At 39.6% G+C, this 64,359-nt stretch overlaps 3 protein-coding genes across 3 annotated transcripts; 1 reads left to right on the forward strand and 2 right to left on the reverse strand.

Annotated features, from left to right (window-relative positions):
- Positions 38,176–38,696, forward strand: LOC107640724. Its single transcript, XM_016344225.1, has 2 exons — positions 38,176–38,577; positions 38,646–38,696. Exons 1-2 carry the CDS (start codon positions 38,176–38,178, stop codon positions 38,694–38,696), a joined length of 453 nt encoding a protein of 150 aa, XP_016199711.1.
- Positions 46,163–46,948, reverse strand: LOC110272045. Its single transcript, XM_021123833.1, has one exon. The coding sequence runs from the start codon at positions 46,946–46,948 to the stop codon at positions 46,163–46,165; it is 786 nt and encodes a 261-aa protein (XP_020979492.1).
- On the reverse strand, positions 46,964–47,869 carry LOC107640726. The gene has a single exon (XM_016344226.1). It carries the CDS (start codon positions 47,867–47,869, stop codon positions 46,964–46,966), a length of 906 nt encoding a protein of 301 aa, XP_016199712.1.

Below are 64,359 nucleotides of genomic sequence, written 5' to 3' on the forward strand. Positions count from 1 at the left end.
AAGTGTGCGGCTAACTAAATAATTAACTACAGGTGCATACCAAGGGACTACCTCAGATACTGCTTGCAGGTTATCAAAAGGAAAATTATCATCTATAGGAGTAGAATCATCTTTAATATGCTCAAGGCGACTCAGGTGGTCTGCCACTAAATTCTGATTACCACTCCTATCCTTTATTACTAAATCAAATTCTTGTAACAGCAGTATCCAACGTATAAGTCTTGGTTTGGACTCCTTTTTAGCTAGTAGGTACTTTAAAGCTACATGGTCCGAATACACTACTACTCTAGTACCAAGTAAATAAGCTCAGAATTTATCCAGAGCAAAAATAATAGCAAGAAGCTCTTTCTTAGAAGTAGTATAATTGGACTGGGCAGTGTCTAAAGTCTTAGACGCATAAGCAATAACAAAAGGATCCTTACCTTCACGCTGAGCCAGCGCTGCTCCTACTGCATGGTTGGAAGCATCGCACATGATTTCAAACGGCTGGCTCTAGTCTGGTCCTCTCACAATTGGAGCTTGAGTCAGAGCAGTCTTCAGCTTATCAAACGCTTGTTTGCAATCCTCACTGAACTCGAACTCAATATCCTTCTGCAGTAATTTGGATAAGGGAAGTGCTACCTTACTAAAGTCATTAATAAATCTCCTGTAAAAACCTGCATGGCCAAGGAACGAATGAACTTCCCTCACAGAAGAGGGGTAAGGTAAACTAAAAATAACATTCACCTTTGCTGGGTCTACAGAAATGCCATTATTAGATACCACATGTCCCAATACAATCCCTTGTTTTACCATAAAGTGACATTTTTCAAAATTTAATACAAGGTTTGTATTAACACATCTATCTAACACTCTAGATAATCCATCTAAGCAAAGGCTAAAAGAATCACCATAAACGCTAAAATTGTCCATAAAAACTTCCATACAATCCTCAATAAGGTCAGAGAAAAGACTCATCATGCACCTTTGGAAAGTAGCTGGTGCATTGCACAAGCCAAAGGGCATTCTCTTGTAAGCATACGTCCCAAAAAGACATGTCAAAGTGGTCTTTTCCTGATCCTCAGGAGCTATATGAATCTGGAAATAACCTGTGTAACCATCTAAAAAGCAATAATGTGATTAACCTGACAGGCGATCCAGCATTTGATTAATGAATGGAAGTGGGTAGTGATCGTTACGGGTAGCTTGGTTGAGACACCTGTAATCAATGCAGACTCTCCAAGCATTCTGAACTCTAGTTGTTATGAGCTCTCCATGCTCATTCTTCACTGTAGTGATTCCAGACTTCTTGGGCACCACTTGTACTGGGCTTACCCATTCACTGTCTGAAATGGGATATATGATACCTGCTTCCAATAGTCTGGTCACTTTCTTTTTGACAACTTCCAAGATGGTGGGATTCAATCTTCTTTGGGGTTGACGGACAGGTCTTGCTACCTCTTCTAAAAATATTGTGTGCTCACATACTTGAGGGTTGATTCTTACTATGTCTGCCAAACTCCACCCAATTGCCTTCTTATGCTTTCTCAGCACATCAAGTAACTATTCTTCTTATTGAGAAGTAAGTTCCCTTGCAATGATAACTGGAAACTTCTGCTCATCTTCCAGATAAGCATATTTGAGATGTGGAGGGAGGGGTTTCAATTCTAACTTCTGATCATGGGCAGGCTCTGGATTATCTGGAGCTTGTGAAAATGACAAAGTGCCCTCATTGTCAGTTAAGAGGGTCCTCACACTTGGACCTTGTCCAGTGTGCCTCTCTTCTAACTCTTCCTTGTGAACTTCAGCTACACTTTCATCTATGACATCACACTGGAAGATAGAACGATCTTCTGGAGGGTTGTCAATGACTCCATTCAGATTGAAGATTACTATGCGGCCATCTATTTCAAAGGAGTATGTTCTTGAAAAAGCATCCAATTTGAATTTTGATGTCTTCAGGAATGGTCTTCCAAGTAGGATTGATGATGGCTTATCTGAATCATTATGGGGCATCTCCAAGATATAAAAATCAGTGGGAAATGTAAGCCCTTCAATGTTCACCAAAACATCTTCAGCAACTCCAGCCACTGTAATAATGCTTTTATCTGCTAACACAAAACGAGCTGCCGACCTTTTTAAGGGAGGGAGCCTCAAAATATCATATATAGACAAAGGCATTACACTAACACATGCTCCTAAATCACACATGCAATCATAAATTACTACACCACCAATAGTACAGCTAATTATACAAGGACCTGGATCACTACATTTTTCAGGTAATCCTCCCATTAAAGCAGATATGGAACTACCTAAAGGAATAGTTTCTAATTCATTAATTTTGTCTTTATGAATACACAAATCTTTTAGAAACTTTGCATATTTAGGTACTTGCTGAATAACATCAAAAAGAGGAACAGTTACCTCGACCTTTTTGAATATTTCTACCATTTTAGGATCGGGTTCCAGCTGCTTCCTGGGCTTCCTTGCAAGTTGTCGAAATGGAATAGGAGTAGTGTTTTCTGTAGTGTCTGCGCCTTTTGGTGCTTCCTTTTGTGGTTGAGCTATTTCTTCTTCAGCTATGTCCTGTATGTCCTCTTCCTCCTCAACATCTTCTATTTCTACCACCTCTTCAGCTGAGGCATGTTCTGGTAGGCTTGGTTCCTCCTGGTTCCTCTCCTGCAGAGTGGTTCCGGACCTTAGGGTGATGGCATTAATGCCTCCCTTTGGATTGGGTAATGGTTGAGAGGGGATTCCAGTGGAGCCTGAAGGTTGGTTACTGGAATTTTGCGTTGCTCCAATCTGTGAGACAAGAGCTTGCAAAGTAGAGGTCAGACCGTTCAGACTGGCCTTAATACTATTCATGATGTTATTTTCCATGGTCTGCTGTCTTCGCTCAAAAGATTGTAGTAACTCTTCATTAGGAGATGAAGAAGAATGAGTGAATTGAGAGGTCTGCTGTTGATTGTGCTGTGGTCCTTGGTTTTGCCTCAGGTGAGGTGCTCTGTAAGGTTGATTCTGCTGCCTGTTGTTGTTATTATTCCACCTCTGATTTTCCTAATTATCTCTGCCTCCTCTGTTATTGTTTTCCCTCCAATTTTGGTTAGAATTGTCCTGCCATCTATGGTTATTGTTTCCACTTTGATTGTACCCTTGGTTGGGGCGGTCATAGAAGTTATGAGTGGATGCCACCATGTTGTCTTCTTGTTGGAGCTGCGGGCATTCATCAGTATAATGGCTATAATCAGCACAGATTCCACAAACTCTCTGTGGGACTAGTTATTGGTTTTGCTGTGGTGGAGGAGGTTGAGCTTGCTGAGCTTGTTGTTGATTCAATTGCATCTGCTTCAGCAAGTTGGTCATCTCACATATACTCTGAGCAAGAGCCGCAGTCTCTCTGTTAGAGGATACTTCTGCAACGGCTTTTGAACGGCCTTGCTTTTGCCTGTGGTTCCTAGTAGATTCAGCTAAATCACTAATCAATTGCCATGCTTCATCAGTGGTCTTGTACTTCTTCATAGACCCATTGCTGGCACTTTCCAATGTGGTCTTATCTTGGGGCCTCATACCCTGTGTGATATAGCTAAGTAACACCATCTTATCAATCCTGTGGTGGGGGCATGCTTCCAGAAGATTATTGAAGCGCTCCTAGTATTCAAAGAGAGACTTATTGTCGTCCTGAACAATTATGGAAATATCCTTCCTCAGTTTATCAGTAACTTCAGATGGAAAGAATTTCTCCAAAAACTCCTTTCTGAGTGTATCCCAGTTGGATACATTTGCTAGAGGTTGAGTGTGGTATCACTCTCTTGCCTATCCCGCAAGAGAAAACGAGAAAGCTTTCAGCAAAATTGAAGTTTCATCAGTACCATCACGCCTGATAGTGGAACAGGCTGCCTGGAAATCTCTCAAGTGCTTGATGGGCTCTTGAGCAGGTAAGCCATGAAACTTGGGCATCAAATTTAGCAGTGCAGTCTTTATTTCGAAATCTGTAGCTACCGCTGGATGATGCGCTTGAAACGGTTGCATCGTAAAATTAGGAGCTCCTTCCTCCTGGATGGTAACTCTCCTAGCTGCCATGTCTCCTGCACGTAAAACAACCGAATTAGTAGAACGGGGGCTGGTTTCTTCCTCAACTGACGTTTTAGATTCATCCTCAGAGAGGACTAACCGACACTTAGCTCGCCTTATTCGTGAAATAGTCCTTTCAATTTCAGGATCGAATATTGGCAAGTTGGGGTCAGGTAGTGAACGCGTCATTTGACGAAAGAAACATGCAGCTCATAGTAAAAACAATAAAATAAAATGCAAATAAATAAATTCTAATTAATAACTTTAGCACTCTATTGCAACTCCCCGGCAACGGCGCTAAAAATTGACGGAGCACAGAAGTTGGTGAATTAAAAATTATTAAAATAGTTACGTTGTAAGTATAGTTCTTAACTCACCGAAAATCAGGCTATCAATTTAGAAATATGTCACAGAGAATTTAAAGTAAAAATTACTGGGAGTTTGAGTCCCAGGTCATCTCCCAACGAGTTACAGAAAAGTGTGCTATTTTATTAATCAGATATTTCCAAAGAAATTGAGTTGAGTAGATGAGAAATTAAATTGAAAAAATTAAATAATACGAGTAAAAGCCTTGAGTGGGAGTTGATTTGTTGGAATCTCTATTATTGATGGAATGATTTCAAGATTAATTGATAATTAATGGTTGTTCTATTTAGATATCCTTTACTAGGTAAAGGAAAGTCAAACGAGTTGGAATGCTAGATCTGTTCACGAGTTGCAACCCACTTAGTTCAAAGGGATTGGTGTTAGTGACTAGATAGCAATCCAACAGTTAACCCAATTACAAATTTTCTTTCAATCCTTCCAACTCAAGAGTTCCTTTCAATCAACTCCCCATCAAGTGAGGGAACTACTCGCTCATTGTAAATAATAAATCCGTAACACATGAAAGGGAATTAAAAGAAGACATGATTATTGGAAATTAAAATGAATTAAAATAAAAGAAATAACCCTTGTATTAAATAATCATAAAAGTATTCAATTGACAAAATTGAGCAAAGCAAAGAACATGGAATAATAAAACCAAGTTAAGAGAATGAACTAGAATGACGAAGTCTTGATGAAGTACTAACTCTTCTCAATGTTCCAATGCTAAGACCAATTGAAAATTAAATCCTAAAAACTAAAGAAAAAACCTAGAGGAGGAGTAAAACTCGATCTAAAACTGAAAACTGTGTAGAATGAATGTTGTCCTTTGTTTCTGCATGTTCTCTGGCTCTAGTCTGCTATTCAGGGCCGAAAACTGGGTCGAAATAAGGTCCAAAATTGCCCCCAGCGAGTTCTGCAGATTATGTAGATCGCACATGTCACGCGATCGCGTCGCCCATGCGGACTTGTCATTCGCGCTTTTCCTTGCCACGCGTTCGCGTCGTCCATACTACCGCGTCGCTTTAGCTTTTCCAATCCGCGCAGCCGCATGAGCCATGCGGCCGCGTCACTGCGATTTGCTTTCCTTCACGCGGTCGCGTGAGCCATGCGACCGCGTCACTTCTCGCTTGTTATCTCCTCAAATTCTTGTGTTCCTTCCATTTCTGCTAGCTTCCTTTCCAATTTCCAACTCATTCATGCCCTATAAAGTCTGAAACACTCAACACACAGATCACGGCATCGAATGGAATAAAGGAGAATTAAAAATACATAATTAAAGTCTCTAGGAAGCAGTTTTCAAACATGTAATAAATTCAGGAAGGAATTATAATTGCATACTAATTTAATGAATAAGTGGGTAAGGATCATGATAAAACCACACAATTAAACACAATATAAACCATAAAATAGTGGTTTATCACCCATCATTAAGAAAAGGATGGAGCAAACAAGAGAGCCTATTCATGGATCTCAAGAGACGTATGAAGAAGCTCATCACCAAGAAATCCCTGAGATGCCTCAAGGGATGCACTTTCCTCCACAGAATTTTTGGGAGCAAATCAACACCTCCCTAGGAGAATTAAGTTCCAACATGGGACAATTAAGGGTGGAACATCAAGAGCACTCCATCATCCTCCATGAAATTAGAGAAGATCAAAGAGCAATGAGGGAGGAGCAACAAAGACACGGAAGAGACATAGAAGAGCTCAAGGACATCATTGGTTCCTCAAGAAGAAAACGCCACCATCACTAAGGTAGACTCATTCCTTGTTCTTAAATTTTCTGTTTTTTGTTTTCTTATGTTAAATGTTTATCTATGTTTGTGTCTTTATTACATGATCATTAGTGTCTAAGTGTCTATGCCTTAAAGTAGTGAATATGAATACATCACCTCTCTTAAATGAAAAATGTTTTAAAAACAAAAGAACAAGAAGTACATGGTTTTGAATTCATCTTTGAAACTAGTTTAATTATCTTGATGTGGTGACAATACTTTTTGTTTTCTGAATGAATGCTTGAACAGTGCATATGTCTTTTGAAGTTGTTGTTTAAGAATGTTAAATATGTTGGCCTTGAAAGAATGATGACAAGGAGACATGTTATTTGATAATCTGAAAAATCATAAAAATGATTCTTGAAGCAAGAAAAAGCAGTGAATACAAAAGCTTGCAGAAAAAAATAAAAGAAAAAGGAAAAGCAAGCAGAAAAAGCCAAAAGCTCTTTAAATCAAAAGGCAAGAGCAAAAAGCCAATAACCCTTAAAACCAAAAGACAAGGGTAAATAAAAAGGATCCCAAGGCTTTGAGCATCAGTGGATAGGAGGGCCTAAAGGAATAAAATCCTGGCCTAAGCGGCTAAACCAAGCTGTCCCTAACCATGTGCTTGTGGCGTGAAGGTGTCAAGTGAAAACTTGAGACTGAGCGGTTAAAGTCAAGGTCTAAAGCAAAAGAAGAGTGTGCTTAAGAATCCTGAACACCTCTAATTGGGGACTTTAGCAAAGCTGAGTCACAATCTGAAAAGGTTCACCCAGTTATGTGTCTGTGGCATTTATGTATTCGGTGGTAAAACTGGAAAACAAAGTGCTTAGGGCCACGACCAAGACTCATAAAGTAGCTGTGTTCAAGAATCAACATACTGAACTAGGAGAATCAATAACACTATCTAAACTCTGAATTCCTATAGATGCCAATCATTCTGAACTTCAATGGATAAAGTGAGATGGCAAAACTATTCAAGAGGCAAAAAGCTACAAGTCCCACTCATCTGATTGGGGCTATGTTTCATTGATATTTTGGAATTTATAGTATATTCTCTTCTTTTTATCCTATTTGATTTTCAGTTGCTTGGGGACAAGCAACAATTTAAGTTTGGTGTTGTGATGAGCGGATAATTTATACGCTTTTTGGCATTGTTTTTAGTATATTTTTAGTAGGATCTAGTTACTTTTAGGGATTTTTTATTAGTTTTTATGTTAAATTCACATTTCTGGACTTTACTATGAGTTTGTGTGTTTTTCTGAGATTTCAGGTATTTTCTGGCTGAAATTGAGGGACTTGAGCAAAAATCAGATTCAGAGGTTGAAGAAGGACTGCTGATTCTATTGGATTCTGACCTCCCTGCACTCAAAGTGGATTTTCTGGAGCAACAGAACTCCAAATGGTGCGCTCTCAATGGCGTTGGAAAGTAGACATCCAGGGCTTTCCAGCAATATATAATGGTCCATACTTTGTCCGAGTTTAGATTACGTAAAAGGGCATTGAACGCCAGTTCTACGCTGCAGTCTGGAGTTAAATGCCAGAAACACGTCACGAACCAGAGTTGAACACCAAAAACACGTTAAAAACTTGGTGTTCAACTCCAAGAATGACCTCTCCACGTGTAAACTTCAAGCTCAGCCTAAGCACACACCAAGTGGGCCGCAGAAGTGGATTTCTACATCCTTTACTCAATTCTGTAAACCCTAGTAACTTGTTTAGTAGAAATAGGACTTTTTACTATTGTATTAGATCATATTGGGATGTTTAGTTCTTAGATCATGGGGGCTGGCCATTCGGCCATTCTTGGACCTTCATCACTTATGTATTTTCAACGGTAGAGTTTCTGCACTCCATAGATTAAGGTGTGGAGCTCTGCTGTTCCTCATGATTTAATGCAAAGTACTACTGTTTTATATTCAATTCAACTTATTCCGCTTCTAAGATATCCATTCGCACCCAAGAACATGATGAATGTGATGATTATGTGACGCTCATCATCATTCTCACTTATGAACGCATGCCTGACAAACACTTCCGTTCTACATGCAAACAAGCTAGAATGAGTATCTCTTAGATATCTAATACAGAGGACCGAGTCCGAAATATTAGAATCTTCGTGGTATAAGTTAGAACCCATGGATGGCCATTCCTGAGATCCGGAAAGTGTAAACCTTGTCTGTGGTATTTCGAGTAGGATCTGGGAAGGGATGGCTGTGACAAACTTCAAACTCGCGAGTGCTGGGCGTAGTGACAGACGCAAAAGGAGGGTGAATCCTATTCCAGTATGATCGAGAACCTCCAGATGATTAGCCGTGCCATGACAGAGCATTTGGACCTTTTTCACAGAGAGGATGGGATGTAGCCATTGACAACGGTGATGCCTTACAAAAAGCTTGCCATGGAAAGGAGTAGGAATGATTGGATGAAGACAGCAGGAAAGCAGAGGTTCAGAGGAACGAAAGCATCTCTATACGCTTATCTGAAATTCTCACCAATGATTTACATAAGTATTTCTATCTTTATTTTCTGTTTATTTATTATTATTATTCAAAAACTCCATAACCATTTGATATCCGCCTGACTGAGATTTACAAGATGACTATAGCTTGCTTCATACCAACAATCTCCGTGGGATCGACCCTTACTCACGTAAGATTTTATTACTTGGACGACCCATTACACTTGCTGGTTAGTTGTATCAAAGTTGTGATAAATTATGAATTAAGATTAGAGCACCAAGTTTTTTGGAGCCATTACCAGGGATCACAATTTCGTGCACCATAAGCATAGCTCCAAACCGACAAACAACTCTCACATCAAATTAAAATATGGTTTTGTCACAAGTACAAAACCCAATGAAAATTAACCGAAGTATTTAGACTACGGGTCATCTCTCAAGGAATTGCAATGAAGTGTTCAATTATTGGCTACGAAGAACAAAAAGGGGGGAGTTTGATTGATAAGAAGGCAATAAAATAAATGACAAGAAAAGTAAAGAGAGTAATTAAAGAAATTAATTAATAAAGAGAGACATTCATGGCAAGGCTTGAGATCATAGGCTTTCTATCCTAGTCATTAATCATAACAATACTTAACAAGAATTTATCTTATTTTGTCATCCCCAACATTGGAAGAAGGTGTGAGTTATCTTCCATGAGAGAAAGTCAAACAAGACTAGTTAACCTCAATCCAAATGTCCTAATCAACTCACTAATGGAATTAGCAAGAGATTAGAGTCAATGGAAATCATATTAACTAACAACTCTAGATCACCAATCTAAATTGGGTATTAATGACTCAAGATTGTCCAATTACTCTTCCCAAGACAAGAATGCTCAAAATCTACTCTAAAGTCCAACCAAGCATTTTGTCAAACAATTGGTGGGTACAAATGGAAAGCATGGTAAAAGTGCAAGAATAATAAATCTACCAACTACCAATTGCAAGAATAGTAAATCAACAACTAAAATCAACAATTATAAGACATTAAACATTAAATTTCATTAAAAGAGATCTAAACCCAATATGAGCATCCATGAACATAAAAGAAGAATAAAAGTAAAATTAATATCACAAACTAAGAGAATGAAAGTGTAGAAGCAAGAAATCATAAAGGAAATAAGATGAAAAGATAAGATTGAACCTAGATCTAGGAGAGATTAACCTAACCTAATTCTAGAGAGAAGAGGGCGCTTCTCTCTCTAGAAACTAACCTACATGATGCTATACTACCAAACAATTGCTCCCCCCTTGCCCAAGCTTGAATTCTGCATGAAATAGCATTAGAAATGAGTTCGGTTGGGCCCAAAGTGCTTCAAAAATCGCTGGCCACGATTTCACTTTAGTGGGCCATGTGCAGCATCAGCGCGCACACGTACAGTGGGCGTGCGCACCCCTATACACAAAGCAGCTATAGCAAATTTTATATGATTTTGAAGCCATGGATGTTAGCTTTCCAACGCAACTGAAATCGCTTCATTTGGACCTCTGAAGCTCAAGTTATGGTCGATTGAGTGCGAAAAGGTCAGGCTTGACAGCTTTGCAGTTCCTTCATTTATTCATGAGTTCTCCCATTTTGCATGCTTTTCTCCTCACCTCTTCCATCCAATACTTTCCTTATGAACCTGAAATCACTCAACAAACATATCAAGGCATCGAACGGAATTAAAGTGAATTGAATTTAGCTATTTTAAGGCCTAAAAAGCATGTTTTCACATTTAAGCACAAATCAAGGGAGAATTACAAAACCATGCTATTTCATTGAATAAATGTGAGAAAAGGTGATAAAATCCCCCAAATTAAGCATAAGATATACCACAAATCGGGGTTTATCAAATCTCCCCACACTTAAACCAAGCATGTCCTCATGCTAAGAATAAAGAAGGACAAGAAAAGGGGTATGAACATTTATTCAAAGCAAAGAAACTATATAAACCTATCTATATGAATGCAACTAAATGCAAAATGATTCTACCTACTTGGTTAAAAGTAAATCAATCTCCAAGAACACATATGCACATGTAGGGCTAAGTAGTATGGTGACTCATGAATCCTACCAATTCAAATATCGAAATGAAGTACAAGTAGACTTGCAAGAAGAAAGCTCATGAAAGCTGGGAACAAGGAACTGAGCATCGAACCCTCACTGGAAGTGTATCCGCTCTTGTCGCTCAAGTGTATAGGGTTGATCACTCAATTCTCTCCTACTCATGCTTTCTAAGATTTGTTTTTCATCTAACAATCAACAATTATTTAATGCATGCATACATTCATCATGAGGACTTATTCATGGGTTGTAATGGAGGGTAAAGGTAAGGATGCATATGGTCAAGTGAGCTTGAAATTTGTATCTTTGATTAGCCTAAGCTCTCACCAAACACATATAACAACCTATACAATTCTAATACACAACCTAGCCACCCATGATTCCCACTTTTTCACATACTCATGCATTCTCTTTAATTAACATTCCATATGCATTGATTTTTATTGAACTTTACTTTGGGGCATTTTGTCCCCTTTTTATTTCTTTTTCTCTTTTTTTTCTTTTTCTATATATATATATATGTTCTTTTTCTTTTTCTTTATCATTCATTTTTTTTCTTCTAAAGTATATACAAATATATCAATGCATATGGTTTTACATATGGTGCATGAATATGTACCCAATTCCCAATATTTTCAACAAAAATAAAAAGTACACTTTTACCTCAACCAATGTTCCAAGTTTCCCATACCCAAATGATACACACCCTCACTAGCCTAAGCTAATCAAAGATCCAAATTAAGGAATATTTATTGTTTTTAACTTTAGGGTAGTGATGTGCTAATATTAAGAACAAAAGGAATAAATTAGGCTCAAAATTGGCTAACAATGGTTGATAAAATGTAGGCTATTTGGGTAAGTGAGCTAAATGAAATGATGGCCTCAATCATATAAATGCATGTATACATGGAATAATGGACATAAAGAATCAAACAAATCAAAGATTACAATCATAGAAAGAGAACAATGCACACAAGAATGAAAATAAGTGGTTATGTGATGTAACCACGCAATAGGGCTCAAAACTCACATGCTTGTGTTCTTAGCTCCAAAACCATGTTCCAAAATAAATTCTTCAAGCAAGTTCAACAAGAATTTTTTTTCAAATTGGTAGGGTGCCCTAAAAACAGTTTCTTGGAAAAGAAATCATCACCCTAACCAAGTAGTCCTAACAGAAAAAGAAGTGGTAAAATATGTACAAATTCTAACTAGCATGCAACATATCATGCAATGCAACAACTAATCTAACAAAGGAAAAAATTGAAAAATTGGTGTTGAAAGGAAGTTGTTACCCATGGAGGTCGGTCGGACGACCTCCTCCCCACACTTAGAAATTTGCACTATCCTCGGTGCATGCAAAGAAGAGTAAGTGGACAGGTTGTGATGAGCGGATAATTTATACGCTTTTTAGCATTGTTTTTAGGTAGTTTTCAGTATGTTTTAATTAGTTTTTACTATATTTTATTAGTTTTTATTTAAAAATCACATTTCTGGACTTTACTATGAGTTTGTGTATTTTTCTATGATTTTAGGTATTTTCTTGCTGAAATTGAGGGACCTGAGCAAAATCTGATTCAGAGGCTAAAAAAGGACTGCAGATGTTGTTGGATTCTAACCTCCCTGCACTCAAAGTGAATTTTCTGGAGCTACAGAAACCTAAATGGCGCGATCTCAATTGCGTTGGAAAGTAGACTTCCAGGGCTTTCCAGCAATATATAATAGTCTATACTTTGCCCGAGTTTAGATGATGCAAACTGGCGTTTAACGCTAGCTTTCTGCCCTATTTTGGCGTTAAACGCCAGAAACAAGTTGCAAAGCAGAGTTAAACGCCAGAAACAAGTTACAAACTGGCGTTTAACTCCAAGGAAGACCTCTACATGTGAAAGCTTCAACGCTCAGCCCAAGCACACACCAAGTGGGCCCGGAAGTGGATTTCTGCATCATTTACTCATTTTTGTAAACCCTAGTAACTAGTTTAGTATAAATAGGACTTTTTACTATTGTATTTACATCTCTGGTTAGTCTTTGAATAATTTGGTGTTCTAAGATCACGTTTAGGGGGCTGGCCATTCGGCCATGCCTGGACCTTGTTCTTATGTATTTTCAACGGTAGAGTTTCTACACACCATAGATTAAGGTGTGAAGCTCTGCTGTTCCTCATGAATTAATGCAAAGTACTATTGTTTTTCTATTCAACTCAAGCCTATTTCTTCTCTAAGATATTCATTCACACACAAGAACATGATGAATGTGATGATTATGTGACGCTCATCACCATTCTCACTTATGAACGCGTGCCTGACAAACACTTCCGTTCTACATGAAAACAAGCTTGAATGCATATCTCTTAGCCTCCTGATCTACGATCAGAGTCTTTGGTGCCGTTGCCGGGGATTGTTCAACTTTGGACAACTGACGGTTCATCTTGTTGCTCAGATTAGGTAATTTTATTTTAATTTTAAACTTTTTGTTTTTATTATTCTTATTTTCGAAAAAAAAATTTTCAAAAAAATATTTTTTATTAAATTATTCTATGTTCTTCAGAATTTTTAAGAATGAATTCTAGAGTTTCATGATGATTTGTTGAAGTCCGGCTGGCTGTAAAGCCATGTCTAATCCTTTGGACCGAGGTTTCAACTATCATTAGGGAAGAGCTTCTTTGTCTTTCTCAGCAATTTAGCTTTTGTATGTAATGATCTGCTAAAGCTTGACTGGCCATTGGCCATGTCTAGTGTTTTGGACCGGAGCTTTAGACTAACATTGCATGATTCATGGAATTCTGATTAGAAATTTTGAAGTCCTTATTTTTCTTTTTCCAATTAATTTTGGAAAAACAAGTTTAATAAAATAATAAAACCAAAAATAATTTTGTGTTTATTGTTTGAGTCTAGTGTTAAATTGTAAGTTTGGTATCAATTGCTTTTTTTTTTAATTTCCTAAAAATTTTGAAACTCATGCATGGTGTTCTTCATGATCTTCAAGTTTTTCTTGATAATCTTCTTTGTTTGATCTTTGCATTTTCATATTTTGTGTCTTTTCTTGTTTTTCATATGCATTTTCAATTTGTTAGTGTCTAAAGTTTGAAAATTTCTAAGTTTGGTGTCCTGCATTTTTTTTCTTTTCTTAAAAATTTTCAAAAATAAGTCTTGATGTTCATCTTGATCTTCAAAGTGTTCATGGTGTTCATCTTGACATTCAAAGTGTTCTTTCATGCCTCATGTGTTTTGATCTTGAATTTTTATGTTTTGCATCATTTTTATGTTTTTCTCTCTCTTCATAAAAATTCAAAAAGCAAAAAAATATCTTTCCCTTATTTTTCTCATAAATTTCAAAAATTTTGAATTGATTTAGTCAAAAAGTTTTAAAATTTAGTTGTTTCTTATTAGTCAAGTCAAGATTTTCAATTTAAAAATCCTATCTTTTCAAAACTTTTTCAAAAAATTAAATCTTTTTCAATTTTCTTCTTAATATTTTCGAAAATTTCAAAATGATTTTCAAAAATCTTTTTCTTATTTTTGTTTCATATTTTCGAATTCATTGCTAACTTTTAATATTTTGATTCAAAAATCTCAAGTTGTTACTTGCCTATTAAGAAAGGTTCATTCTTTAAATTTTAAAATCCCATCTTTTAGTTTCTTGTTAGTCAAGTAATCAACTTTAATTTTCAAAAATAAATCTTTTTAATTTCCTTTTTAAATCTTTTTCAAATTAAATTTCAATCATATCTTTTTCAATTTCAATCATATCTTTTTCGAAATCAATTTCAAAATCTTTTCTAACTTCTCACCCTTTCAAATTTGATTTTCAAATTGATGCACGGAAACTTGTCTCTCAACAATTTTCCTTCGGCAAGTATACCGAATTTTCGTCAAGTAAAAACTCACAATAGAGTGAGGTCGAATCCCACAGGGATTGATTGGTCAAGCAACTTTAATTAGAAGAATGTTCTAGTTGAGCGAAGCAGAATTTGATTTGAGATTTGCAGAAAATTAAATGGCGGGAAAGTAAATAGCAGAAAATGTAAATTGCTGGAAATAAAGAGCTGAACGTAAATGGCGGAAAGTAAATTGCAGAATCTTAAATGGGAATGGGGAAGATGCTCATAAAAGTAAATTGCAGAAATTAAAGAGAATGGGTAAGATCAGAAATGGGGAATTTATTGGGCTTAGGAGATGCTGCATTCTCCAGATCAAGTTCATTTTCATCTCTTCCTCAATCAATGCGTTCATTGATCTCCTTGGTAATCTTAAGTGATCGAATTACAATTCCTTGTAATTCAATCTCTCAAATCTTGATCAATAGCCAATTCCTTGGTCAATTGCTCATGAGAAGAGATGAAGTATGGGCACTGATTATACCACATGCATTCCCAAATCAAGTGTTGGTAGAATTATAGTCACCATATCCATCCAACCCCAATTTGGTCCAACATGAGAAAGCATTTCTAGCATGATCTCTTCATTCCTCTTCCAAGGTTCAGAAGAGATCCAAGTATGAATAGCTTCTTTTCCAAGATTACTACCCAATTGGATAAAGATTGAAAGCTTTCTAGTAAAATCAAGAGAAAAGATAGAAGAAGAATAATGAAAACTAATATTGATCCATCAAATTACAACAGAGCTCCCTAACCTAATCAAAGGGGTTTAGTTGTTCATAGCTCTGGAAATCGAAAACAAAGATGGAAAACACATTATGAAAAGTAAAATTAGAAGTGCAGAGAAAGTAAAATTATACAGAGAGTAGTTCTCCAATTTCCAACTCCCCCAAAAAGCTCTTTTCTAATTCAAAACTACCCCTATATATACTACTCTTCTGATCTTCTAGTTGGTTCTTCAAGTCTTGGATATGGGCCTTTGGATAATGTCCTTATCAATCTCGACCTTGAAGAGGATTATTCCTTCGTTCCATCACCGGGCTATGGCAAGAGGGGATAGTTAGTCTGATATGCTTGTTCAAATGTATCTCTCTCTCTTTACGGTTTCCAAAATAATTTGCCGTAGTAAAAGAGTAGATGAGAGCCTCTTTGAGAGTATCATTGCACCGCCCCTCGCGGGTTTGCGAAAGAGTCCGGGCCTCTGGAAGAATAGAATCAGAGAGTCTGGGCGGAGATTAGTTACCCGGTATATACCTCTTGAGTTTGAAGCAGTTATCCTCTTCAGTGGGCTTAGCTTTACTTGCAGAGAGAAAGTGTGAAGTAGGCAGGGTGTTTAGCTCAGGACGTTAGTGGCGTTAACGTTAAGTGAGAGTGTGGGTTTGAGAACGTTAGTGACAATCCCCTTTTTCACTAACGTTCCTAACCCAGGGATGATCCACGTTAACTTCAACGTTAGTGGCACCAACGTGACCACTAACGTTGCCTCTTGGTCCTTCGCTCACGTTATTGGGACTCACCTTTTCCAATAACGTTGAGAGTCCTCCCTTCCCCCTACGTTAGAGTCCACGGTAACTTAGTTAACGTGGCTCTTAACGTCGGCTTGCCAAATCTTCGAGAACGTTAGTGACACTTACCTTTGTCACGAACGTTCCAATGTGCCCCTACTTCCCACGTTAGAGTCCACGTTAACTTAGTTAACGTGGCTCTTAACGTGGCCACTTATGAGCTTGGTCCAACGTTAGTGACAAAGGTGAGTGTCACTAACGTTGGCCTTATTTCTTTCTTCCACATTAGAGTTCACGTTAACTTATTTAACATGACTCTTAACGTGGGCTATTATGGCTTTCGAGGACGTTATTGGCGATTACTTTTCTCATTAACGTTGCAAGCTAGCTCCCATTCCATGTTAGTGGTCACGTTAGTTGGAGCTAACGTTGCTCATAGTGGCTTGTGGTGGTACATCCCAATGTTAGTGACAAAGGTAAGTGTCACTAACGTTGGCGATCACTTGCTTTCTCCACGTTAGCTTCCACGTTAGCTAAGTTAACGTAGCAACTAACGTGGCTTATTGTGGCTTGGTCAATGTTAGTGACAAAGGTGAGTGTCACTAACGTTGGCTTCTCTTTTGCTTCCCAACATTAGAGTCCATGTTAACTGAGTTAACGTGGCTCTTAACGTGGCCACTTATGAGCTTGGTCCAACGTTTGTGACAAAGGTGAGTGTCACTAACGTTGGCCTTATTTCTTTCTTCCACGTTAGAGTTCACGTTAACTTAGTTAACGCGACTCTTAACGTGGGCTATGATGGCTTTCGAGGACGTTATTGGCGATTACTTTTCTCATTAACGTTGCAAGCTAGCTCCCATTCCATGTTAGTGGTCACGTTAGTTAGACTAACGTGGCTGCTAACGTGGTTCTTCCTTGCTTCCTTTGTCCTGAAATTAAACAATAAAGTGCATCAAAGTTCTAATCCAAGTCATGAGACATGCATCATCCAATTTGTCATATAATTCATGCAAAATTCTCATGAAATTATGTAAAGTGCACCATGTTTGCTTGAATCAAGATGTAAGTGAAATTTTACCCAAAACTTGCTTATTTCCTAAGAAAATGCATGAAACTACCCTAAAACAGTAAAGAAAAGGTCAGTGAAACTGGCCAAAATGTCCTGGCATCACAAATCTTTTTCAATTAACCACATAACTTTTTGTTTGATTTTAAAAGTTTACTATTTCAATCATATCTTTTTCAAAACCACCTAATTACTTTTCTCTCTCTTATTTTCGAAAATCACTAACCTCTTTTTCAAAAAAAATTTCTTTTCATTAACTAATTGTTTTAAATTTTAATTTAATTTTATTTTGCTTCTTAAATTTTGAATTCTAATTAATAGTCAAAATAAAAATAAAAAATATTTTTATTTCATTTTATTTTTAATTTTTGAATTCTTCCCCCTTTCATCTCTTTCTATTTATTTATTTATCTACTAACACCCCTCTTTCACTCAAAAATTCGAACCCACTCTTCTCCTCTGTGTTCGAATTCTTATCTTTTCCTTCTTCCATTCTTCTCTTCTTATACTCATATAAGGAATCTCTATACTGTGACATAGAGGATTCCATATTTTTTTTTCTGTTCACTTCTTTTTCATAAGAGCAGGAACAAGGATAAGAACATTCTTGTTGAAGCCAATCCTGAACCTAAAAGGACTCTGAAGAGGAAGCTAAGGGAAGCTAAAGCACAACTCTCTGGAGAAAATCTGACAGAAATTTTCGAAAAAGAAGGAGACATGGCCGAAAATAATAACAATGGTGGAGATGCAAGGAAGATGCTTGGTGACTTTACTGCACCAAATTCCAACTTACATGGAAGAAGCATCTCAATCCCTGCCATTGGAGCAAACAATTTTGAGCTAAAGCCTCAATTAGTTTCTCTGATGCAACAGAATTGCAAGTTTCATGGACTTCCATCAGAAGATCCTTTTCAGTTCTTAACTGAATTCTTGCAAATATGTGATACTGTTAAGACCAATGGGGTTAATCCCGAGGTCTACAGGCTTATGCTTTTCCCGTTTGTTGTAAGAGACAGAGCTAGAATATGGTTGGACTCTCAACCTAAAGATAGCCTAAACTCTTAGGATAAGCTGGTCACAGCTTTCTTAGCCAAGTTCTTTCCTCCTCAAAAGCTTAGCAAGCTTAGAGTGGATGTTCAAACCTTCAAACAAAAAGAAGGTGAATCCCTCTATGAAGCTTGGGAGAGATACAAGCAACTGACCAAAAAGTGTCTTTCTGACATGATTTCAGAATGGACCATCCTGGATATATTCTATGATGGTCTGTCTGAATCATCAAAGATGTCATTGGACCATTCTGTAGGTGGATCCATTCACCTAAAGAAAATGCCTGCAGAAGCTCAGGAACTCATTGACATGGTTACAAATAACCAGTTCATGTACACTTCTGAAAGGAATCCTGTGAGTAATGGGACACCTCAGAGGAAGGGAGTTCTTGAAATTGATACTCTGAATGCCATATTGGCTCAGAATAAAATATTGACTCAGAAAGTCAATATGATTTCTCAGAGTTTGAATGGATTGCAAGCTGCATCCAACAGTACTAAAGAAGCATCTTCTGAAGAAGAAGCTTATGATCTTGAGAACTCTGCAATAGCAGAGGTGAATTACATGGGAGAACCCTATGAAAACACCTATAATCCCTCATGGAGAAATCATCCAAATTTCTCATGAAAGAATCAACAAAAGCCTCCACAAGACTTTAATAATGGTGGAAGAAACAGGTTTAGCAATAGCAAGCCTTTTCCATCATCCTCTCAGCAACAGAAAGAGAATTCTTAGCAGAATCCATCTAGCTTGGCAAATATAGTCTCTGATCTATCTAAGGCCACTCTAAGCTTCATGAATGAAATAATGTCCTCCATTAGAAATTTGGAGGCACAAGTGGGCTAGCTGAGTAAAAGAGTCACTGAAACTCCTCTTAGTACTCTCCCAAGCAATACAGAAGAGAATCCAAAAAGAGAGTGCAAGGCCATAACCTTACTTGGTGTGGCCGAACCCAGAGAGGAGGAGAAAGACGTGAATCCTAGTGAGGAAGACCTCCTAGGACGTTCACTGACCAATAAGGAGTTTCCCTTTGAGGAACCAAAGGAATCTGATGCTCATCTAGAGACCATAGAGATTCCATTGAACCTCCTTTTACCATTCATGAGCTCTGATGACTATTCTTCCTCTGAAGAGGATGAAAAAACCATTGAAGAGCAGATTGCTAAATATCTAGGAGCCATCATGAACTTGAATGCCAGTTTATTTGGTAATGATACTTGGGAGGATGAACCCCCTTGTTCACCAATGAACTAAGTGCATTGATAAGATAGACACTACCTCTGAAGAAACCGGATCTCAGAAAATTCTTTATACCTTGTACCATAGGCACCATGACCTTTGAGAAGGCTCTGTGTGACCTTGGGTCAGAGATAACCCTCATGCCACTCTCTGTAATACAGAAACTGGGAATCTATGAGGTACAAGCTACTCGCTAGAGATGGCAGAAAAATCAATGAAACAGGCTTATAGATTAGTAGAGGACTTGTTAGTAAAGGTTGAAGGCCTTTACATCCCTACTGATTTCATAATCCTAGACATTGGGAAGGATGAGGATGAATCCATCATCCTTGGAAGACCCTTTCTAGCCATAGCAAAAACTGTGATTGATTTGGACAGAGGAGAGTTGGTCCTTCAACTGAATGAGGACTACCTTGTATTTAAGACTCAAGGTTCTCCTTCTGTAACCATGGAGAGGAAGCATGAAAAGCTTCTCTCACTGCAGAGTCAACCAAAGCCCCCACAGTCAAACTCTAAGTTTGGTGTTGGGAGGCCACAACCAAACTCTAAGTTTGGTGTTGAACCCCCACATTCAAACTCTAAGTTTGGTGTTGGGAGGTCCCAACAATGCTCTGAACATCTGTGAGGCTCCATGAGAGCTCACTGTCAAGCTATTGGCATTAAAGAAGCGCTTGTTGGGAGGCAACCCAATGTTATTTAATTATATCTATTGATTTTTCATTGTTATTTTATGTTTTCTTTAGGTTGATGATAATGTGAAGTCACAAAAACTACTGAAAAATCAAAAACAGAATGAAAAATAGCATTAAAAATAGCTCACCCTGGAGGAAGAGCTTACTGGCGTTTAAACACCAGTAAGAAGCATCAAACTGGCGTTTAACGCCTGAAAGAAGCATCAAGCTGGCGTTAAACGCCAGAAACAAGCAGCAAGCTGGCGTTTAACGCCAGACATGCCTTCTAAGGGCATTTTGCACGCCTATTTAGAGTAGGGATGCTAAGTCCTTGACCCCTCAGGATCTGTGGACCCCACAGGATCCCCACCTACCCCACCTCTTCTTCTCTTCTCTTCACACCTTTTCATACCTCTCTTCCCCAAATACCCTTCACCAATCACCTCCATACCTCTTCCCTAAATACCCTTAACCACTCACATCCATCCACTCTTCCCCATAAACCCCACCTACCTCCAAAATTCAAATTCTTTTCCCTCCCAAACCCAACCCTAATGGCCGAAACCTACCCTCCACCCCAACCCTATATAAACCCTTCAACACTACTCCATTTTCACACATTACAACCACCACTTCTCCTCCTTGGCCAAATACACCTTCTGCCTCCGTCTCCTCCATTTTCTTCTTCTTCTTCTACTACTTCCTTTCTTCTTTTGCTCGGAGACGAGCAAACCTTTTAAGTTTGGTGTGGTAAATGCATTGCTTTTTGTTTTTCCATAACCATTAATGGCACCTAAGGCCAGAGAAACCTCAAGAAAGAGGAAAGGGAAGTCAATTGCTTCCACCTCTGAGTCATGGGAAATGGAGAGATTCATCCCAAAGGTTCATCAAGACCACTTCTATGAAGTTATGGCCAAGAAAAAGGTGATCCCTGAGGTCCTTTTTTAACTCAAAAAGAGCGAATATCCGGAGATCCGACAAGAGATTAGAAGAAGAGGATGGGAAGTTCTCTCTAATCCTATTCAACAAGTCGGGATCTTAATGGTTCAAGAGTTCTATGCAAATGCATGGATCATAGGAACCATGATCAAAGTAAGAACCCGAATCCAAAGAATTGGCTTATAATGGTTCGGGGGAAATACTTAGATTTCAGTCCAGAAAATGTAAGGTTGGCGTTCAACTTGCCAATGATGCAAGAAAATGCACGCCCCTACACTAGAAAGGTCAACTTTGATCAAAGGTTGGACCAAGTCCTCATGGACATATGTGTGGAAGGAGCTCAATGGAAAGTTGACTCAAGAGGCAAGCCGGTTCAATTGAGAAGACCGGACCTTAAGCCTGTAACTAGAGGATGGTTGGAGTTCATCCAACGCTCAATTATTCCTACTAGCAACCGGTCTGAAGTTACTGTAGACTGGGCCATCATGATCCATAGTATCATGATTGGGAAGGAATTGGAAGTTCATGAGATTATACCTCAAGAACTCTGCAAGGTGGCTGACAAGTCATCCACTTTGGCAAGGTTAGCCTTTCCTCACCTCATTTGCCACCTCTGCAATTCGGCTGGAATTGACATAGAGGGAGATATCCTCATTGATGAGGACAAGCCCATCACTAAGAAAAGGATGGAGCAAACAAGAGATCATGGACCTCAACAAGAGCATGAGAAAATTCCTCACCATGAAATCCCTGAGATGCCTCAAGGGATGCACTTCTCTCCACAAAACTATTGGGAGCAAATCAACACCTCCCTAGGAGAATTAAGTTCCAACATGGAACAACTAAGGATGGAACACCAAGAGCACTCCATCATTCTCTATGAGATTAGAGAAGATCAAAGAGCTATGAGGGAGGAGCAACAAAGACAAGGAAGAGACATAGAGGAGCTCAAGAGCACCATTGGTTCTTCAAGAAGAGGAAGACGCCACCCTCACTAAGGTGGACCCGTTCCTTAATCTCCTTGTTCTTATTTTCCTGTTTTTCAGTTCTTGAGCCTTATGTTTTATTTATGTTTGTGTCTTTACTATATGATCATTAGTGTCTAAGTGTCTATGCCTTAAAGCTATGAATGTCCTATGAATCCATCACCTTAATTAAATGAAAAATGTCTTTAATCACAAAAGAACAAGAAGTACATGATTTCGAATTCATCCTTGAAATTAGTTTAATTATTTTAATATGGTGGCAATACTTTTTGTTTTCTGAATGAATGCTTGAACAGTGCATATGTCTTTTGAATTTGTTGTTTATGAATGTTAAAATTGTTGGCTCTTGAAAGAATGATGAAAAAGGAGAAATATTATTTGATAATCTGAAAAATCATAAAATTGATTCTTGAAGCAAGAAAAAGCAGTGAATAACAAGGCTTGTGAAAAAAAAATTGGCAAAAAAAAATATAGAAATAAAAAAAAAGCAAGCAGAAAAAGCCAATAGCTCTTTAAACCAAAAGGCAAGAGCAAAAAGCTAGTAACCCTTTAAACCAAAAGGCAAGGGTAAAATAAAAAGGATCCATGGCTTTGACCATTAATGGATAGGAGGGCCCAAAGGAATAAAATCCTGGCCTAAGCGGCTAAACCAAGCTGTCCATAACCATGTGCTTGTGGCGTGAAGGTGTCAAGTGAAAAGCTTGAGACTGAGCAGTTAAAGTCGTGATCCAAAGAAAAAAGAGTGTGCTTAAGAACCCTGGACACCTCTAATTGGGGACTCTAGCAAAGCTGACTCACAATCTGAAAAGATTCACCCAGTTATGTGTCTGTGACATTTATGTATCCGGTGGTAATACTGGAAAACAAAGTGCTTAGGGCCACGGCCAAGACTCATAAAGTAGCTGTGTTCAGGAATCAACATACTGAACTAGGAGAATCAATAATACTATCTAAATTCTGAGTTCCTATAGATGCCAATCATTCTGAACTTCAAAGGATAAAGTGAGATGCCAAAACTGTTCAGAGGTAAAAAGGAACTAGTCTCGCTCATCTAATTAGAGCTAAGTTTCATTGATATTTTGGAATTTATAGTATATTCTCTTCTTTTTATCCTATTTGATTTTCAGTTGCCTGGGGACAAGCAACAATTTAAGTTTGGTGTTGTGATGAGCGGATAATTTATACACTTTTTAGCATTGTTTTTAGGTAGTTTTCAGTATGTTTTAAATAGTTTTTACTATATTTTTATTAGTTTTTATTTAAAAATCACATTTCTGGACTTTACTATGAGTTTTTGTATTTTTCTATGATTTCAGGTATTTTCTGGCTGGAATTGTGGGACCTGAGCAAAATCTGATTTAGAGGCTAAAAAAGGACTACAGATGCTCTTGGATTCTGACCTCCCTCCACTCAAAGTGGATTTTCTGGAGCTACCGAAACCTAAATGGCGCGCTCTCAATTGAGTTGGAAAGTAGACATCCAGGGCTTTCCAGTAATATATAATAGTCCATACATTTCCTGAGTTTAAATGATGCAAACTGGCGTTTAACGCCAGCTTTCTGCCCTATTCAGGCGTTAAACGCCAGAAACAAGTTGCAAAGCAGAGTTAAACGCCAGAAACAAGTTACAAACTGGTGTTTAACTCCAAGGAAGACCTCTACATGTGAAAGCTTCAACGCTCAGCCCAAGCACACACCAAGTGGGCCCGGAAGTGGATTTCTGCATCATTTATTCATTTCTGTAAACCCTAGTAAATAGTTTAGTATAAATAGGACTTTTTACTATTGTATTTACATCTCTGGTTAGTCTTTGAATAATTTGGTGTTCTAAGATCACGTTTAGGGGGCTGGCCATTCGGCCATGCCTGGACCTTGTTCTTATGTATTTTCAACGGTAGAGTTTCTACACACCATAGATTAAGGTGTGGAGCTCTACTGTTACTCATGAATTAATGCAAAGTACTATTGTTTTTCTATTCAACTCAAGCCTATTTCTTCTCTAAGATATTCATTCACACACAAGAACATGATGAATGTGATGATTATGTGACGCTCATCACCATTCTCACTTATGAACGCGTGCCTGACAAACACTTCCGTTCTACATGAAAGCAAGCTTGAATGCATATCTCTTAGCCTCCTAATCTACGATCAGAGTCTCCGTGGTATAGGCTAGAATTATTGGCGGCCGTTCTTGAGATCTGGAAAGTCTAAACCTTGTCTGTGGTATTCCGAGTAGGATCTGGGAAGGGATGGCTATGACGAGCTTCAAACTATGCTAGGCGTAGTGACAGACGCAAAAGGATTACTGAATCCTATTCTAGCATGATCGAGAACCGACAGATGATTAGCCATGCGGTGACAGCGTATTTAGACCATTTTTACTGAGAGGACGGGATGTAGCCATTGACAACGGTGATACCCAATATACAGCTTGCCATGGAAAGGATTATGAATGATTGGATGAAAGCAGTAGGAAAGCAGAGGTTCAGAAGGAATAAAAGCATCTCCATACACTTATCTGAAATTCTCACCAATGAATTACATAAGTATTTCTATCCTATTTTATTTTTTAATTATATTTTAATTATCAAATCTCCATAACCAATTGAATCCGCCTGACTGAGATTTACAAGGTGACCATAGCTTGCTTCAAACCGACAATCTCCGTGGGATCAACCCTTACTCACGTAAGGTTTATTACTTGGATGACCCAGTGCACTTGCTGGTTAGTTGTGCGAAGTTGTGACAAAGAACTAAGATTATGAACGTGCGTATTAAGTTTTTGGCACCGTTACCAAGGAATGAATGATCACGATTTCGTGCACCAGGTTGCTATAATTGATGAGCTTCTTCAAAAGGTTGTGCGGGTGAACTTTTTTGTTGCCCCATTTAGAAGCTTTTCCTTTTCCTCTTTCGGTGGCCAACCTAAAAGGAAAGAAAAAGAAAGAAAATTAAGCCTACAACAAAGATATCAAAGCAAATAGAACATAGGCGAGGGCTAATGCCAAATTAGAGTAAGGTTCTCACTATATGGTAGCTACAACATGTGAGTGAGAAAACAATATAAACTAAGTCATATTAACTAACACTTGATGCAAGAGTAAAGTCAAAGCATGAAGAGCACTCAAAAGCATCAAGTTCAAATAGAAAGAGTGGGTCATGAAAGGCATGCAAGTTCATATCAATGCACAAAGAGTATAAGAGTCATACAAGATTAAGCATTGTTTTAAAAGTTTCATCACCCAACAATATCAAACAAGTCAAGAAGCACCAAGATTAACCAAGAAATTCTCAACATTTGAGTAAGAGCATTCAACACCAATATTCGAATACGAAGCTCGTAGAAAAATAAAGTAAAAACAGACTATAAAAACAAAATGAAAATGCGAAGAATAAAAGTATGAGAATGCAATGGACAAAAGAAAATGAAAGATGACAAAAAACTCTTCTTTTTTTTGCGACGCAGACGCACACAGTGCGCGGGCGCGTGCCTGATGAATGTGGCGATCGGCGCGGATGCGTGAAGTGTGCTTGCGCGTCAGTCGCGGGCACGAAATAGACACAAAATTGACATAACTTTCTGGTTTTTGTACCAGAGGGGTAGGTGGAGCTATCGGCGCGTGCGCGCACAGCGTGCGTGCGCGTGCATTGTGCATTTAGCTTATGGATGCGTACGCGCCAAGTGCGCATACGCACGGGTTAGTTTGTGCCTTAGGCCCAATGTTCGCATAGTGTAGGCCTAACTCTCGGGTTTTTGACTGGAGGTGGAATTTTTGCATCCACGCGTACGCGCCATGTACATGTGCGCGTGGATGGTCGAAAATGCTTGAGGCGCGCGTACGCACCAGGTGCGCGCACGCGTGGGTTGGTGCTCTGTTTTTCAAAATTTTTCCAAGTTCTTGCACCAAACCAAGCCTTCCAAACCTCCAAACAGCTATCAAAACACCCTAAAACCTTATTTAACATATTATACTACCAAATATACTCAACAAACTAAACAAAACATGAAATCAAACCTATTCTACCAATATTTATAAAAGAGAAATTGAAAAGAGTTTACCATGGTGGGGTGTCTCCTACCTAGCACTTTTATTTTAGGTCCTTAAGTTGGACATTTGGTGGGGGTCCTTGCTAGGGTGGTTTATGCTTGAATTCCTCCTTGAATCCCCACCATTGTTTGCATCTCCAATGTCCACGGGGAACCCAAATTAGGCGCACAAGGCCTTCAAGTAAGCTTAAGTAAATAACAAGGCCCCATGAGTGTTGATTGTTGAAATGGATTCCGGGGTCCCAACCCTTGTTCTTGCACCCATCTTCTCGTTGACTACCATAGTTAAATTTGGGTGACAAGGCTTGTGAATTCTCAATTAGACCTCCAAACATTCTCATAGATCCATACAATTTGATTCTACACCAACCATTGCTATTCAACCTTGAGGATGCAACCATTATAAACTTACAGTGATGTTTCCAACCACTAACCATCTCCCTCGTACACTTAGTTCCACAAAGAGCTCTATGTTGCCCATTATTCTCAATCAAACCATATTCAAGTGGGAAAGTAAAGATTAGAGATATGAATTTTACCCGCTTGAATGTTATGTTGGATGGTGACTTAGGAAGGGGGACCTCCCCATACTTGGACAATGCGAGGTCTACTCCCTTGTGCTCTTTCTTGACTACCTCCACCTCTTGGTAAGCTTCTTCAACTTCAACCTCTTCCTCTTGACAAAGTTCTTCACATTAAACTACCTCTTCACCAACTTCTTCTAGCTCTTCCCCACTCTTCACGTCACAACTTGGAGGTAATGTGGGACTTATCTCAATATCTACCTAAATTTTAATAGGAGAAGATTCCTCAAATACCAAAGGATCATGTGCTGGTGTGGGCTCATCTTCAAGAGGAAGATTTGTTGCTTGCTCACCTTCTTCCAATTTTTCATCATTCATTATATGCTTAGGAGGTTGCGCACCCTCCTTCACATCATCTTCAAGTTCAATGGGAGAAAGTTCAACAACTTCCACAAATTCATCAACAACATCACTTGGTGTGGAAGTGCTCTCAAGCTTGAAATTCACCTCTTGCTCAACTTTGCCTAGCTCTTCAACCACTTCTTCTTCATCAACAATCTCTTCACTCTCCACTTGTTGCAAGACATACCCCATCTCCTTGTCCTCATGTTGAGATTCTAAAATTTCTTCCATGCTCTTTTCTTCGGTTGATTTCTCACATTCATCCGTGGAAATGCTTTTCTTGTTGCATGAGTCCCATGAGTCCAAGTTGGCTTTAATTTTGGCAAGGTTAGCCTCGATAGCTTCGTGCCTCTTTTGGGCTTCCTCTTGCTCCTTTTGATGGATGATTGCATGAAGCCGATCCATTGCTTCCTTGAGATGATCCATTGGCTCTTGTTCCACTTGGCTAGTATAAGTGGGATCATATTGCTCTTGGATTGATGGATATGGGTATTCTTCCATAGAGGGTTGTGATGGAAAAGGGAATTCATTTTGTGGTTGAAAGTTATCATACATGGGAGGTGATTCATCTTGGTAATAGTAGGGAGGTGGTGATTCTTAAGGGTATTGGTGGTGGAATTGGGGTGGTTCTTCATATGGTTCATATGGTTCACAAGGTGGTTGGTATGGTGGATATGGGTTGGGGTCATATGGAGGTATTTGGTGGTATGAGGCTTGTGAGTGTGGTGGTTCAAAACTATGTTGGGGAGGTAGTTCATAGGCATGGGGTGGTGGTGATTGTGATTGACAACTACAATAAGGATCATCACACACACTAGATGGATATGCATTAGGATTAGGATTATACCCATATGAATCTGGAGAGTAGTTATGTTGGGGTGACGCTTGGACGGCTCAGGTGGCATAGAATGCCCTTTGGTCCTTGTGTATCTCCGTGAGGATAGTAGTCATGTCCCCAAGCACTTTTGTCAAGCTTGGTTCGGAAGGAGGTTATTGCCAAGAAGGTTGTTCACAAGCTTGGGGCTCCTCCCACCCTCGATTTCCAAATCCTTGATGCACATCCTCATTGAAGCTTCCATTTCCTACAACATAGTTTGAACCATACTCATAGCCAAAGTGATGAGAATTCATAATAGCAAAAGAGAGTAAAAATAAATACTAATAAGAACTAATAAAAACTAACTCCTAAAGCAAGCAAAAACTAGTAAAGAAGTATATTCACAATATTCACAATAGCCAATAATATAAAACCATTGCAATTCCCCGGCAACGGCGCCATTGATTTGATAGCGAAAATTGTTGTCGGTCTAGATTTTCTTCCTAAAGAAAGGAATTACTTCGTTGTAAGCATAGCTCCAAATCAATAAACAGCTCCCACATCAAATTAAAATATGGTTTTATCACAAGTACAAACCCCAATGAAAATTAACAGAAGTATTTAGACTCCGGGTCATCTCTCAAGGAATTGCAATGAAGTGTTCAATTATTGGCTATGAAGAACAAAAAAGGGGGGTTTGATTGATAAGAAGGCTATAAAATAAATGACAAGAAAAGTAAAGAGAGCAATTAAAGAAGGAATTTAATAAAGAGAGACATTCATGGCAAGGCTTGAAATCATAAGCTTTCTATCCTAGTCATTAATCATAACAATACTTAACAAGAATTTATCTTATTTCGTCATCTACAACATTGGAAGAAGGTGTGAGTTATCTTCCATGAGAGAAAGTCAAACAAGACTAGTTAACCTCAATCCAAATGTCCTAATCAACTCACTAATGGAATTAGCAAGAGATTAGAGTCAATGGAAATCATATTAACTAACAACTCTATATCACCAATCTAAATTGGGTATTAATGACTCAAGATTGCCCAATTACTCTTCCTAAGCCAAGAATGCTCAAAATCTACTCTAAAGCCCAACCAAGCATTTTGTCAAACACTTGGTGGGTACAAATAGAAACCATGGTAAAAATGCAAGAATAATAAATCTACCAACTACTAATTGCAAGAATAGTAAATCAACAACTCAAATCAACAATTATAAGACATCAAACAATAAATTTCATTAAAAGAGATCTAAATCCAACAAGAGCATCCATGAACATAAAAGAAGTATAAAAGTAAAATTAACATCACAAACTAAGAGAATGAAAGTGTAGAAGCAAGAAATCATAAAGGAAACAAGATGAAAAGATGAGATTGAACCTAGATCTAGGAGAGATTAACCTAACCTAATTCTAGAGAGAAGAGGGAGCTTTTCTCTCTAGAAACTAACCTACATGATGCTATACTACCAAGCAATTACTCCCCCTTGCCCAAGCTTGAATTCTGCATGAAATAGCATTAGAAATGAGTTGGGTTGGGCCTAAAGTGCTTCAAAAATCGCTGGCCACGATTTCACTTTAGTGGGCCATGTGCAGCATCGGCGCGCACGTGTACAGTGCGCGTGCGCGCCCCTATACGCGAAGCAGCTATAGCAAATTTTATATCATTTCGAAGCCCCGGATGTTAGCTTTCCAACGCAACTAAAAACGCCTCATTTGGACTTTTTTAGCTCAAGTTATGGTCGATTGAGTGCGAAGAGGTCAGGCTTGATAGCTTTGCGGTTCCTTCATTTCTTCATGAGTTCTCCCACTTTGCATGCTTTTCTCCTCACTTCTTCCATCCAATACTTTCCTTATGAACCTGAAATCACTCAACAAACATATCAAGGCATCGAATGTAATTAAAGTGAATTGAATTTAGCTATTTTAAGGCCTAAAAAGTATGTTTTCACATTTAGGAACAAATCAAGGGAGAATTGCAAAACCATGCTATTTCGTTGAATAAATGTGAGAAAAGGTGATAAAATCCCCCAAATTAAGCACAAGATACACCACAAAATCGGGGTTTATCAAGAGGCAAAGGAGAAGAAATCAACACTATCGAACTCGGGGGACTTCGAGGTCGGGAGGAACTTCGTCCACAACCAGAGGGCGAGATCGAGGATGTCCAGATCAAAGATATCCCGGATAAAATAACAAATATTAGGGCAACCTTGAAAAGAGACATAAAGGAGCCTCTGATATAGTTCCTAAGGGATAATGCCAACCTCTTTGCATGGAAGGCCGCAGACATGCCGGGCATAGATCCCAAACTAATGTGCCACAAACTGGCGGTATACCCAGGATCTCGGCCAGCACAACAGAAGCATAGAAAGCTCGGACTGGAGAGATCCCAAGCTGTGGAAGAACAGGTACAAGCTCTACTGGTGGCAGGATTCATAAGAGAAGTCAAGTACCCATCATGGCTAGCCAATATTGTATTAGTGAAAAAATCAAATGGGAAATGGTGGGTGTGCACTGATTACACCGACCTCGATAAAGCCTGTCCAAAAGATCCCTATCCACTCCCAAACATAGACACTCTAGTGGATACTTCCTCCGGATACAAGTACCTCTCCTACATGGATGCTTATTCAGGATACAATCAAATCCCAATGTACCAACTTGATCAAGAAAAGACGTTATTCCTAATCCCAAAAGCAAATTACTATTATGTCGTCATGCCATTCGGACTAAAAAACGCAGGAGCTACCTACCAAAGATTAATGAATAAGGTCTTCGCAGACCATATCGGGAAACTCATGGAGATATATGTGGATGACATGTTGATAAAAACACAAAGTGATGGGTCATTACTATCCGACCTCACTAAAGTGTTCGACACCAACAGAAAGCATGGCATGCGACTTAATCCCACAAAGTGTACCTTTGCAGTAGAAGCTGGAAAATTCTTGGGTTTCATGCTAACACAACAAGGAATTGAGGCGAACCCAGATAAATGCCAGGCTATACTTGACATGAAGAGTCTGACCTGTGTTAAAGAGGTACAACAACTCAACGGGAGACTCGCAGCCTTATCCAGATTTCTAGCCAGATCGGCCATAAGATCTCTCCCTTTATATGCCACTCTAAGGAAGGGAAAGAAGTTTGAATGGACAACAGAGTGGGTTTGAATGGACAACAGAGTGCGAGCAGGCTTTCCAGGATTTCAAAAGGTTCCTAGGACAACCACCTATTCTAACTCGACCACGGAAAGGAGAATTACTCGTATTGTACCTCGCAGTAGAAAATTGGGCAATAGCCTCAGCACAAGTCAGAGAGGACGAAAGTGAACAACAACCCATCTACTTCATTAGCAAAGCCCTACAAGGGTCCAAACTAAACTACCAAAAAATAGAAAAATTCACATATGCTCTCATACTAACCTCTCGACGACTCCGCCCATATTTTCAATCTCATACGATCAAATTTCAGACCAACCAGCCCATAAAAGGCATTCTACAGAAGACAGATTTAGCTGGAAGAATTCTACATTGGGCAGTTGAGCTATCTGAGTTCGATCTTCAGTATGAAGCTCGGACAGCCATCAAGTCATAGTATTTGGCCGACTTCATTGCTTAGTACACTGACACCCCGGGAACTTCTACAAAATGGAATCTTTATGTAGACGACTCTTTAAATAAAACCGGGAGTGGGGCAGGTGTGATAATAGAAAGCGATTAGGGAACCCAAATCGAACTCTCCCTAAAATTCGAGTTCCCTGCTTCAAACAACCAGGCTGAATACGAAGCATTGCTAGCTGGTTTGAGGCTGGCTAAGGAGGTCGGAGTTCAAAAGCTTATCATCTTCAGTGATTCACAAGTCGTCACCTCACAAATAGCAGGGAGCTACCAAGCTAAGGACTCTACCATGAAAAAATACCTGGACAAAACCAGAGAACAGCTTGGACATCTCGGGGAATATGAGGTCCGCCACATTCCTCAAGAACAGAATGCTCGAGCTGATGCACTCTCAAAATTAGGCAGCATCAAACCAAAGAGCAATAATAGAAGCCTCATCCAGGAAATACTTTTGAGCCCATCAATCACGAGGGAAGAAAAGGTCCTAGCCATATCAGGTCAGGATCATGGATGGATGACCCCCGTAATCAACTACCTCAAATCGGAGACACTCCCTACAAATAAGAAGGAGGCGAAGAGGCTAAGACGAGAAGCACAATACTACACCATCATAAACAGCATCCTATATAAGAGAGCGATGTCGACACACCTATTAAAACGTGTGCCGACCTCCAACACTAAGGAGGTCTTGGAAGAAATACACAGTGGCATATGTGGTAACCATTTTGGAGCACGAGCTCTCTCCAAAAAAGTACTCCCAGGCGGATTCTTTTGGCTGACTTTACAAAAGGAAGCAACAGAGTTCGTAAAGACATGTCCACCATGTCAAAAACATGCTAACTTCCACATCGCCCTACCAGAGGAGCTCATTAGCGTAACATCACCTTGGCCGTTCGTAAAATGGGGATTCGACCTCCTGGGTAGGGGTGGCAACAGGGCGGGTAGTGGCGGGTTTTTGCTCTACCCGACCCCGTCCCGCCCTACAAAAAACCCGCATGAAACCCGCCCTGCCCTACCCGCGAGTAAAACCCGCTCCGGTGCGAGGGCGGGTAATTACCCGCCCCGAGCGGGTAGGGGCAGCGTGGGTACCCGCGGGTTTGGGTAGTGTTGCCACCCCTACTCCTGGGACCCTTTCCAGAAGGATTAGGACAAGTCAAGTTCCTCATTGTAGGGGTCGATTACTTCACAAAATGGATTGAGGCAGAGCTCCTAGCTAATGCCACTGCTCAAATAAGTAAGAAATTCTTATATAGAAACATTGTCACAAGGTTTGGGGTTCCTCACTCCACCACCACAGACAATGGCACTCAATTCACAGACGCAGGTTTCAGGAAGTTGGTAGCTGACTTGAAAATAAAGCACCAATTCACATTCGTAGAACACCCCCAGGCTAATGGACAAGCAGAAGCTGCCAACAAAGTCATACTAGACGGGTTAAAACGGAGACTACAGGACGCAAAGGGAGCCTGGGCTGAAGAACTTCCACAAGTCCTCTGGGCATATCGGACAACTCCACACTCCACCACGAGGGAATCACCTTTTCGACTGGCTTACGAAATGGAGGCAATGATCCTAGTGGAGATCGAAGACGGATCCTTCAGAACGATCCACTATAGTGAAGAGGCCAAGTCCCAACTTCAAACGGAAGAGCTCGACCTACTTCCAAAAATCTGAGAAAGAGCTCGGATCACGGAGGAAGCATTAAAACGTCGAATGGCCTCAAGATACAATCGGAAGGTAGTACAGCAAAGTTTTTCCAACAACAACCTCATCCTAATCCGAAATGATATCGGAACAAGTCGACCAGGAGAGGGAAGCTAGTAGCTAACTGGAAAGGACCCTACCGAGTCACAGAGGTACTGGGAAAAGGCTACTACAGGGTGTCCGAGCTCGAGGGGCGAGAGCTACCAAGGTCATGGCGCGCCTGCAACCTAAGAAGGTGTTATAGTTAGGAGGTAATAAAAGATCTTAAGTTAAGGTGCACTCTTTTTCCTGAAAAGGTTTTTTAACGAGGCACCAAGCCAAGATCCGCAAAATTTCCTGACTTAGAAGGGTAAGCACCCACATGTATATTTTGTTTGCCTATATGCCTACTTTCTATTGGAATAAAACTTTTCAGATTCTCTACAAAGTTTCTCTCCCAAGACGCATTAATCTGAACGCAAAAATTCATCGTCTGATTATAAAGCTACAAGTCGGCAAGGTGAAAACCAAATTCACCGCCCGACCACCATGAAAATCAAATTCATCGTCCGAATTTCTACAAAGGTTGGCAAGGTGAAAACCAAATTCACCACCCGACTTTGACAAGGTCGGCCAAGTGAGAACCAAACTCACCGCCCGATTTCTACAAAATCGGTAAGATGAAAAAGCGATAAAAATAGATTAATGAAAAAAGTTATAAAAAGTAATCCATAGAAAGAGTCCTGACGAGATCTGAGAAAAAATGGATTACTAAAAATAACTTGGGACGGACCGACATGAAGAAGTCGGACCAGACTAATCAAAGCGACAAGGTTATAAAAAGTAATCCATCGAAAGAGGCCTGGCCAAGCCTAACTAAAAATGGATTACTAAATATAACTCGAGAAGAATCGACAAGAAAAGTCGGACCAACAAAAGGCGTGCACTAGAAGGGACACAACTCGACCTAAAAAGCCACGACCTCACAAAAAGCTATCAGAATTGTTCAGACTAAAAAGGTTCCATGAGAGCACTAGCAAGTCATCGAACAAAGCTAGCCTCAAAGGTCACTCCGACTAAAGTAGGAAACGAACAAACATAAAGGCAATCAAAAGAGGTCGGACAGCAAAGTCCAACACTCTAAAGATTCCTGGAAGCATTAAAGGTTGCAAGACAACATACCAAGAGAGACAAAGCTACTACAATAAAAACTCAAAAGGCCACCTGAAGGTCAACCTCAAGAGTTCAAAAGCATTTGTTTTTTCCTAAATAAAGTTGCTAAGAAAAGCAACTGAAATGTTAAGGCCAAACCAGGGCTCAATTACAAGAAAGGAGAGTTTAAAAGCCCACAAATCGGGCTATACAAAATACATCAGAAAGAGTCACAGGGAATCTAAGTTCTCCTCAGGAGCGGCACCCTGAGTCGTTGGGGGAGGAATGATCTTCATCAGAATCGCATCTACAGTCCCATCCTCCCGGTTTAAGATCTGGACGTCAGGGTCGGACTCAGGGTGGCCAACCTCAGCAGCAGGAGTCGAAGAAGTTGTCGCAGAAAGAGCTTTGACTGGCGGCTCAGGGGGAGGACCATCCTCCTCATCTTCATCAGGGGCAGGAATAATTTTACCATTTTCAACGACGTTATCCAAACTAAAAAGACTCAGGTCGAGCTCGGGAGCAAGAACTCGGACCTGAGCTTTAAGGTTCTCATATGCATTCGTCACACTACCCACGAGATGGCCTTGAAGCTCAGAATAGTCAGCATAAGCCGATTCAAGCCTCTCCTTGACCTCCAGCAACTCGCCATAAGTTCGAGTATAACTTTCCTTCGACTTCCTGGCCATCTCCTCAGCCAGATTCGCAGCAGCCTCCGCAGCAACAGCCCTGGATTTCTCCTTCTCCACATCCAGCTCCAGCTTAGCCACTTTGGCATCTAGCTCATCCTTCAACCCCTTGATCCTGTCAAACTCTGACTTGGCTTCCTGCATAAAGGCTTTCATCGCGTGAACAGGGAAATCTTGGATTAAGTGAAACAAACCCGCACTCATATGCGCCATCCGCACACTATTGCTGGTGATAATATCTAGGTGGTGCAGGATAGACACGTCGTCTATGGGAAGTCGGCCATAAGGAGCGATCTGGTTATCCGCAAACCCCACAGCATCAAAGTTAGTGGCATCCAGATTGAAAGGCTCAATAGTCCTTTACTTCTTGGGAGGAGGACCGGTAGCAGAAGGAGAGGCGGCACCAGAGGTCGGTTGGGGAGGATCAGAAGTAACCATGCGAACCTGGGCAGTTGGTATGACCTTCCTCGGCCCAGCGGTGTCCAAGGTCGACCTCTTCAGAGTAACTTTTGAGGACCCCTCCTCGGGACCTTTGGCCGAGATGTTCTGGGCCGCAGTCGCCTTCCTCGCCCTCTTAAAGGCCTTCATAGAATCAGTGGTCTTTACCATCTCTGAAAAAACAATAAAAACTAGAATTGCAAGTGAAAAAAGGATGGATTGATAAAACAAAAAAATAAAATAAGGATAAAAAGCCAGCAAAGAAATCAGCAAACTACCCAATTCAGTTTGGAGAAGTGAGGGGTCCCCTAAAAACTTCTTCGTCTCGAGATGGGGAGGTTGCCCCCAATTCTCCTCCAACACATGCACAAGGGCCTACTAAACCTCATCTAACATTTCCCACGAATACTTAGACACTACCGCATTCTTTTGTTAGCATAAGGGGAAGGCAGGTTCATTATTCTGTTCCAAGAAGAAAGGCCGAGCTCCTTCAGCAGCTCGGACCTTGAAATAATAGTTTTTAAAGTCCCTAAAAGACTCATCATACATGGAGAAAACTTTCTTTCCCTGGGCAGCACGGAAAGAAACCCTGGAAGCCTTCTTGTTAGCTACCCCAGGCTTCGTCAAAACAAAGAGGTAAAGAAAGAGAGTCTAAGAAGGTCGAACATCCAGTTCTTGACACAACAGTTGGAAGATTTTTATGAAGCCCCACGAGTTCGGGTGAAGCTGAGAAGTAGCTATGTTACAGGACCACAACAGGTCGGTCTCGAAGGAAGTGAAAGGAATGGTGATATTCATTTGGCTAAAAAAGTAGTCATACGCATAAAGAAAGGATGTTCCCCCTATGTCAAAGAAGGAAAACAAACCCTCTCATCAGGGTCAGGCGCTACCAACTCGTAGTTTTTCTCCTGATCTCTATTACTACAAATCCTATTATGCCTCCTAAGTCGCACACAGTACTCAGAATCGGCCACGGAAACACACATCAACACGATGGAGTCCAGCCAGTCAGACATGCCCTCGGGGACTTTGGTGGACGTCTCGACAATGTTTTTGTGAGAAGACATGGGTCAACTAGTCCTACAGTAAGAAAAGGAAAAATGGGTTACTAATCAAACAGCTCAAGAAAATAGCTCGGACAAATATGGAGATAGCTCGGGCAAAAGAATACGAATGTTAGGAGTCAGATACAGCAGTAAAAGGAAACCCCAGGACTCACACCAAGGTCCAGGGGCATCTTTTGGAGGCAGTAATAGAGTAAGGATTCAGGAAAAATCTTGCAGCCTAAATCCTAAAAACAAAAAAAGATCGAATACCCCTCTCTAGCAAAGAGCATTTTACACAAAACAGTAGGAAAGCCACCATCGTCAAAACAAGATCGCACAAAGAAATCGTTAAAAGATACAACTCTTTTGCCGAAGCACAGTTCACATTCAAAGATCTATGCATAAAGAAGTCATAGGGACAAGCAACAAAACAAAACCCTAAACAGCATCAAAGCACACGTTACAGCAACAATCAGGCACAGCAAACGCAGAAAGGTTCAAACTTTCCAACATGAATACAAGCAAGATAAAAACTTTTCAAAATCAAAACAATGCAAACACAAAAGGAACGGCGTGGAAAGTAAAAAAGAGAGAAGAAGAAAACCAACCTGCAGAAAAGAAGGAGATGATAACTGATCATAGATTGAAGCAAACAACCAAAACGACACCAGCAAATCACCTTTCGAGTAAAAGAAAAGGGAAGGGGCGATGATACAAAAGCGAAAGGGTAAGCAGAAGAGAAGGAGTTCCAGCGAGCAAGAGAGGAGAAACTGAAAGAAGCTTTGAAATTCATAAATGAGATACAAAGAGGGAAACAAAGGAAACGGCAAAGAGTTAATAAGTTTTACTCATGCATGTTTCCAAGGAAATGTAAAACGCGCGTTGCAATTAAAAAGAGTGAGAAAAATGCTGCATTCAAATCACTAAAAGGAGTTCTACCATAAAGACCGACAAAAATGCTCGAGCTTGGCTTCTCCAAAAAAGAGATCGAAGTCTAAAAAAGATTCGACCTCAAAAAAGAAGATCGCACTCAAGCAGGAGCACTGTTCATGTCCTGGGTCGAGCTGTACGACCCGGGCTGATTAAAAATAAGTCGACCGACCTCTTCAAGTCTGGAATTCCCAACCTCTTCTCAAAGAGTTCGGGTAAATCGCCATAGAAGCCCAAAAGAAGGCCCAAACGAAGGAACACAGTCCAAATCTAAAGATAGCTAAAGCCTAGAAAGATAAAGGCGGTTCCCCTTAAAGATAAGATGACTTCACACAAAGATAAGATAAGATAACTGTCTTATCTCCAGAAAGGTCACTCCACACTATTATAAATACACTGGACCACCCAGGTATAACTCATACTCTGATTCTACAAAAATCCTGATTAAAGCCCATGCTAACTTAAGCATCGGAGTCTCTTGTAGGTACCACCACCTTCCGGTGACGAAGGATCAGCAGCATCTCCAGCTCCACCAGATCCAACAAGTCGGACACGATAGCTCCGGCCACCACTGTAGATCTCATCCGAAATCGACCTCTAGTTTCAGGTAACCTACGGAACAGTTTCCAAGTGGGTGGAGGCGATCCCCACTATAACCGATGATGCTAATGTAGTGATTTCTTTTGTTCGGAATAACATTATATGCCGCTTTAGATCACCACGAGCAATCGTGAGTGATCAAGGCTCGCACTTTTGTAACAAAAGAATGGCAGGGCTAATAAAGAAGTATGGCATCATCCATAAAGTGGCCACGACATACCACCCCCAAACAAATGGCCAAGCCGAGGTCTCCAATCGGGAAATCAAGAGCATATTGGAAAAGGTTCTGAAGCCTCATTGGAAAGATTGGAGTTCAAATCTCGGTGATGCGCTTCAGGCCTACCGAACGGCTTACAAGCCACCGATTGGTATGAGCCCATTCTGGTTGGTCTATGGGAAGGCTTTCCATCTCCCGGTGGAGATAGAGCATAAGGCGTCCTGGGCTGTAAAAGAATGCAACACAGGATTTGGGGTTGGATTCAAAAGGAAGTTACAATTGGTGAAGCTTGAGAACCTTCGATTGGAAGCCTATGAGAATTCAAGGCTTTACAAGGAGAAGATGAAAGTGGTGCATGATCAAAACATAAAAAGGAGAGAGTTTAGAGCTGGAGAACTAGTTCTCCTTTATAACTCTAGGCTAAGGTTGATGCCCGGAAAGCTAAGATCAAGGTGGGAAGGCCCTTATAGAGTAGAGAAGGCCGAACCATATGGGGTCTACCACCTAAGGCAACCTTCAAGCCCAAACATCTTCAAAGCGAATGGTCATCGTCTAAAGCTATACCATGGAGAGAAGATGAAAAGCAACAAAGAGGTTGAGGTGTTCCTTCTTGAGGATGCACCTGAAGGCGAAGAGATTTGAGCACATGACCGTCCAACTTAAGGACGTTAAACAAAAGTGCTAGGTGGGAGACACCCCACCACGGTATGATTGCTCTTTGTTTTTAGCTCATTGTATATAGCTTTTTGCATCTTTGTGACTTTTGTGATTACTTGATTTGCGAGTTTGTCCATAGTATAGCTGACTTTGCTTAATTTTTGTGTCAAATTAATCATGAGGAGTCCATTGAGAATGGTTTGATTGAATTGAGATGTTGAAGACATGATAAGGGTTGAGTGTTACATGACAATTTTGATGTTTTTGACCCCTTTAGCATGCATTACTACAAATTTGTGCTATAATTGCGCCTGCTTATGTGCATGTTAAAAAAAAAAGGGCATCCACGCGTAAGCATGCTGTACGCGTACGCGTCGATTGCGTATTTTGGACTCTCTGGTACAAAAACCAGAGAGTTGTGCCCACTTTGTGCCCATTTTGTGCCTAAGGCACAATTGCGACCCACGCGTAAGCGTGGGTGATGTAACGACCCAACTTCTAGCATGTCTAGATCATACTAGAAATCGAATGTTACCAACTTTTTTTTCCTTTTTGTATTATTAATTAATAAATATAAGCCTGTACGTTGTTAAAACCCCGCGAATTTTACAAGTAAATTTTTTTTAACAAGAATAATTTAAAGTCGCATACCTTCCATATATCAAGGGATAATTAAACATTCACATACATAAGACAAAAGATAATAGAATATGGAACAACACACTATAATATACATCATGTTACAGAAGTGGCTCAGTTATATAAGCATAGAGCTATAGTACAACACCCCTAAGTCAGTGACTCATATAGTATATACATATATGTACATAAGACGCCCCAGGGCCTGGCCTGACCAAAAGCCCCTAAGGTGGCACCCAGGCTAGCCTAACTCTATGATATGCCTATTCCCTCTAATCATGCTAACAAAAGTGAGGGAGACACTCTAATGTACTGAAGTTAGACTAGGTGTCTCAAAAAGTCTCCTCAATCCTGGTCTAGAGTACCTCACGGAAAATCACCGGGCAAATGGTGATGCTCGCCTGCTGGCGCCTCGCCTGGCTCATCGTCATCGCTGTCAGAGGAGATAACTATGAAGTTAGGATCTTCCTCTGGATCTTCTTCTTCCTCGTCCTCTTCTTCTGCCGGAGTGATAGCAGAGGAACCACTGCTGGCCACAGGAACCATAAAAGGATAGCTACCAAACAAAATACATTCTAGAGAAGGAGGTGGCGCCTCCATGATCTGATCATACTCATGTCCCTGCTGCTCATCAAAGACAGGAGGCTCGATCGGCTCAGGTAAAGGATCAAGCTCGGGTTGTAACACAGGAACACCCCACTCATCAAGGACAAAAGGTGCAGAAGGTGCCTCATGGATATGCTGGGCAGGTATAGGCTCATCAGGTAGAGGAGGTTTAGGTGGAGGAGGATAGTCAGGTGGAGGTGGCATCTGCTCCTCAGGATGAGGTATCCCAGGTCCGCCGGGGTGTAACCAAGATAAAGGAAAGTCATAGGGTGCATCAGGATTAAAGTATGCTATCCTAATAGGGTACTGGAAAGGTCTACCACGAACTACATAATTACGGATACGAGGTACCGTACAGTAGATGTAATACTCGCCACGCACCGGGTCCTCGTGGATGTACGGTGGATCAATCTCGTAGAATAGGACTCCCGTGTCCATCTGTAGAGGTGTAAGGGGTAAGAACTGGGGAGTTCTTAGTAAGGTCGGGGTTTACAGTTAAGTTCATTTATAATATCCGTGGTCATAGAAGTATAAATAAATATAGAGTAATATGTACATATCAGCAACATAAACTAACACATGAACAAGAGAGAAAATAGGAAGTAAATGCACATTCACACATTAATATGCAATCACACAGTTATGCTCAAACAAACAAGGGATAGAACAAGAACACAAGAAGATAAGCAATAAATAATGCACAAACAAGTATGATGCATGTCTGTCCCTACTGTAGGTAATGAGCTCATTTGTCGGTTTCGACCCGCACCCGATGCAATCCGACCCTCTAAGTCAGATAAGGCCTTCCCAGAACTTAATCCCAGATTAAGTACCACATACCCTCTACCACGTTCTCTCGACTTGCAGGGCTGGTATTTGCTCAGGTCTCAATATACCGCAGGTATGCAAGTTAGGCCTCTACCAAGCATTCAGCTTGCAGGGCTGTTACTACTCTACCGCAGCCTGTCTGGGAAGCAACATCACAATACGGGCGTCCCCGCACAACATTCACAAGCATTGCCCGAAGGATCATAATTCACATATAACCATACTTTCCATCATTTAGCAATCATCATAAATCAAGCATTACAACATCACAGAAAGCTCATTTTACAATTCTCTGTTTACTCTGTAAGGTCAGGTACATAGCTATATCACTTTTAACTCCTTTTCTTTTTAACTTAAACACAGGTTTCAAAATCTTGTTTCTTTATCTCATATACCTCTATATCTTCTCTTATACCTCTTAGGTGTTTAGTAAAGGAAATTAGAGAATTCTGGACTCAAATCCGCCTTCCTGAGGCTTTCAGGAAAAAACTGTCTTTTTATCAATATTTTATTATTATTAATAAAATAATATTATTATTAAAGTAATATTATTAATAAAATAATGAGTAATTACCCAAATCAGTCCCCAAGGATTTTAAAAGCAGACACTTTAGTCTCCAAAAAAAATTAATACACAAATCAATCCCTAAGGTCTTACTTTGGCGGACAAATCAATCCCCAATTCATTTTTCTTGGGGACTAAAATGTCCGTTTTTAATATCCTTGGGGACTGATTTGGGTAATTACTTTGCCTGAAAAATGAACTGGGGACTGATTTGTCCGCCAAAATAAAACCTTGGGGATTAACCTGTGTATTAATTTTTCTTGGGGACTAAAGTGTCCACTTTTAAAATCCTTGGGGACTGATTTGGGTAATTACTCTAAAATAATATATTAATATTTTATTATTAAAATAAAAATATTTTATTTAACTTTCAAAAATTGTATTTTGACCCCCGGACTTCTTGGGAATTGCACTTTGACCCCTATAACTTTTAATATTTGCACTTTAGCCCCTCAACTTTTGATTAATTAATTTTCAACCCCAAACTTTTAATAATTGCATTTTGACCCCAAAACTTCTTAAATACACGTTTTCATGTTTTTCCAAAAACCAAAAACATTTTTTTTTCAATCTTTTCGGAAACCGATTTGAACCCGATTTTTATCAAACCAAAGAGAAACTTTTCAGCCATCAAATACACATCAAATAAGCATAAAAAATCATGATTTTCATGGCTGGAATGTCACGTTTTCCAGCAGCACCAACAGCCACATCAAAACCATCATAAACATGATTTTCAAGCATTAAACAACAAGATTCCATGATCAATCCATCACACAAACACCCAAAATCAAATCTCAAGCAACAAGATCTGGTTTAACACTTCAAGAACACAGCCAATCATTGATTAATTTACCAAACCTTAGCTCCTTTGCTGCTGTCCGAGATTGCACTAAAAACAAGCTTCCAGAAGCACTTTTACGCCTATTTTAACATCAAAAACAACTTTAGAATCTTATGAACCATGAAGGCTGAAGCTTCATGACGATGAAAAGAAGATTTTCCTCACCTTAAGGTAACTAGAAATCACGTTTTCTTGGAGCTTTTGGTGATTGAATAAGAGATCCTAAGAAAGAACATGAAGAAAACATCATTAACTTAAGGAACCACCATGGCCGAATCTTCAAGGAGGAGGAGCAGCCTTCATACCTTGATTTACTCCATGAAAAGTGACATAGAAATGAAGAGGAGGAAGAGGTGAACACTTTGGTAAGATTAGATTTTTGATAGGGGTTTCGGTTTGAGAAAGAACGGAGAAAGTAGCTCAGGTGTTCATGGAAGCTTCATGGTTTTCTTTCATGGTGTTCTAAGCTTTTCCAAGAATAAAATGATAGCCAAGCTGTCCTAGGGAGGCCGTGGCTTTTGGATGATGATTATCCAAAAGTTACTTGTCAAAATATCTCAGAAAAGGATAATTACTAAAACTAGATGTATTAGAACTTAAGTAATTACACTACTAATGGATAAACATTAAGTTACTTAGTGTAAATGACACTAGTAACTGGATAATCATAAGAATAAAAGATATATGATGAAGCATTAGCAGTGCTAAGTTCATCTAAGAATGCCGGTATTATCCGTTACTGATAGATTTCAAGCTCAGTTATTATATTACTAAACATAAATCAACATTAATCACAGTAGAGAAGATAATAATATAATATTCTGAATAAAATAATAATATATGAATATTATATTAATATAATTTTTCTCTCGAAATTCGTGACCGGCTCGTCACATAGAGACTAACCACGGAAATCAGAATTTTGAAATTGGGGCCCGAAGTGGCTCAAAAACGCAACTCTTCGCGACGTGCCTACTTAGATTAGGAGAGGTGTCCTGTGCAATCAAGTTGCTGACTCAGCAGCTTGATGACGCAGCACCTGTGCAGTGGAGGTGCTTATATGCATAGAAATTCCTAAAAATTCTGTAAAAATTCCGTTTGATCCCGAAAAAGCGTCGTTTCTTCGGGGCTAGGCCGTTACATTCTACCCTCCTAAAAGAAAATTTTGTCCTCAAAATTTCAATTACCCGAAAAGAGAAACGGGTAGTCTGTTCTCATCTTATCTTCCAGCTCCCATGTGTACTATTTATTTCCAGTTTGTCCCCATGCTACCTTAACCAATGATACTGTCTTGTCTCTAAGCTGTTTGTCACTTTGTTCCACAATCCTGACTGGTAGGGTTTGATATGTCAAGTCGGCTCGCAGCTGTACTGTCTCTGGTTGTAAAACGTGGCTTTCGTGGGATTATACTTTTTGAGTTGTGAAACATGAAAAACATCATGAAGGTTTGACAAATAAGGAGGGAGAGCTACTTGGTATGCTACTGGACCGACTCTTTTAAGAATTTGAAAAGGACCTAAATATCGTGGATTCAATTTCTTAGTCCTAAGAGCTCTACCTATTCCAGTCGTAGGTGTCACTCTTAAGAAGATATGGTCACCTTCGTTAAATTCTAAGGGCCTACGCCTATTATCTGCATAGCTCTTTTGTCGACTTTGGACAGTTTGAATCTTCTCTCGAATGTGCTTAATCCGTTCGGTAGTTTCTTGTACCAAGTCTGGCCCCAAAATCTTGCCTTCCTCCTTGTCATACCAGCATAATGGTGATTGACACTTTCTTCCGTAGAGGGCCTCATATGGTGCCATTCCGATACTCTGTTGATAACTGTTGTTATAAGCAAACTCAATCAATGGCAAGTATTTGTCCCAGTTACCCTGTTGGTCCATTACGCAAGATCTCAACATATCCTCCAAGGTACGAATTGTTCGTTTTGTCTGTCCATCAGTCTGTGGGTGATATGCTGTACTTAAGTGCAACTTCGTCCCAAAAGCTTTCTCTAGAGCTCCCCAAAATCTAGAAGTAGACCTTGGATCTCTGTCTGACACAATTGATGAAGGTATTCCATGCAATCGTATTATCTCCTGAATGTATAACCGGGCGAGTTTCTCCAAGCTGTGACCAATTTGAATTGATAGAAAATGCGCTGATTTTGTCAATCGATATACAATTACCCAAATTGCATCATGCCCAGCAGAGGTTCTTGGTAACCCAGTAACAAAATCCATCATAATCTCTTCCCATTTCCATTGCGGTATCTCTAATGGTTGCAGGGTTCCAGGTGGTTTTTGATGTTCCACCTTAATCTTCTGGCAAGTGAGACACTTTGAAACATACGTTGCTATATCTTTCTTTATTCCCGGCCACCAGAACATCTTCTTCAGATCTTGGTACATTTTAGTCGTTCCGGGATTGATAGAAAATCTGCTTTCATGAGCTTCGGTCAGAATGTTCTTTCTCAAGTCCTCCTGAGTAGGTACACAAATTCTGTTCCTATATCTCCATATTCCCTCTTTATCTTGGCGTACCTCTTTCGGCTGGTCTGCCTTCATCCGTGTTAACCATGTCAGCATTCCTGAATTCTGGGCTTGAGCTTGCTGAATAGCTATCTTAAAGTCAGATGTTAATTGTAGTCGCGCCATAACAACTCCTCTTGATGTCTCTCTCATTCCTAATTTTAAGTTTTCAAAGGCTGAGATCATTTCTTCTTCCTTGATTATCATCCAGGATATGCCCAAACTCTTCCGACTCAAAGCATCTGCGACTATATTTGCCTTCCCAGGATGATAGCTTAACTTAAAATCATAATCTTTTAAGAATTCCATCCATCGCCTCTGCCTCATATCAAGGTCTTTCTGATCAAAGATATACTTCAAACTCTTATGATCAGAGAAGACTTCAAATTGGGCTCCGTACAAATAGTGCCTCCAAATCTTAAGTGCAAAGACCACTGCTGCTAATTCCAAATCATGTGTCGGATAGTTCCTTTCGTGAGATCTTAGTTGTCTCGAAGCATAAGCTACCACATTCCTATGCTGCATCAATACACATCCAAGTCCCTTAGAAGAAGCATCACAATACACCTCAAAAGGTTCCTGTGGGTCTGGTAACACCAAAACTGGCGCCATCGTCAACTTTTCCTTTAAAGTTTCAAAGCTTTCTTCACACTTCTCTGTCCACTCAAACAGAACTTCCTTCCTAGTAAGGCGAGTCAAAGGTAAAGCTATCTGTGAAAAACCCTTGATAAACCGCCGATAGTATCCTGCTAACCCCAAGAAACTACGAACTTCTGTGACTATCTTGGGTTGCTTCCATTGTACTACAGCCTCGATCTTTAAAGGATCTACAGTTATTCCATCTCGTGTGATCACATGTCCCAAGAATGCCACTTCTGTGGCCCAAAACTCACATTTCGACAACTTCGCATATCGCTTCCGTGCTCTTAATATTTGCAACACAATCCTCAAATGCTCTCCATGTTCTTCTTCTGTCTTGGAATAGATGAGGATATCATCTATAAAGACTACCACAAACTGATCTAGATACGGATGAAAAATGTGATTCATATAATCCATGAATACAGCAGGAGCATTAGTCAGTCCAAAGGACATAACCGTATACTCATAGTGACCGTACCTAGTTCGAAAGGCAGTCTTAGGTATATCTGATTCCTTCACCCGGATTTGATGGTAACCTGACCGCAAATCAATCTTCGAGAATACTGTCGCACCTCTCAGCTGGTCCATCAGATCATCTATCCTTGGGAGTGGATACTTGTTCTTGATTGTGATCTTGTTCAATTACCGATAATCCACGCATAACCTCATTCCACCATCCTTCTTCTCTAGTAACACTGGAGCTCCCCATGGTGATACACTCGGACGAATAAACTTCTTTCCCAGTAATTCATTCAACTGCTTCTTTAACTCTGCTAATTCCAATGGTGACATCCGATACGGTGCTATAGAAATTGGTCCGGCTCCAGGAACCAGATTAATACTAAACTCTATCTCTCTCTGAGGTGGAAACTCAGGTATCTCATCCGAAAAAACATCAGGGAACTCCTTCACCACTCGGATTTGCTCCAAGTCTTGTTCATTAGTTTCTGAGCTAGCCGATAGTAGAACGTAACCCTCTAACCCACTATTACTAGAAATAACTCTTAGGGAATTCAAATAGAAAGTACAAGACTCAACTGGTTCAGTGTGCATTTCAGATGATGGAAATGTAGCAATTCGTTTAAAACAATCAAGGAAAACATGATGCTTGGACAACCAATGTAGACCTAAGATAATATCTAAACCACACAAAGGCAAACAAACCAGGTCATGTATAAAAGTCCTAGCCTCAATAACAAAAGGCACCTGTTGATATACTTGACTAGTCAAGGCATTTTGAGATGTGGGTGTACGAACAATTAGATTATAATCTAACAAGGTGAAATTTAATCCCAACTCATGCGCAACAGTCTCAGAAATAAATGAATGTGATGCACCAGAGTCATACAGTACAGTTAAGAGTCGAGATTTGACATAACACTGACCTTGAATTAGGGAGTCTGATTTCATTGCGTCATTAGCAGTCATAGCAAACACACGTCCTTACTGTCGCGGCCTATCTATTCCTTGTACTGGCTTCTTCGGACAGTCCTTAGCCATATGTCCAAGCTGACCACAAGAAAAACAGATAACGCCTGTAAGCTGAAAAGGTCTACCTCCATGCTCCTTTCCGCACTGCCTACATACTAGTCGCATCTGCGCCTGCTGAGGTCGCTTACCCATATCCTGTCTCATTCTTCCTTCATTCCCTCCTGTAGGACGTGCATGAACATTTCTATTCGGATTGTACCTTCGTGAAGGCATTTCTCCCTGCTTAAAATTCCTTCCCTGAGGAGCTGTATATTGATTATAATTCTGAAAAGAAGATCCTGGGCGATTCATCCGAGCTGCAGCTATCTTCTTACCACAGTCCTCTACTAGCTGACTCTTATTAACCAACTCCGCAAAATTCCGTATTTCCAATGGAACCACTGAGTTCAACAAATCTTCATGGAGTCCCCCTTCAAATTTTAAACATTTCCACTCTTCGAAATCTGCTGGATTCCCTTGACAAACCTTGGAAAAACGACATAACTCTTCAAACTTCCTTGTATACTCAGCAACAGACATACTTCCCTGTTTCAACTGCATCAACTCCATCTCCTTTGCCTCACGAGTAGCTCTAGGAAAGTACTTCTTATAGAACTCTTCTTTGAAAACATCCCACAAAATATTACCCTCATCTTGCTGCAGTAAACGTTGAATGCCCTGCCACCAGTGCTGAGCATCCCCTTCCAACATATAAGTAGCAAATTCTACATACTGTTCTTCCGGGACATGCTGTGCCCTCAAGGACCTTACTATGCCTCGAAACCAATTATCAGCTTCAGTTGCTACAGTCGTACCTTTGAACTTCGGTGGATTAACTTTCAAGAAAGCAGCTAATGTCATAGGCCTATCATGATTCATGTTATCTCCTTCACCGTTCCCACCATTCTCACCATTACGGTCATTGTTACGCTCTCAATTATGTTTCCCCAGACGGTTAACTGCTTGGGTAGTAGTAGTCGCCGTTTCACGCACAGCCTCAGCCATAGCGTGAATCACAGCAAACAGATTATCATCGTTTCGTGGCGGATTGTTAACAGTAGACCTTTCCCGATCGCTACATCTCCGTGGAGGCATCCTGATTCTGTTCATACCAAACAATCAATACCAAGGTGATCAGTCTTAATACCTCAAGTTGGGCGTGAACATTATCAGAATGAAAGCATAAAGACATTCATGCAACACATATCACATGGATACCCTATAAGCATGAGACACACCACAGAGCATGCAATAAAGCATGATTCAGTCCATTCCCCAGGCTCTAACAGGAAGAACTGCTCTGATACCAAATTGTAACGACCCAACTTCATTTTTAATATTTGCACTTTAGCCCCTCAACTTTTGATTAATTAATTTTCAACCCCAAACTTTTTAATAATTGCATTTTGACCCCAAAACTCCTTAAATACACGTTTTCATGTTTTTCCAAAAACCAAAAACATTTTTTTTCAAAAGTTCATCAGATTTCTGCTTGATTTTCAACTAGTTTTTCAATCTTTTCGAAAACCGATTTGAACCCGATTTTTATCAAACCAAAGAGAAACTTTTCAGCCATCAAATACACATCAAATAAGCATAAAAAATAATGATTTTCATGGCTGGAATGTCACGTTTTACAGCAGCACCAACAGCCACTTCAAAACCATCATAAACATGATTTTCAAGCATTAAACAACAAGTTTCCATGATCAATCCATCACACAAACACCCAAAATCAGTGACACTAGTAACTGGATAATCATAAGAATAAAAGATATATGATGAAGCATTAGCAGTGCTAAGTTCATCTAAGAATGCCGGTATTATCCATTACCGGTAGATTTCAAGCTCAGTTATTATATTACTAAAACATAGATCAACATTAATCACAGTAGAGAAGATAATAATATAATATTCTGAATAAAATAATAATATATGAATATTATATTAATATAATTTTTCTATCGAAATTCGTGACAGGCTCGTCACATAGAGACTAACCATGGAAATCAGAATTTTAAAATTCGGGCCCGAAGTGGCTCAAAAACACAACTCTTCGCGACGTGCCTACTTAGATTAGGAGAGGTTTCCTGTGCAATCAAGCTGCTGACTCAGCAGCTTGATGACACAGCACATGTGCAGTGGAGGTGTTTATATGCATAGAAATTCCTAAAAATTCTGTAAAAATTCCGTTTGATCCCGAAAAAGCGCCGTTTCTTCGGGGCTAGGCCGTTACAGGTGACGCTTACGCGTCCCTTGCCATTTCGCACATCCACGCGTATGCATGGAGGACGCGTACGCGTCGGTTGCATGTTTTGGATTCTCTGGCCAAAAAACCAGAGAGTTGTGCCCCTTTTATGCCTATTCTGTGCCAGGCGACCCACGCATAAGCGTGGCCAATGCGTACGCGTCGATTGTGCTGCATGCCGCTCCTAGTACAAAATCCAGAGAGTCATGCCTCTTTTGTGCCAACTTTGTGCCTAAGGCACAGCTCTGCCCACGCGTGCGCGTCACCTGACGCGTACACGTCCCCCCTCTTTTCTGTAACTCACGCGTACGCGTCCCATCTCCATCCATCCACGCGTACGCGTGGTGTGTGCGCATGCGTCGTATCCCATACACCACTTATGATCAATGCACGCCCTGTTTTATTTTTATTTCAAATTTTCTACCTCCACTTTCTTCTTCCATCCCTTCTCTTCCACTATCTTCTCCCATCACCTTACCACCCTTGTCTCCGGCCACTCCGCCGGCGACCACCACCACCATCTCCGGCAGCCCCATAAGTTCTCTCTTCTCTCTTTTTCCTTCTTCTCCTCTCATATTTTTCACCTACACCCCACCTTGCTCTCTTTCTCTTCTCAAGGTTCACTCCTACTCCTTCATTCTTCTTGTCTCCTCTTCTAAATTTTCTTTCTCTTATTAAGTTGTATTTAGTTTCTTTTTTCTCTTTTCTTCTTTGTTACATTTTTGTTAATTGATTCTTGCTTGTTTGATTTCTCTCTTTTCATATTTTCCATGGGTGTTGGAATTTTGAGTTGTATCTTGCTTTGTTGGATCCTTTTGATATTTCTTGATTCCTTTATGACTATATGGTGTTGTGTTGTTGTTTGGTATTCCAATAGGGGATTTACATGGTTAAATTCTTCCTCTTTTGCTCATGTTTTGAATGTCGCACACCAAGTGTTCGATGAAAGGCACCTTTGCCATTTTAGTTCAATTTTGACTTTGTGCTCTCAACTTGGTGCCTCCTCTTCATACATTTGCCTTTCTTTATGCACGTTGAGCCTATTTTGCTTCATGATTATCATTCTTATGCTCATTCCCATGACTTGCTTCCTTATTAGTGTTGATGCTTGAGTTTATCCTTCTCATGCCTTTTGCATGCTTTACTCACTATTGCATCCCTTGCTAAATGTTATGCCCCTTGATTTTATTATCGTCTTGATCACATGTTGCAACTGTCATGTCCTCAAGACCCACCATTCCTTTTGGCTTTACTTTTCACTTGCATATCATTTTTCCAAATGTTAATTATATGGGTTTAATGTCTCCCCTTTTCCCTTCCTTTTTCAGGATGGCCACCAAAAAAAGCAAGGAGAAGGCATCAAAGACACCGGCCACAAAAAGGGCACCCCAAAAATCAACCTCCAAGGCGCAACCTTCACTCGGAGCTAAGCCCCTCTCAAAGAAGGTGAAGACAATTGTTCATATTGATGAACAAGAGAAAGGAAATCCGGCAAGGGACTCCACAAGGTTCCGCAACCGCCTCTGTGAGCTCATGTTTCCCGCCATGGTTGGGAGGAACTATCATTCCGAGCATCTACTCGCCCCACCGGACCACATTGTTCAGTATGTGATGCCCTGCATTGAGCGGCGAGGATGGGGATTTCTCCTGTGAAGGCCACAAGAGTCCAACCTCTCTTGGGTGATGGAGTTTTACACCAATTACCACTTCCCTTCTCTTCAGTCGGTATATGTGCGCCGGAAGCAAGTCCCGGTTTCGGAAGAGGCTATTCAGCGAGTGCTTAATGTTTCACCGGTACTAGAGGAAATGAATGGCTACCAAGAGGTCCTTCGCCAACGTGATGACTTTGATTTTATTTTTGATTGGGACTCAATCCTTCCGGTCATCGCCCAACCCGAGACATTTTGGACCAAAGGGAGGCGCCGGATGCGACCTAAGTGCATTGACGCACGCTACCTTACAGTGGAGGCTAGGGCATGGGCCCAGATCTTATCTCATTATGTGATGCCTAGCACCCATAAGTCGTCTTTCATGGCGGACCTCGCCCTCCTTGTTTGGTGCATACTCACGGAGAAGCCGGTCAACATCCCTCTCCTCATCCGGCAAGCGATGGGTCGAGTCCATGCCAAGGGCAATCTACCATTCCCCACTTTGGTATCTAATTTGGTTGCCACTGTTGGTGTTCTTTGCGAGGCTATGGACATGATAGCTACAATTCTGGCAAAGGGCAATATCATCCTGACTGGAAAATATCTTCAGCCTCCCTTGGACACCACAAGCCTTAACATAGCCCATCTTCCCACCATTCCTACCACTTCCTCCGCACCACCAAAGTCAACCCATCAATTGCTTGTATAGCTTTATGAGAAGATAGATTGATATGAGAGTCGTAACAAATGCCAATTTGCTTACTTGAAGAAGCTTTGGGGTTGTGCTAACCCGCCTACGGAAGAACCGCACATTTTCTCATCCGCTTCAGACCACAGTGAAGCAAGTACTCAAGGCTCGGATGATGGAGATAGCGACCTCGATCCCCTTTTACGTATCACCCAAGGCACGAAGGACCGTGCAAACTTTTAAGTGTGGGGAGGTCGGTTACCGACTTCCGTAGGTAACATCTCTTCTCTTTTCAACTCCCATGATCTTGATTTTTCTTTCGTTAGTGAGGATAGATTGCATGGTTAGTTTTTTGTATTTGAACACTTTTGGCATGATAGGACTACTTGATTAGTGTGATAACTTCTTTTCCAAGAAATCATCTATAGGGCACACTACCAATTTGAAAATTTTTGGTGTTAATCTTGCTTGAAGAATTTATTTTGGAACATGGTTTTTGAGCTAAGAACACAAGTTTGTGAATTTTGAGCCTAATGGTGTGGTTACATCTTATAACCACTTATTTCCATTCTTGTGTGCATTTTTCTCTTTCTATGAGTGTAATCTTTGATTTGTTTGATTCTTTATGTCCACTATTCCATGTATGAATTCATATACGTGATTGAGGCCATCATTTTATCTAGCTCGCTTACCCAAAAAGCCTACCTTTCATCAACCATTGCTAGCCAACTTTGAGCTTATTTTAGTCCCCTTTGTTCTCAATATTAGCACATTACAAGCCTTAAAGCAAAAAATAATAAATGTTCTTTATTTGAATCTTTGATTAGCTTAGGCTAGTGAGTGTGTGTATCATTCAAGTGTGGGGAAACTTGGGGCATTGGTTGGGAAAAGGTGTGTGTTGTATTTTTGCTAAAAACATATTGGGTACATACTCATGTGTTAATTAAATGTAAAACCATATGCATTGATGCTTGACGAACGTGACCTTCTATCGGTAAAGAAATTTGAAAAATTAATTGCGTTGCAAGTATAGTTTCTAAACCAACAGAGAATCCTTTCGTAAAAAGGTTTTGGTTGTCACTTAAGCAAACCCACTAAAATTTATAATCGAATATTTAAACCTCGAGTCGTATCTGAAGGAATTTTAGGGAAGTATGATTTATTATTGGTTATGGAAAAAGGTGTATTTTTGGGTTTTTGAAATAAGGAACAAGTAATTTAAATGGCAAGAAAAATAAATTAATAATTATAAAAACTCTTGGCAAGGTATAAGAATTGGAAATCCCATCCTAGTTATCCTTATCAGGTGTGAGGAGAATTGTTGTTGCTCCCACTTAGTTAACCCTTACTAAATAAAGGAAAGTCAAGTGGACTAATTAACTTGATTCCTCAAATCCTAGTCAACTCCTGTGGAAAGACTAGCTTTAGAGGGATCTAAATCAATCAGCAATTTCCAATTTTCAATCAACCACTGAGTTTGACAACTCAAGTGTTACCAATTACTTAATCAAAGTCAAAAGGAAAAAATCTAAATTATTTATATCATAAATAGAAAGAAACAAATCATAGATCTGAAATACCTCAAAAATTCATTAAATAGAAAATCCAAATCTAACATGAAGAGTTCATAAGCCAATTTGAAAACATAAGTAATTAACAAGTAAAAGCATTAGAATAAAAAAAAGTAGAAGAGAAACATAAAGTAAAGGAAAATTGAACCTGGAATTGAAGTAATAACCATAAAGTAAAAGAAATCCTAATCCTAAAAACCTAAGAGATAGGAGAGAGCCTCTCTCTCTAGAGAACAACATCTAAAACCCAAAATTGTAAATTATGAATGTTGTATGAATTGTGTCTATTGATTCCCCCATTCTTCGGCCGAAAAGGGTTCCAGAAATTGCTGGGAGCATTTTCTGCAATTTCTGCACGTAGCGTCTGTCACGCGTGCGCGTTGGTCACGCGTGCTCGTCAGTTGGGAGTTTTCCTTATCACGCGTATGCGTCAGTCACGCGTGCGCATCGCTTGTGCTTTTTGTTAGGCGCGCGTTCCCGTCGTCCATGAGTGCACGTCACTTGCGTTTTGCGCTAGGCACGCGTCCGCGTCGTCCATGCGTGCGCATCGCTGCCTGATAAACCCATGTTTCATGATATATTTTGTGCTCAATTTAAGTGATTTATTCAACCCTTCACCCACTTATTCATGTGAAATTGCATGGTTTTACTTTCCCTTCCTTATTATGTGATATATGTGAAAAACATGTTTCCTATGCTTTAAAAATAATTATTTTAATTACCTTTTATTATCATTCGATGTCTTGATTTATGTGTTGAGTATTTTCAGATCTCCTAAGGTAGGAATGATTTAAAGGATGGAAAGAAAACATACAAAAATGGAAGGAAAGCACAAAATGGAGTTTTTGAAGAAACTGGCAGCGACACGAACGCATGGACGACGTAGCCACATGCCTAGCACAAAAAGGCAGTGACGCGAACGCATGACTGACGCGGACGCACACCTTGAGCAGAACACAGATAACGCGTACGCGTGACCGAAGCGAACGTGTGATGCGAAAGCTTCAATGCTCAGCCCAAGCACACACCAAGTGGGCCCGGAAGAAGATTTATGCATCATTTACTTATTTCTGTAAACCCTAGGCTACGAGTTCTCTATAAATAGGACCTTTTGCTATTGTATTTTCATCTTGGCTCTTCTGGTTCCCTCTCTGGGGCCGAAGCCAATGATCACCATTGTCACTTTTGTATTTTCGACGGTGGAGTTTCTACACACCATAGATTAAGGTGTGGAGCTTTGCTTTTCTTCATGAATTAATGCAAAGTACTATTATTTTTCTATTCAATTCACGCCTACTTCTTCTCCAAGATATACTCTTGTTCTTAATTCAGTTAAGTCAGAATGAAGGGGTGACCCGTGACAATCACCCAATCTTCGTTACTCGCTTAGCCAAGGTTGCGTGCCTGACAACCACAAAGTGATCTACATGATGTTCAACGTAGTCATTGGATGACAGCTGGAGTATACTCTCTTGGGTTTCTAATCTAAGATTAGAACCTTCGTGGTATAGGCTAGAATCAATTGGCGGCCATTCCTGAGATCTGGAAAGTCTAAACCTTGTCTGTGGTATTCCGAGTAGGATCTGGGAAGGGATGACTGTGACGAGCTTCAAACTTGCGAGTGTTGGGCATAGTGACAGATGCAAAAGGATCAATGGATCCTATTCCAACATGATTGAGAACCGACAGATGATTAGCCGTGCGGTGACAGCGCATTTGGACCATTTTCACTGAGAGGACGGGAGGTAGCCATTAACAACGGTGAAGCCCAACATAAAGCTTGCCATGGAAGGGAGTATGAATGATTGGATGAAGACAATAGGAAAGCAGAAGTTCAGGAGGAACAAAGCATCTTCATACGCTTATCTGAAATTCTCACCAATGAATTACATGAGTATCTCTATCTTATTTTATGTCTTATTCATCTTTTAATTATCTTAAACTCCATAACCATTTGAATCCGCCTGACTGAGATTTACAAGATGACCATAGCTTGCTTCAAGCCGACAATCTTCGTGGGATCGACCCTTACTCACGTAAGGTTTATTACTTGGACGACCCAGTGCACTTGCTGGTTAGTTGTGCGGAGTTGTGACAAAAAGTTGAGATTACAATTGTGCATACCAACTTGTTGGTGCCATTGATGATCACAATTTCGTGCACCAAGTTTTTGGCGCCGTTGCCGGGGATTGTTCGAGTTTGGACAACTGACGGTTCATTTTGTTGCTCAGATTAGGTAATTTTATTTTATTTTTAAGCTTGTTATTCTTTTAATTTTCGAAAAAAAAATTTACAAAAAGATTTAATAAAATCATAAAAACCAAAAATTTTGTGTTTTTTGTTTGAGTCTTGTGTTAATTTTTAAGTTTGGTGTCAATTGCATCTTTTTAACTTTTCTTAAAAATTTTCAAAAATTCATGCCTGTGTTCTTCATGATCTTCAAATTGTTCTTGCTGATTTTATATGTTTGATCTTTAATTTTTATTGTTTTGTCTTTTCTTGTTTTTCATATGCATTTTAGATTTATTAGAGTCTAAACATTGAAAATTTCTAAGTTGGTGTCTTGCATGCTTTTCTTTTCTCAAAAAATTTTCAAAAATAAGTTCTTGGTGTTCATCTTGACATTCAAAGTGTTCTTGGTGTTCATCTTGACATTCTAAGTGTTCTTGCATGCATTATTAGTTTTGATCTTAAATTTTTATGTTTTGCATCATTTAGTTGTTTTTCTCTTTCCTTATTAAAAAGTCAAAAATAAAAAATATATCTTTCCTTATTTTACTCATAAATTTCAATTTAAAAATTCTATCTTTTCAAATCTTTTACAAAATCAAATCTTTTTCAATTTCCTTTTTATATTTTCGAATTCTTGCTTAAAATTTTTCAAAATCTTTTTTGTTTTTCCTTTAATGCTTTTCAAAAATTTTAAAAATTGATTTTCAAAATCTTTTCCTTATTTTGCTTCATAATTTTCGAAATTACTACTAGCATTTAATGTTTTGATAAAAAAAAATTTTCAAGTTGTTACTTGCCTATTAAGAAAGGTTCAATCTTTAAATTTTAAAATCATATCTTTTAGTTTCTTATTAGTCAAGTAATCAACTTTAATTTTCAAAACCAAGTCTTTTTAATTTCTTCTTCAATCATATCTTTTCAATCATATATTTTTTTAAACAAATTGCAATCATATCTTCTCAATCATATCTGTTTCAAAATAATTTTCAATCATATCTTTTTGATTGCTAATTTCAAAATCTTTTTCAAAAATTAAATCCTTTTAATTTCCTTTTCAAATCTTTTTCAAAATAATTTCAATCATTTCAATCATATCTTTTTCAAAAATCAATTTTCAAAATCTTTTCTAACTTCCTATCTTTTCAAATTTGATTTTCAAATCTATTTTTCAATTAAATTCCTGACTTTCTGTTTGATTTTAAAAATTTTCTATTTCAATCATATCTTTTTCAAAACCACCTAACTAATTTTCTCTAATTTTCGAAAACTCCTTCCCCCTTTTTCAAAATTCTTTTTAATTAACTAATTGTTTTAAATTTTAATTTAATTTTATTTTTCTTTTTAATTTTTTAATTCTAATTAATATTTAAAATAAAAACAAAAATATTTTTATTTTATTTTAATTAATTTTCGAATTTTTCTCTTCTTCTTCTTCTATTCTCCTCTTTTTCTACTCACATAAAGGAATCTCTATACTGTGACATAGAGGATTCCATACTTTCGTGTTTTCTTCTCTTTCATATGAGCAGGAACAGGGACAAAGGCATTCTTGTTGAAGCTGATCATAAACATGAAAGGACTCTTAAAGAGGAAACTAAGAGAAGCTAAAGTACAATACTCTGAAGAGGACCTAACTAAAATTTTCGAAATAGAGAAAACAACTATGGCCGAACCCAACGACAACAATGCAAGGAAGGTGCTTGGTGATTTTACTACACCAACTTCCAAATTCTATGGAAGAAGCATCTCAATTCATGCCATTGGAGCAAACAACTTTGAGATTAAGCCTCAATTAGTTTCTTTAATGCAACAAAATTGCAAGTTTCATGGACTTCCATTGGAAGATCCCCATCAGTTCTTATCTGAATTCTTGCAAATCTGTGACACTGTCAAGACCAATGGAGTTGATCCCGAGGTCTACAGGCTTATGCTTTTCCCTTTTGCTGTGAGAGACAGAGCTAGAACATGGATGGATTCACAACCTAAGGAAAGCCTGAACTCTTGGGAAAAGTTGGTCAGTGCTTTCCTAGCCAAATTCTTTCCACCTCAAAAGATGAGCAAGCTTAGAGTGGAAATCCAAACCTTCATACAGAAGGAAGGTGAGTCCCTCTATGAAGCTTGGGAAAGATATAAGCAACTGATAAAAAAGGTGCCCTACTGACATGCTTCCAGAATAGAGCATCATATGTATATTCTATGATGGTCTGTCTGAGTTGTCAAAAATGTCATTGGACCATTCTGCAGGAGGATCTCTTCATCTGAAAACCCCTGCAGAAGCTCAGGAACTCATTGAAATGGTTGCAAATAACCAGTTCATGTACACCTTTGAGAGGAATCCTGTGAACAATGGGATGCCTCAGAAGAAGGGAGTTCTTGAAATTGATACTCTAAATGCCATATTAGCTCAGAACAAAATATTGACTCAGCAAGTCAATATGATTTCTCAAAGTCTGAATGGATTGCAAGCTGCATCCAACAGTACTAAAGAAGCATCTTCTGAAGAAGAAGCTTATGATCCTGAGAATCTGATGAGCGGATATTTTATACGCTTTTTGGGGATAATTTCATATAGTTTAGAGTATGTTTTAGTTAGTTTTTAGTCTATTTTTATTAGTTTTTAGGAAAAATTCATATTTCTGGACTTTACTATGAGTTGTGTGTTTTTCTGTAATTTCAGGTATTTTTCTGGCTGAAATTGAAGGAGCTGAGCAAAAATCTGATTCAGGCTGAAAAAGGACTGCTGATGCTGTTGGATTCTGACCTCCCTGCACTCAAAGTGGATTTTCTGGAGCTACAGAACTCGAAATGGCGTGCTTCCAATTGCGTTGGAAAGTAGACCTCTAGGGCTTTTCAGCAATATATAATAGTCCATACTTTTCATAAGAATAGACGACGTAAACTGGCGTTCAACGCCAGTCCTCTGCCCAATTCTGGTGTCCAGCGCCAGAAAAGGATCAAAAACTGGAGTTGAACGCCCAAACTGGCACAAAAACTGGCGTTCAACTCCACAAATAGCCTCTGCACGTGACTCACTCAAATCTCAGCCCCAGCACACACCAAGTGGGCCCCAGAAGTGGACCTCTGCATCATCCATCATAGTCCACTCATATTTTGTAACCCTAGGCTACTAGTTTAGTATTTAAACAACTTTTAGAGACTTATTTTGTATCTCATGACATTTCAGATCTAAACTTTGTATTCTCTGACGGCATTGACCCTTACTCACGTAAGGTATTACTTGGACGACCCAGTGCACTTGCTGGTTAGTGGTACGCATTGTGAAAAGTGTGATTCACAATTCGTGCACCAAGTTTTTGGCGCCGTTGCCAGGGATTGTTCGTGTTTGAACAACTGACGGATTATTTTGTTGCTTAGATTAGGAAAAATTTTCTCTTTTTGGTTTAGAGTCTTTTATTATTTATCCCTTGTTAAAACACTTTAAATTTATAGCTCAGTTAATTAGAACGTGGTGTTTATGTTCATGGTAATTGGCTATCATATTTTTTAAAAAACCTTTTTCAAAAATAATTTTTCTGTTAAATCCTGTGCCAAACTTTAAGTTTGGTGTTTTCAAAAATAATCTTTCTTAAAATTTTCGAAAATTCCATAACTCATTTGGCTAGAGCGTTAATCTGTGTTCTTGATAATTGGGTTAGAGTCTTTTATATTTTTTTTTCAAAACCTTCTTTTTCATAAATAATATTTTCTCTATTAAATTTTGTGCCAAACTTTAAGTTTGGTGTTTTCTTGTTGATTTCCCTTTGGTTTTCGAAAATTTTGGTTTGGTTTTCTAAAAATTTTAAGTTTGGTGTTCTTTCTTCATGTTCTTGTCTTGTGAGTCTTCAAAGTGTTCTTGAGTTTTCCTTGTGTCTTGATCTTAAAATTTTTAAGTTTGGTGTTCCTTGGTGTTTTCCCTCCAAAATTTTCAAAAACAAGGAGCTATCAAAGCAAATAGCAGAAGAATGCCAAGCAGTTCAATTAAGAAGTGGGAAAACATTAAATACCCTACCTCAAGGCATCAAAATTTCAAGAAATGAGCGACCCACCAAAGATTCCCCTGAGGACAGTAAGAGCCCAGGGAAAAATAATTCTGGCACTAAAATGCCAGAAAACGGGTGGAAGGCTGGCGCTGAACGCCCAGACCATGCCCAAAACTGGCGTTTAGCGCCAGAAACAAGGCAGGATTGGCGTTCAACGCCAGAAATGGGCAAGAATTTGGCGTTGAACGCCCAAAGGGGGCATAATCCAGCGTTGAACGCCCAAAATGGGCACATTTCTGGCGTTCAGGCGCCAGGAACAGACAGTGAGCTGGCGTCTAACGTCACTCCAGCCTCTGACTCTGGCACTCAATTGCCAGTGAGGGATCAGACACACACAAGTGCTGATAACAACCGCTCTAAAAAGGCTTCTTTAACCACTAAGGTTGAGGAATATAAAGCCAAGATACCTTATCCTCAAAAACTCCAGAAAGAGGAGCAGGATAAGCAATTTGCTCGCTTTGCAGATTATCTAAGGACTCTTGAAATAATGAAGGGACGTCCCCCCCTTCCTTGAGATCTCTGAGATGTTCCCTGATGAGCATCTATTTGCCATTAAGGAAGCACCATGGTTTGCCGATATTGCAAACTATAAAGCTGCAAGGTTCATACCCAAAGAGTACAATCGAATACAAAAGAAAAAATTAGTTACTGATGCAAAGTACTACTTGTGGGATGAACCCTATCTCTTTAAGAGATGTGCAGACGGAATCATCCGTAGGTGTGTCCCCAGAGAGGAAGCACAGAGAATCCTATGGCATTGCCATGGATCTCAATATGGAGGCCATTTTGGAGGTGAGCGAACAGCCACCAAGGTCCTCCAATGTGGCTTCCACCACCTGCCAATGTTAAGGCAATCAGAAGCTTTCTGGGGCATGCAGGATTCTATAGGAGGTTTATAAAGGATTTTTCAAAAATCGCAAAACCTCTAAGCAACCTGCTAGCTGCTGACATGCCATTTGTGTTTGACACAGCATGCCTACAGGCGTTTGAAATGCTGAAAGCTAAGCTGGTCACAGCACCAGTCATTTCTGCACCAGACTGGACATTGCCATTTGAGCTAATGTGTGATGCCAGTAATCATTTTTAAAGATGTTCAGCCTGATTTAGAGGATTCAGAGGACATGAAAGAGCCTCTGAACTTTCTTCTAAAAGAGGAAAAACCTCCTAAACTCGAGCTCAAGCCACTACCACCATCCTTGAAATATGCATTTCTGGGAGAAGGTGACACTTTTCCAGTGATCATAAGCTCTGCTTTAAATTCACAGGAAGAGAAAGCACTTATTCAAGTGCTAAGGACACACATGACAGCTCTTGGGTGGTCCATAGGTGACCTTAAGGGCATAAGCCCAGCTAGATGCATGCACAAAATCCTACTGGAGGATAANNNTCATAGGACCTTTCCCACCATCATACTCAAATACTTATATTCTGGTGGCAGTTGACTATGTATCAAAATGGGTTGAGGCTATTGCCACTCCCACTAGTGATACTAAAACAGTGCTGAAGTTCCTCCAGAAACATATCTTTAGCAGGTTTGGTGTCCCTAGAGTGTTAATCAGTGATGGGGGCACTCACTTCTGCAATAAACAGCTTTACTCTGCCATGGTTCGATATGGAATTCGCCACAAAGTGGCCACCCCATATCATCCACAAACCAATGGGCAAGCTAAAGTCTCTAACAGAGAATTAAAGAGAATCCTGGAACGGACAGTAAATACCCGTAGAAAGGATTGGGCAAGGAGCCTGGATGATTTTTTTATATAGAGTTCATTGACAACAAGGTAAATAATCATTTACAGAAGACCTCGGCACACAAAACAGAGAAAAAGAGCTCAATGGCAAGAAAACGCCAATAAAGGGGCATTTTGGGCGTTCAGCGCCCAAAATGGGCATCCACTGGGCGCTGAACGCCAGTAATGGCAGCAATTGGGCGTTCAACGCCAGAAATGGCCACTCACTGGGTGTTGAACGCTAGGAATGGTAGCAAGTGGGCACTGAACGCCCAGGAGATCAGCATTTGGGCGCTGAACGCCCAAAACAAGCAGTGTTTGGGCGTTCAAACGCCAGGAAGCCAGGGAGGAGCCAAATCCATTTATCCCACACGTATTTCCATTCTAATTTATAATTTTATGATTCAATACATGATTTTAATTACATAAACATGTGAAGAACCCTAATTTCTAAAAATCCTACTTTCAAAATATCAAATGTATCTTAATTCATAAGCACACACCCTCTTTGCAAAATCAATCCAACTCTTTTCAAATCTTTTCCAAAAACAAATTTATCTTTTTCACCCTAAAATCTTTTCAATATCTTTTTCATATTATCTTTTTCAAAAACCCAGATTTATCTTTTTCAAAAATCTATCCTATCTTTTCAAAATCAAACTATATCTTCTATCTTATCTTTTTCAACTCAATCTTTTTATCTTATCTCTTCAAATTTTTCGAAAATCCACCCCCCCACCCCTTTAAATTGGGTTCGGCCTCCCCCCTCCTCCATCAACAAGTGCACCTCGATCTCCTTCTATCCCGACAAGATCAGAGAGATACTAAAGCTACCTCAGCTAAAGGATGATCCAGACTCCTTCAACAGGAGGATGATGAAAGCAGACATTGGCCTGGATAAGATTCTAGAGGACATCTGTATCCCTAGAGCCAGGTGGACCACCAACACAAAGGGCGTCCCAAATCAACTCAAGAGGGAGGATCTCAAACCAGTTGCCAGAGGATGGCTGGACTTTATTGGGCGTTCTCTGTTGCCCACCAGCAACCGTTCTGAAGTCACAGTTAAAAGAGCAGTGATGATTCATTGCATCATGATGGGAAAGGAAGTGGAGGTTCATTAGCTGATTTCAACTGAGCTCTATAAGATTGCTAACAAAAATTCAAAAGAGGCCAGGTTGGCTTATCCAAGCATGATTTCTCTGCTCTGCAAGGACGCTGGAGTCAAGATGGGAATAACTGAATATATCCTAATTGAAAAGTCAATCACCAAAGCATCAATGGAGAGACAACAGGCACAGGAAGATCCCATCAAAAAGAGAGCACAGGAATTCCTTCCAGAGATACCTCAAGCTGAATACTGGGAATATCTTGAGACATCCATCACCAAGATGCAGGAAGCTATGGAGCAAATAATAAAACAACAGAAGGAACACAGTCAAATGCTGACCCATATGCTTAAAGAACAAGAGGAGCAGGGACGTGACTTAAGGGAACTGAAGCGCTAAAAGTCTTCCGTAATACCAAGCCTCCCAAGGATCAGAGGAACCCCCATACCCCCAGAATAAAGGTTGTTAATTTCCAATTTCTGCCTTAACTCTGTGACAGTGTCCTTATAAAAAGTTTACCTTAGAAGTCATATAATAGTAATTAGTATTTATTTGATTTTATCTCCAATTAAGCTATAGTTTATTTTTCTCATCATCATTAAACATGAATAAAATAGTAGATCTTTTGAATAAGAAGCAATAAAATTTAGAGTTTAATAAGAGAAATTCTAATTAGTTAAATGTGGTGGCAATGCTTTCTGTCTTCTGAATGAATGCTTGAACAGTGCATATGTCTTTTGAATTTGTTGTTTAAGACTGTTAAATATGTTGGCTCTTGAAAGAATGATGAACATGAGACATGTTATTGATAATCTGAAAATCATAAAAATGATTCCTGAAGCAAGAAAAAGCAGCAAAGAACAAAGCTTGCAGAAAAAAAAAAAAGAAAAGCACGCAGAAAAAGCCAAAAGCTCTTAAAACCAAAAGGCAAAGGCAAATAAAAAGGATCCCAAGGCTTTGAGGATCAGTGGATAGGAGGGCCTAAAGGAATAAAATCCTGGTCTAAGCGGCTAAACCAAGCTGTCCCTAACCATGTGCTTGTGGCGTGAAGGTGTCAAGTGAAAACTTGAGACTGAGCGGTTAAAGTCAAGGTCCAAAGCAAAAAGAAGAGTGTGCTTAAGAACTCTGGACACCTCTAATTGGGGACTTTAGCAAAGCTGAGTCACAATCTGAAAAGGTTCACCCAATTATGTGTCTGTGGCATTTATGTATCCGGTGGTAATACTGGAAAACAAAGTGCTTAGGGCCACGGCCAAGACTCATAAAGAAGCTGTGTTCAAGAATCATCACACTGAACTAAGAGAATCAATAACATTATCTGAATTCTAGGTTCCTATAGATGCCAATCACTCTGAGCTTCAATGGATAAAGTGAGATACCAAAACTGTTCAGAAGCAAAAAGCTACTAGTCCCGCTCATCTAAGTAGAATCTGAGCTTCAATCAAAAACTCTGAGATATTATTGCTTCTCAACCTATTAGTCTTCTATTTTATTTGTCTAGTTGCTTGAGGACAAGCAACAGTTTAAGTTTGGTGTTGTGATGAGCGGATATTTTATACGCTTTTTGGGGATAATTTCATATAGTTTAGAGTATGTTTTAGTTAGTTTTTAGTCTATTTTTATTAGTTTTTAGGAAAAATTCATATTTCTGAACTTTACTATGAGTTGTGTGTTTTTCTGTAATTTCAGGTATTTTTCTGGCTGAAATTGAAGGAGCTGAGCAAAAATCTGATTCAGGCTGAAAAAGGACTGCTGATGCTGTTGGATTCTGACCTCCCTGCACTCAAAGTGGATTTTCTGGAGCTACAGAACTCGAAATGGCGTGCTTCCAATTGCGTTGGAAAGTAGACATCCAGGGCATTTCAGCAATATATAATAGTCCATACTTTGCATAAGAATAGATGACGTAAACTGCGTTCAACTCCAGTCCTCTGCCCAATTCTGGCGTCCAGCGCCAGAAAAGGATCAAAAACTGGAGTTGAACGCCCAAACTGGCACAAAAACTGGCGTTCAACTCCACAAATGGCCTCTGCACGTGACTCACTCAAATCTCCAGCCCCAGCACACAACAAGTGGGCCCCAGAAGTGGATCTCTACACCATCTG

Source organism: Arachis ipaensis, chromosome B05 (genome assembly GCF_000816755.2).
Source record: "Arachis ipaensis cultivar K30076 chromosome B05, Araip1.1, whole genome shotgun sequence".
NCBI lineage: Eukaryota > Viridiplantae > Streptophyta > Magnoliopsida > Fabales > Fabaceae > Arachis > Arachis ipaensis.

What these genes read in the sequence shown, in the direction of transcription:
- LOC107640724 (XM_016344225.1), top strand. Translation starts at nt 38,176, where the DNA reads ATGGCAGGGCTAATAAAGAAGTATGGCATCATCCATAAAGTGGCCACG. An exon ending in ACAAGGAGAAGATGAAAGTG is followed by an intron (nt 38,578 to 38,645) that starts GTGCATGATCAA and finishes TTATAACTCTAG; the next exon opens with GCTAAGGTTGATGCCCGGAA.
- LOC110272045 (XM_021123833.1), bottom strand. Translation starts at nt 46,948, where the DNA reads ATGACTGCTAATGACGCAATGAAATCAGACTCCCTAATTCAAGGTCAG.
- LOC107640726 (XM_016344226.1), bottom strand. Translation starts at nt 47,869, where the DNA reads ATGAATCATGATAGGCCTATGACATTAGCTGCTTTCTTGAAAGTTAAT.